Source organism: Salvia hispanica, chromosome 6 (genome assembly GCF_029641045.1).
Source record: "Salvia hispanica isolate PSC_SH4W2 chromosome 6, Shi_PSC_v1, whole genome shotgun sequence".
In the NCBI taxonomy this organism is placed as follows: Eukaryota; Viridiplantae; Streptophyta; class Magnoliopsida; order Lamiales; family Lamiaceae; genus Salvia; species Salvia hispanica.
The window spans coordinates 5,709,682-5,781,770 of NC_142697.1; the positions used below are offsets into that span (position 1 = coordinate 5,709,682).

The 72,089-nt window shown below is 37.6% G+C and overlaps 2 protein-coding genes and 2 long non-coding RNA genes across 4 annotated transcripts; 3 read left to right on the plus strand and 1 right to left on the minus strand.

Annotated features, from left to right (window-relative positions):
- Nucleotides 1-3,992: 3,992 nt before the first annotated feature.
- Nucleotides 3,993-8,476, plus strand: LOC148923121 (protein EARLY STARVATION 1, chloroplastic-like). Its single transcript, XM_089059907.1, has 11 exons — nucleotides 3,993-4,401; nucleotides 5,108-5,199; nucleotides 5,384-5,577; nucleotides 6,031-6,070; nucleotides 6,180-6,261; nucleotides 6,365-6,442; nucleotides 6,514-6,639; nucleotides 6,897-7,018; nucleotides 7,532-7,571; nucleotides 7,777-7,851; nucleotides 7,975-8,476. Exons 1-11 carry the CDS (start codon nucleotides 4,253-4,255, stop codon nucleotides 8,129-8,131), a joined length of 1,155 nt encoding a protein of 384 aa, XP_088916033.1. The 5' UTR covers nucleotides 3,993-4,252; the 3' UTR covers nucleotides 8,132-8,476.
- An 853-nt stretch (nucleotides 8,477-9,329) lies between these two features.
- Nucleotides 9,330-9,945, minus strand: LOC148923122 (uncharacterized). The gene is made up of 2 exons (XM_089061398.1): nucleotides 9,670-9,945; nucleotides 9,330-9,566 (listed from the first exon to the last, which is right to left on the minus strand). Exons 1-2 carry the CDS (start codon nucleotides 9,943-9,945, stop codon nucleotides 9,330-9,332), a joined length of 513 nt encoding a protein of 170 aa, XP_088917524.1.
- An 8,030-nt stretch (nucleotides 9,946-17,975) lies between these two features.
- Nucleotides 17,976-19,834, plus strand: LOC148923123 (uncharacterized). Its single transcript, XR_016132618.1, has 3 exons — nucleotides 17,976-19,227; nucleotides 19,339-19,406; nucleotides 19,483-19,834. It is a non-coding gene; the product is annotated as an uncharacterized LOC148923123 (long non-coding RNA).
- An 8,297-nt stretch (nucleotides 19,835-28,131) lies between these two features.
- On the plus strand, nucleotides 28,132-29,990 carry LOC148923124 (uncharacterized). Its single transcript, XR_016132620.1, has 3 exons — nucleotides 28,132-29,383; nucleotides 29,495-29,562; nucleotides 29,639-29,990. It is a non-coding gene; the product is annotated as an uncharacterized LOC148923124 (long non-coding RNA).
- Nucleotides 29,991-72,089: the final 42,099 nt, after the last annotated feature.

Genomic DNA, 72,089 nt, shown 5'->3' on the forward strand with positions numbered 1-72,089 from the left:
AATAAAGTTCTTAAGAATTACTATTTTAATTTTAAATATAGAATAACCCTTCACTTATTATTGGAGACAAGTTTTTAAAGTATAGAATATAGATCAGGTAAAGTTCAAGTCTTTTAAAGTGCCTAAACAATTTATATATTACTTTTAAATAGAAGTATAATAATAATAATAATAATAATAATAATAATAATAACAATAATAATAATAATAATAAAAGTAAATGAAAAGTTAAAAGTTAAAACTATAAATAATTTTAAATTCAATTATATTTTTAATTAATAATAACAGAAATTGTAATTTACTTTTAAACTTTGTCACAATATAAGAATCTGTAATTTACTTCCAAATTTTGTCAAAGTCTCATATTGCATATTTGCAATGTCAAAAAAATCTATTTTAATTTGTTACCTATTAGTTATTTATACTTATAAAGTTATAATATATCAAATTCAATAAAGTTTCTAAATGTATTTTTAAAAACAAGATCTCTCAAAGTTAGCAAGTGCTTAAGCAATACTACTATTTTAAAAATAAGATAACCTTTCACTTATTATTAGAGGAAAGTTTTCAAATTTTAGATCATTTAAAGTTTAAGTCTATTAAAGAGCCTAAAAAATATATCATATATGTATTGCTTGTAAATAGGAGTATAATAATAATAATAATGATAAAAATAATAATAATAATAATAATAATAATAATAATAATAATAATTTGTAATTTACTTCTAAATTTTGTCAAAGTCTCATATTGCAAATTTGCAATGTCAAAAAAGTCTATTTTAATTTGAATTAATTTATTATGGTGTAGGATAAAATTGAATGATTATGACTAAAATGCAAAAAAATATGATAAAAAAATTGACGTTTTCGGTTTTACAATCATGCAGAAATGCGTAGAATTGAGAATACACAAAATCAATTAACAATCTTTGTGAGAAAATTTCAGAATTTTATATATTATAGATTGAATCATTGAATTGAATGATTGATCATTGAAGGATGGTCCTGAAATAGTTAATTCAACTTTCGATGATAAACTAATTGTGTGATTAGGTGTAGGTTGAGTTATCTATCACAACCTTAATCATGCAAAATAAACATTTGAATAAGTTAAATCAATTCGGTTAGTTCGGTTATAACCGAGAACCGACCGGTTCTAACCGAGTCGGTTAATTAAGTAACCGAACCGAAGATCGGTTTGGTTCCGGTTAGTTTTTTTAAGGCATTTTGAGGTCGGTTAACCGACAAGTCGGTTCGGTTATTAACCGAACCGACCGAATAACCAGCCCTAGCCACAAGTAGTAAAGAGAGAGAAAGGGGATGTATTACACAAAATAGACAGGCCGGGGGTGAAGGGTGAGATGAATTGTACGGGATTAAAGCTGCAATCTCATTCTCGGTATGGGCTTTATCGGGCCTAGACTCTTTGAGTTACGGGAAAAATTTTGATGGATATTGACCAATTGAACGGCAGATTCTAAGCACTCCTGGATTAAGTTGGGCTAACCGAACGACACCATTGAATACTAAATCTAGAGAAAAAAACAAGTTCTGGTTCTATATTGCAAAACAAAACTCTCATTGATACTAATATTAGAATGTTGATAATGTATTATAGATCTATAAATCGATAGAAAATTTGGTTATCAAAGTAAATATTTATGGAAAACTAATTAAATGTCTACTTTTATGAATCTATTAAAGAAAAGTGATGCATAAATGACATTCAACCATACTAAGTAAGTTATATATGTCCATTTAATTTAACCATCCAAAATTGTTTAAATTCAAGACTTATCCATCCATTTCTAGAAGGGAATATGCACCCTTAATTCTAATGTAAAAACCACAAACATTCATAGTGCTAGACAATTTTTTATAAATCCAACTCGATTAATTTTTATGAAGCTAAGTTTGCAAAACATAACTGACTATGATGTTTACTAGTTTGGTTAGTTATGAAAGCGATGGAAATGTAAAAGGATATATAGAAATGCAACAAACTTGGGTGTGTGTGTCTTGTTGCCTTAATTTGGAATAAATTTTGTTGGTATGTGGCGCAATTTATTATTTCTATCATCACCATTATTTCTATCATCACCTTTTTAACCTTCTTTGTTCCACCAACATGTCATCGATTCATATGTAGAATCCGACATAGTGAAATCTTTATATTGTTAATGAGATAATCCATATATGTAGTTATATAGTGAAATCTTTATATTGTTAATGAGATAATCCATATATGTAGTTATATATTGAAATAGTATGATAATTAATGTACAATTAGTAAAGTAAGATATAAGAGACAAGAGGATAGTAATTAAAAGTAGTGTTAGTGGATCGTGAGACCGAAACTATTATTAATGTTTAATGAATTATAATGGTGGGCCATAGTGGTATAAATTGTAAATAAATTGACGTATATGGTTAATGAGTTGGGGACAACTTTCCATAAATGGAAATGTCTATATTTTTGTGAGACGAACGAAAATGAAAAATACATCATATTTTTATGGGATGGAGAGAGTATTTACAATACCAAATATTTTGATCTGCCATAGATTGTACACTATACTGTTTAGTGCTTCCTCCATCCCATAATAAATGATATATTTGGGTAATGGCACTAGATTTTAAGATATGATGTTTTGTGTGTTTGGTGAAGAGAGAAAATAGTTATATTTATGTTATTGTGATAGAGAGTTTTTTCTAAAAAGGGAAATGTGACATCTTTTGTGGGATAAAGTAAAAAAAACAAAGTGTGACATCTATTAAGGGACAAAGAGAATAACATATTTCCACATATAATGAATATTAAAAATACTATCTTGAAAACTAGATACTTTTATAACGACACGGGTTTTAATGAAATTAATAAAGTAGGATAGAAGAATTGGTTAAGAGAAATAAAAAGAAAATAGATAAAGTAAGAGAAAAGAAAAAAAAAATTATGGAAGTAGTGTTAGTGGGCTATGAGGTCCACTTCTTTAACTAGAAAATTTAGAAAATTTTTATTTTTAAGGGATAGACCAAATAAAAATAGATCTATTTGTAAGGGACAAGGAAAGTAAGAGCATTTACAACCGTGCTCTCCGTGGAGAGCATGCTCTTCATTATTCATGGACCCGGTTCACTTTTATTCATATTTTATTCCCTTCTCTTAGCTACGGCACAACATCAACAACCGTACTCTTCATAAAGAGCATCTTCTTCACTATTCAATTTAAAAACTACAATTACTTGCTAAAAACATTTCATTAATAAAATATTTTCATTAAATAACCCGATATGATATTTCAAATTCCTAAAAAATTAAATATTACATAATTTAGATACTAAAACTAAAAAATAGAAGTCAATAAATTCAAATTTAGTGGAACCGACTGCCGAATTTTGCTCAAATATGTTCGACTAGATCTTCTTATAGTTGGAGGTAGGTGTTGGTGTCTGCATTGAAGTGTATTTCTTAAAGAATTGAGTGGTGAATGTGGGTATTTAGATAATATGGATGAGTTTAAATTAACAAAAAAAAAAAAAAAAAATAATAAAAATATTTGAAAAAAATAGTCATAATTTGGGAAGTATGTTAAAAAATGGTCATATTCTGAAAAAAATTCTTTTTATTTACTTTATTCTCTTTTACTTTATTCAGTTTTAATTTCTCAATTTTTTTTCATTTTCTATTTTATTTTTATTTTATTTTACTCATTTAAAAATAAAAAATTAACCGCGTGTAAAAAAGAAACGTCTCCATTATAATTGAACGGAGGAAATATTTTTCTCAATCTAATTTATCTTCTATTTTATTAACCACAATTTAAAAGAGACGAAGAAAAAAAATAAAAAAAAATAGGAGAAGTCGATTGTAAAGATAGACGTGGCAGGATGAGAATGGGGTCATGGAATCTTGTCGGTTTGGACTTCTGAGAAATGGTCACGACTCACGTGTGGGTTTATATTCTTTAAAGCAGCACCACACCACCAATTATCATCCTAACCCGTAACCCCCAAATCCAAATCCAAATCCAAATCCTACTATATCGCCATCACTCTATTTCCCCTTTTTTCTCTCCTTCCACACTCAATTCACCTTCAATTCTGTTCATTTTTAGCACACTTAATAGCAACACCACCAACCCCTCAGCTTTTCTGCTGCTCGCTAGGACCTAGGGTTTATTTCACTTGATCGATTGCCGCCATTTCCTCTCCACTCTTAATGATGCCATTGATTTGACACCATTTGCGAAATGGCGGCAGCTAGAGGATTTATGCCGCCGCCGTTTGATGTTCAGGTTCTCAGCTGCCAGAAGAAGCGCCTCCTCTTCGCCTCCTGCTGCTCGCCTCGGAACTGTAAACAGCGGATCCTCCACCCTGCTATCTCCTTTGCATCTTCTAAGTAACTCCTCTCTTTTTTTTTTTTTTTTTTTTTTTTGGATTTTGAGTTCAAACGGTGTGGCGATTTTAAACAAATTGCTTTTTCTTTGAACTGTTTCGAGTTGGATATTTTACTTGATAGCCTTTTCTGTCTGAAATCAATTTAGTTTTTGTTAATGTGCACGTGGTTTTTGGTTATATCATTGTTTTTTTAATGAAGTTTGATTCTTTGCTCACAAGGCAATGGATTCCTTTGTTTTATCTTTTGTAGTTGAGAATAACAAGTGATAGTCTAATAGTAGTCAGAAAATCTTTGAATTTTGAGCTTGTTTTGTGAATGCAGAATGTAGTTCTTCCTTTGTTTGATTAATGAGCCCAAAGAACTCAGGTTGAGTCCTCAAAAGGTTTAACATCATTCTGTAAAAATGGAGAAAACGAATGTGTGACTGTAATTATGTTGATTTTAGTTTACATTACATACTTAACAATGGCAGCAATTAGTTTCTATAGGGATGCTTAGAGAAAGTGACAAAATGGAATCACATGAGGCCTTTAGTCTTGCTGCAGCTGAGTTTCTGCAGGATTGGGGTTTTTTGTTAACTACTTGTTGTGAAATGCACAACTCGTATCTCAGCAAGGAAGAGGAATCTCGTATTACTAGATTGTGTCGAAATATTTGGTTTGAATTAAGTTTGTGACTTGGAAACTATTCTTGCTTGCTATTGCAGATCCAGATTTGTTACCAAACAAGATAAGTTCTTCTCCCGCTGCACCCCAAGAAACACAGGTCCTCAGTTTCGAGATTCTCCCCCTAAAAGAGGTGATGCATAGTTAGATTCTGTTCTAGCTTAACTTGAGTGGCATTATTTAGATAATAGTATCTCATCCTTGGACTTTTTTGTTTGGTTGGTGTCTGCTTTTTCTTTCATCCAAATTCATCAATAGATTAATGTTAAAGTGCTAGTTCGTGGCTTTAATATAGAAGCATGAGTTTTTCTCTGTAGATACTGGTATTGCCAATGAGAAAGAATGGGGCATCAGTTTGCTAAATGATAGTGTCAATGAATCTGGGACTAATGAAGATGGAAGTACCTGGTACCGTGAAAGTGGGGAAGATCTTGGAGATAATGGTTACAGATGTAGATGGACTAGAATGGGTGGACAAAGTGCTGATACCACTTCTGAATGGAAAGAAACGGTATGCACATTTGTTCCTTTTCCTTCCTTCTTTGAGAGTGTATTGTATCATAAAACCTGATTTTATACTATTTGATATAAACCACAAAAGAACAAGTGTCCACCATTGCCTTATGCTAGGATTTTCTTCAACGTTACCTGGTGACATGCAGAAAAGATTGTCTAATTGATTCGTTAGAATGATGATTGTTTTATTTTGTTACAGGTTTTCTTTTTGTCCTTTTTGCAAACTAGAGATGCTAGTTATATATCAAATCCCAAATTCAGCATGAATGTTTGTTAAGAAGGGTGCATGTAGTATTTCAAATTAGATGTAGCATAACTTGTGCTTGGGTGGGGGTTAGAAGCTGTTGCCTCTTATATGAGTATATAGTGTATTTCTGTGTTTCATAACCTTATTTAAGCATCATCCCAGGTGGATGCATTTAATTGGATTTGTTCATCTCCTTGACAGTGGTGGGAGAAAAGTGATTGGACCGGATACAAAGAACTAGGTACTCCGACAAAGTTGAGCTTTTCCAACATATGCTATTATGTCTTTGTTCTAAATTCCTCTTAAAAGCTTCTTGATGGATAATTTTATATGTTTCCTCGTGAATTTAGGTGTGGAGAAGTCTGGAAGGAATGCAGAAGGGGATTCTTGGTGGGAAACATGGAGAGAAGTTCTTCACCAAGATGAATGGAGGTATCAGTTTTTGATTTGCATTACTCCTGTCTTGCAATCTTTATGTTTTTAAAAACTATTAAGAAGCTGTTCTCATCCTTAAACTTCCTGTTTTAAATTGCAGTAATCTAGCTAGGATAGAAAGAAGTGCACAAAAACAAGCGAAATCGGGAACAGAAAAGGCTGGGTGGTATGAAAATTGGTAAGACTCGTCGAGACATTTGACTACTACCAAAAGATTGAGGTATATAAAGAGAATTAACTGTTACGCAGGTGGGAAAAATATGATGCCAAAGGGTGGACTGAGAAAGGGGCACATAAATATGGCAGATTGAATGAGCAATCTTGGTGGGAGAAGTGGGGAGAGCATTATGATGGAAGAGGTTCAATTCTGAAATGGTATTTTCCCATCTTGTCTCGATTAAGTATTTTGCATTGCTTCATCATAATCTTGATACAACCAAATGGGTTATTATGTATTGTTTTTCTTGTTACATGCATGTGAAGTTTTTTTCGTTTTAGTTTCTCATTTGACACCAATATCACTTGGTATAGTTTAAAACTTTAAAAAAGGGCTGTAACTAAAATATCTACCTTGAAATAATTTTGCCTCGTAATATTGAATTTTTTACTATGTTATAAATTTGTTTGTCTAGGACTGATAAATGGGCTGAGACAGAACTGGGAACTAAATGGGGAGACAAGTGGGAAGAAAAGTTTTTTGCTGGTATTGGATCGCGGCAAGGCGAGACTTGGCATGTATCTCCCAGTAATGATAGTAAGTTGTTAATTTGTTCTTGTAGAATATGATGGATTCCTCATAACCATTGCCACATAATAGTCAAGTGTTCTCAAAGATTGTTGTCAGTTGTGAATGGCGGTTAATAAGTCTACTTATGTACAAAACAATTGTCCATTAAATCCTGTTGCATTAGATAACGTATATTACACTATGTATGTGTAGTTTAGTGAGTGTGTTATTTATGTTCTACCCCTAATCCTCACTATGTCATGTGAAAAATATGTATGGTGCTTCTACAATATACACACAACTGGATACTCCAAGCTATGTTCCTTACAAAAGACATTTTCTGATCAAATATATCAAATTGATAAAAAAAACTACTCATGGTTCTGAGTCTTAGTTATCTGCACTAGTGCATTATGATTTATATGAATGGTGGAAAATTAAATTCCATTTACATGTAAATGGTGTCCAAATTGTCTTTATTTGATATTTAGCTGCATAGCCGTTTTTTTACTTGTCATTTCTTTCCTCATCAAACAATAGGATGGTCGAGAACATGGGGAGAAGAGCACTTTGGAAACGGGTACGTGACACATTTTAATTTTCATAGCTAACTAACTACCTCTTGTCATTATTTGATATTCTTTTATCGTAATTGTGCACATGGTATATTTGCTAGAAATATTTTTCTTCTTTTTTTGCTTAAAAAAATATGTGCTCTTTTGATTATGAAGCATGAGTGGTTTTTGGCTTGAGGTCGAGGTTGATACTCTTATTTTGTGTGCCAGGAAGGTGCACAAGTACGGAAAGAGTACAACTGGAGAGAGCTGGGATATTGTTGTAGATGAAGAAACATACTATGAGTAAGTTATATTAACATTTTACATTGAGTTGATCTGAGTCTTCTTGTTAGCAGATGAAGAAACATACTATTGAGTGAACAATATCCGATATTTGCATTGAGCTTTCCTTGTCTGAAATTGAAGGGCTGATCCACATTACGGATGGGCGGATGTTGTTGGTGATTCCAATCAGCTACTATCGATTCAGCCTCGAGAACGGCCTCCTGGTGTCTTTCCAACCCTCGACTTTGGCTCATCTCCGCCTGCAGACAATGACGAGACCTCCAGCGATCAAGAATGATGGTTTGATTTATTTGTAGTTGTCAGAGAGGTCGAGTAGAAGAAGATGTTGCTCCATTTATTCTTCATTTCATTCATTCTTTTAGCATTTTCTGCCTTCACTGTAAAAGCTCAACAGGGGTTTGGACATTTTACAAATATTCTGTGAATAGTGGATTTTACGGCTGTTGCGTATGGATTAAACTTGGTCGTAAGATTGTTGAGGGAGGTGGTGCATCGGCGGCGGCAGGCTAGGGTGGTCAAACATAACCTATCACCGGAATAACCTTTGCTTATCATTGATAAGTTATATTTTGTACGTACTCGTCTTTTTTTTTTTATTTAAATTTTGGTTTGTTTCCCAAAATCAGTTTATTTTTGCTTTTGACAAGTTTTTCTCTCTTACGAGGTAGACTTAATTCTCCATTAAGAACATCCACAATGAGGCGCCCTAAAGCTCGCCCTATAGGGCGCTTTATTCTCTGCCACATCAGCATTTTATTCTCTTATCCTTCCATCTGCAGTGGGATGTCCTATACTCCTTCCTATAGTATTTTATTTATTTAATAAATAAGCACTACAAAATTTGAATAAAAAATTTCTATTTCATTGAAAGTTCAAAGAGTACAGAACGAAATAAAAAAACTATAAATTCAACGGCCGTGGCGGTTCCAAATTTCTTCAAAAATGTCGGACATGAGCCGAGCACGGTCTTGTTGGTTGCGCATTGAGGCCTGTCTAGCTAGAAGCTCATTGTAGCCCGCCGGTAATCCTCGAACGTTGGGCGGGGTCGCCATGTTGGAGCTAGATCCAGCTCATCAACGCCCCAAACAGTGATTCTTCCACCTTCATGTTCGACTATCATGTTATGCAAAATGACGAACGCATACATGACATCGACGATGACGACCTTGTACCAGAACTGCGTCAGACCCTTCATATAGCCCACCGCGCTTGGAGCACATCCTTCCGCGCAACCTCCTGCTTTTTCGCGAATAAAACTCTACTCTCACCGATTGGGCAGGTGATCGTCTTAAAAAAAACAGGCCACCTCGGGTATATGCCATCGTCCAAGTAGTACCCCATATAATGTCGGCGTCCGTTTGCAGTAAACTCGATGGCCGACCATTGCCATTGCATTGCTCGGTTAAGAGATATGAGGAGTTCAGGACATTGATGTCGTTGTTTGACCCCGCCACACCGAATTAAGCATGCCAGATTCAGAGCCGATGGTCAACAATTGCTTCGAGGATCATCGTCGGGTGGCTGCCCTTGTATCCACTAGAAAATTGGTCTCTCCACGTCGTCAGACAATTCTTCCACTCCCAGTGCATGCAATCTATGCTCCCTAGCATTCCAGGAAAGCTGTGCACCGTCTCGTGCATCTTCATCAGGGCCTGGCAATTTTCAGTAGTCGGCCTTCGCAAATATGTGTGTTGTAAGCCTCCAGAACTCCCCTACAAAATATCTTCAGGCACTCATGGCCAGTTGTCTCCCCGACGTGAAAGTACTCGTCGAACATGTCCGCCATGGTTCCGTGGCTAACTGCCGGAGCGCAACCGTGCACTTCTGCAACGGCGTAAGTCTAGGTTTGCCGATGCCATCTTTCCGATACTGGAAGTAAGGATCACATGCCTCCAACGTGTGGACAATGTTGAGAAAAAGATATCTCCTCAGCCTAAACCGACGGTGAAAAATTGTCCGGCTCCACCGCGGTTCCTCCGCAAAATAGTCTGCAAACAGACGTTGGTGAGCAAGGTCGTGCTCGCGGCAGACAAACGTTCGACGGCGAATCAGCCTCTGGATCTGCTCCGCCGCTTCATGCTCGCGCTCCATTTCGGCCAAGCAATCCGCCGCAGCCTCATGAACGCAATCGAACAAGGCCCGAGTTAAGGCTCGAGTTAAGGCCCGAGTAATTCCCTCCGAGGTACTCCAATCGTCGTCGGGTCTCTTTTTTCTAGTGAGAAAAAGATTGGTGTGTGTGGAAAAGATAATTGATGAGAGATGGAAGAAAAAAACGTGAAAAAATAGAATGAAAGGTGAGGTATAAATAGATAAAAGAAATTAAAAAAATATAAAAAAACAAAAACGCGTTGCATCGTCCGCAAGATCGTCCGCGTCGCCTGCAATGGGGCGGTCGCGGACGATGCATCGGGCATAGTCCGCATGGCTATAGTGGCGGACGATAGCACGCCCGATGCATCGGATCTTCCGCCCCATTGTGGATGCTCTAACAATGTTTCAATCATTTTTTCTCTCTCTCTTATTTTACCAATTTCACATTTGTGTAGTTTCTAAAATTTTTATTTTTATGGGTTGGATGAAGTATATTCTTCCTTCAACGAGCATATAATCTCGCTGTTGTAAATAATGGTGACGTAATTGTATTGTAATTCTTCTCAGAAAAAAAATAACAGTGAAGTTGACTAGTAGTAAGAGGTGTGCTACATGTCAACAAAATTATGTGTTGATACTTTAATGTCATCGTGTTGACATTTTTAATACACGGCGTGGATGAGTTAGCAACTTAAGAAAGTTAGCAATTGATCACACACATCTGACAAGTAATCCATATGAAATCATGTTACACAAGCTGAAAATGATAGATTATACGGTAATTTTAGATTACTTTATAAGGCTACTTATAATAGTTGATGATAATTCGAATGATTGCATTATTTGGGCTATCGTCCATTGTTGCAACTCCTCGCCCCGTCACCCAGACCCAGACACCCATCATTTGCTTGAGTCACGCGCAAAGGTCGACTGATCAATCGGGTGCGTGATTGTCCGCTATTGTGGGCGCCCAGATAATTTCCCGCCCAACAATTTTTGTGATTTTTTTCTTATTTTTTTCCACTATTTACTCTATAAATACACTTCATTTAACATTTTAATTTCTTATACGATTTTACTCCAATCTCTTTCCCCATCTCATTTCTATCTCATTCTAGTAACTTCAAGATGAATCCCGACGGTAACTCAAATCCGACTAGTCCTGACGGAATGCCTTGGTTCTGATGCCCCAAGACTCACAACTCATGTCCTTGGTCTGGGTCGTTGTTGGACACGCTTAATGCCCTCGTCGCGAGCCAGAGACCAACTGAGAAAGAATACCTCCAGGGATTCATCTAACACCTCAAAGGCTAGTTGGGATTAAAGTAGAACTGGTTTTTATCCGTAGGGGTAGTGATAAAATGCAAACTTATATATTGTACAAACTCAAAACTCCTCAACACAGATTCAACATTGTTTCAATACAATATCAACACAGTGTAAAATTTCAAGATTTTAATATCAACACAGTATCAACACAATATCAACACAGCATCAACCATTGACTACTGTTGAAATTCTGTTGACATTTTCCTGTTGATATTTTTTTGGTGATTTATTGACATTTTTCAATGGTCCAAATCATAGTTTTGAGTTTGTACAATATTTAGAGTTTTTTATTTTTATTTTTTTATTATTTTTTTTTTCAATTTTAAAGCACCCCAAGGGTGGAGGGTTTAGGCGGACCCACACCTGTTCATTACCAATTACCATTTGTCAAACTCCGAGACGCCCAAAAGTGACGGCTCGCAAACTAAATCTTCAAGAGTACAATGATGGCCTCCCTATCAACTAGGAAAAGGTCACCTATCTACTCTAAGCAACACAACTACAAATAAGTTGAAACAATTGCCACCTCACGGGCCGAGGATACCAATTCCTCAGCTTATGGAGCTCTCTCCTGGATCAATTACCCCCATATCGGTATCCCCAAAGGAAACCGTCGCCACATTGCCACCCATGAGTAGCTTGGGGCCTTGTGTGGACCTTCTTGAGGGTGGTGTAGGGGAAAGTTCATCTTGCCCGTCTTCTGCCTTGTAACCAACTTGAAACCATCCTCATCCTCTTGCACTTGAGTCACCTTTGTCGCCTTCAACGTTGGTGACGCATCCGCTTCCTTGCTCTCCTCGGGTAGCACCCGTTTGAGCTCTTCCTTGCTAGCCGTGGTGTGATCCGGCTGGTGGGCTGGGACGTCAGCCTTGGGCCCCTTCGGCCTCCACTCACGGCAGACTCGAGTTCGCCTTGAATTGTTTCATCGGGGTTTTGTGCCATGGTTGTTGTGGTCCTTCATGGGTGGGTTCTTCCTCCCTAATATAAGGCACTCTTCTTGAACATGCCCAACATGTTTGCATTCAACACAATAAGTAGGGATCCGATCCCAAAACACCTTGTACCTAGTGTCCTTGTCTAGAATGTTAAGAATGATCTCTTCCGGTGGAGGCGAAGAGATATCAATCTCAATACAAATCCGGGCAAAGGTGAGTCGATTTTGATTTAATGTTGCATGATCAACTTGAGTTGGCTTCCCCAAAAGCTTTCCAATGGCAATAAGGGCTGATTGGTCGTAGAGATGGATCGGGAGTCCGATCACCTTACACCAAACAACGGCAATCGGGGACTCAAAGGATGTGTCAAAATCCGGTGTCCATTTGAACACCCTCATTGGGTGATGCTCTATATACCACACCGGCGCTCCATTAGGGCCATTGAGCATCCGACCATAGTATCCGACCATAGTCTCGCACATCCCGAAATTGGATTAGGATGTGCTTGGCGTTTACAAATTTCCATTTGAAGCCATCAATGAATTGGATGTTGGAGAGGGATTTTTGGATTTGGTGTGACGTCGGGATAGTGTGGGAGAACTTCCCGATGATGGCGTGCCCTATCTTGTCCGCCAACAACTTTGTTTCGTCGTTTGAGAATGTGAGTGATGGAACTCCCTCACAACTCCTGGCTGTTCCCATCTCCTTTTCGTGGTCAGCATCAAGTGTCACCGGATCTGTTTTCGATGCTCCTCCACTTTCCAAGACGGCACTCGGATTCCCAAACTCACCAAATGCCGGTTCGTCGGGGTGGGTCGTTTCTTTACCGGGCTGGTCCGCGATGAGCTCCGGCGAGGATTTCAGCTCTGACGGCGTCCCACAGGGTGCAACCACGCTGCCTTCCTCAAATGCCGGTTTGTCGGGTTGAATCTTCACATTTTCAAGCTGGACCACATCCTGCACCGGCGAGTTTTCCGGTGAGGTTTCCGGCGCCGGCGGCTTCCCGTCGGGATCGGCCACACCACCCACAATGGCTTCCTCAACCAAGAAGGGTGTACCTGCAGCAAATTCAAATTCAAGGTTGCTTTTGCAATGAGACAAATCAAATGTCTCACTAGCTAGTACATAACTAGGCATTTCTGGAAATGGTGCAGCAAGATTGGTTGACTCGGAAAGCATGTTGGCACCATCCCCATTCTGGAGTGTGTCCTTATCCATTGCAGCTAGGCTAGCAGCCATCTCCACATGCATTGACCAAGACTCAACAAGTGCAACGACACTCTTCTCCTCCGGTTGTTCGTCCTCCGGCCGAGCTTCGGCCACTCCCGTCTGCCCTGTTCCGGCAACTAAACCTCCCATCAGTGGAAGACCATTGTGCCGTTCAGCCTTTCCGTCGCCGGAAAATTCAAATTCGGCCTCCCTTTGCTCTGGGGCTGACCGAACATTTCCTTGTGATGTCGACTCCTTCAAGTCTTCAACCTCCCGGAAACTGGAGTTGGCTGGTCGGACTGCTAGATCGGCGTCCGAAATTCCAGCAGCAAAGCACCGCTCTTGGTCGAGAAGGAGTAAGTGACCCGTCGCTGCTTCGAAGGGGCCCGGCCTCGCCATTTGAGCCAATGTTCTCATCATAATCCCGTCCGTAGGCTGCTCTCCTTCCGGCAACGCCGCCCCCTTACCATTTTTTCCGGCGAGTAGCTCCTCGGCCATTTCAAAGACCATTTTCTTCTTGATTCTACTAACCCCCGAAATAGTCTCAAGGCCCGCGCGTTTCAGCACACGTCGGCCTCTCTCGGGGAAAGGAGTCCCGGCCGTTTTCATCTTTGGCCGTGAGATGAAAGGAAGACTCTGTTCCGGCGAGCAGGGTGGTTGCGTTGTGTGAGATGGAACCGCGGCAGCCTCATCCGCCGGTTCACCGCCGGCCTTCACCATATTCCCGGCTAATAAATTACATTTCACCTCCCTCAAAGGGGAGGGAGGAGGAGAGAAACGTTTTAGAGAGAGAAATTTTCTTGAGTTCTTGTATTGTTGATTGGTGACTTTGTACAATATTTAGAGTTTTCATTTGATCACATTCCTTATCCGTAGTGTATTAGTTTTTATTTTCTTATATTCCTTTTTTGGCTTGTCCCACTGTAGCTGAGTCATTTCTTTTTTTTTTTGGCAAAAGTACTTTACTCTCTCTTCATCTCTCTACCTTTTTCCTTTCTACTTTATTCTCCTTTTACTTAACTCATTCAAAACAATTTTTTTTTAAAATTCCATGTCGAAAATAAGTACCTCTACTACAGAAGGACGGAGGGAGTATGTTTTTAGTTAAGTATTTTAGGTGTTTCCTTTTAATTTGTGGAAAATGAAGAGCGGATGTATAGGGCGGGCTATTGTAGGTGTATAGGCTGGAATATAAAATGCTAACGTGGCCGAGGAAAAATGGATATAGCGCAAATGTATAGCCTTTGCTATTACGAATGCTTAGTGCATGCAACTGATAATGACTAAATGGTGATAGGAAAATATATGCAAGTTTTTTGTGATTTACTAGCATTATTATTCTTAACGTAAAATTAAATACTCTTCGTCTCAACTAAGATGACACACTTCCTTTTTTAGTTTGTCTCAATCAAGATGACACATTTCTGTTTTTTAAGCTTCTCCAAAACCAATATATTTATCGGGTTGTTGTGGAACCCTCTCACTGCTACGCGACACTACAATATTTGGAATAAAAGTTGAAGTTTATGGAGTAGTTTGTACTTGTTGTACTTGTGACTAGATTTAGCTCATCAAGATCAATTTCACTAATGGGTTTATGATTCTTCACACAGTCGTCCTCTAAAAAAGTGGCACGAGTACTCACGATAACTTTTTTATCTCGGAGACTATAGAATTCATATGCTTTCGATCCTCTAGGGTAACCTATAAACAAACATACATCGGTCCTTGATTCCAGCTTAATTGGATCATTTTTTAGTACATAAGCCGAACAACCCCATATATTGAGATGTTCTAGATTGGGCTTGCACCTAGTCCACAACTTATATGGTGTAGTTGGTATTGATTTAGGTGGTAAGTTGTCAAAAATAGGACTTGCATAAAGCAAGGCTGTCCCCAAAACAAAATTTTTAAATGTGCATAACTCATCATTGACCGGACCAACTCTAATAATGTCCAATTCTTTCTTTCAGATATGCCATTTTGCTGAGGGATGTCAGGCGCAGTCAATTGAGAATTCGTTCCCGCTGCGGATAAGTAGTCCAAAAATTCAGCACTTAGGTACTCGCCTTCGGCGCACCATGTAGGATAAATTTGTGTCGGAAATCTATCAGGTCGGTTGGATGAGAAAATTGATAATTAAAATAGTGGGAGCCTCTCTTAAATAATACTCCATCCGTCCACGAATAGGAGTCTCGTTTTTCTATTTTGGTCCATCTGAGAATAGGAGTCCCGGTTCATAATTACCATGATTGGTAAAGAGGCCCCATATTCCACTAACTCATTCCAATCACATATTATTTAAAACTATTATATAGAAGTGGGACCCTATTCCACTAACTTTCTTCCACCCACTTTTCTTAACCTTTCTTAAAATCCGTGTCGGAAAGAAATGAGACTTCTATTGGATTTTGATAGAGGAATATGTATACTAAAAGATGCTTCGAGCGTATATAGCTTTGTACAGTCAGCTCATGCACGTATACGAGATAACGCCACATCCACTTTATTTATGCATACTCCATATATTAGAGTTTTGTACACTTTAAATTATTATTCGAGTGATTGGATATTGTAAAAACTCTTATTTTATTTTTCAAGGAATAAATCAGATTTTATCATAATGGTGTTATGTTTTTACATTTAATGATTATTTTGCATATTTTAATGTATAAGAAACAAAACAAGTCGAAGTCTTTGTTTTAGTAAACCGGTTGTGGGTGACGTTCAATTCAAGGTAACACGGTCAGTTCTGAACAAAGGTGATGCACTTTTTATTAGCACTAAAAATACCTGCAAGTATACAAGGTAGATCTAGTATAGCTAAAGGTTAGTACCGGGTTTTTGAATACGGGGAATAATATCATTGACTGGCTGTAACGACCCGCCCTTCTAGGGTATAATAAATGCGGCGATCGTTAACTAGGCGAACTTACATGCAACAAAGATCATAGGCTAGGGTTTCAATTAAAGGAATTTTCCCAAGGTATTTAATAAACACATTAAATAATAAGAGTAACCGCTTAGCAATGAGTTCAAGAAGAAAGGGATATCACAATTAATATTCAAAACAACAAGGTCCTTATGATAATCCAAAACAATATCATGTCTCAATAATCCAACAAACGAAGTAGTTCAATCTCAAACGAACGATAGTAAGTTTCATGTTTTCAGCGGAAGCAACCAAGAGAAGGGTGAAGCTATGTATGAAGACACAACTACACTCGAGTTTCAAAAGATCATTGTCACGACCACAACTCCCTAGTGCTAGTGAGCGTAGCTATTTCGCGACTAAAAATTCTCAATAATCAAGGGACAACAATAAAAGGATGAAATCACTTAAATCAATAGTATCAAAGGCATATGGGTTCATAGTCAAAACGTGTTCAGAGTATCAAGACTAAGTTCATAGCTTTCTAGCACTTAATTCTAGATTTGCAGCGGAAGAGTCCAAGACAAAATAGCACGTATGAAGACATGCTACTTTGGGTTACCTAACTACTTATTTAAAAGTCTTGTCCCAACACCTTCGCCTCCTCGTACACGTTCAACCTGCACATTTGAAAATAACATGCAGGGCTGAGTATTTGATATACTCAGTGGGCACATTGCCAAAAATGGTTTTATCTTTAATTGTCAATGCCAGAGTTGAGTGATCACGGGGTTTTACTTAAAAAGACCCGAGTCACTAAAATACTTTTCCTTTAGTAAAGATTTGATTGCGCAATCACATAACATAGATATACCATATCTGAAACTGATGTGAACCGGGAATGTGGCCACATTCCACGACGGTCACTGGACCGGCCAACCCCTTTTGTTAGCTCACGGTCCCCTTATGTGTACACTAGTCCGAGTAGGGTTTGCGGCCCTACTGGGACCCGAATTCGATTTAACTTGATTTGGCATAGCCAAGCAGATAGGTAATCATAAAACAAAACATGGCATGACAACATACTTGAGCAAAGATTCACATTTTCATACTGAAATCACATTTTGAAAGAAATGCCCACCTCAAAAGCTAAAGCTCTTTCCGTAATTTCCTTAACTTGGCCTTAGATGACGTTCGTAGACGCCCCTTTAGGAAATAGCATAATATTTAATTAGACTTTGATAAATCAATTAAGCTTAAACGTGGATGCATCCTAAGTGCGTGATCATTTTATTCCTTTTCCTTAATTCATAAAAAAGAGTCCCTGAGTACTAAAATAGACTCGAGGTCTTTTCATCATTTCGCACCATAAATTACTCGAGCGCTAATACTAAAGTCTGGGAATTAAATTTATCATCGTGAAAAAAAATTTAGCGGACCATTACTTAACCTCAATTATTTGATTTAGCAACATAGGTGGGCTCATGATTTAATTAGGCTAGAGCAAACTCCCATTTTATTTTAATTATTAGCCCAACTCCTTAGATTATTTAAAGAATTGGTCCATTAATTAACAAAACCTTAGCCCATGCATTTAATTTATAGAGGCCCAAAAGAAGAAAAGGAGAGGCCCAAATGAAAGAGGCCCAATTTCTTCCTCCCTCAAAACTATCGGCCTCTCTCTCTCAAAACACAAAATCCCCAAAATCAAAATCAAAAACCCCAATTCCTAATCCTTGCTTTGGAGAGGAACGACGGCGCATCTCCCCCCCCTTCGTCGCCGGCTCCAGCTCTGGATCGACGGCGCGCCTGTGTCGCCGTTATCGCGCGGCGAGCTCCGCCGTCGCCGCTGCTCCAACTCTCTCTCTCCTTCTTCCCTTCTAATCTCTCCCTCCTTCGGCTGCTACGCCGCGCCTCTGAAATTCCCCTCTCCGCTCATCCTTTGCTCGTTCTCGGCGATTCAGCGCCGTCGCCGACGTCTCCGGCTGAGGTAGACGCGGCTTGGCCCGCCTTGAAGACCAGCCCGCCGTCGCCTCATCTTTATTAGCGGAGTCGCCGACAGGAAGGAGGCATCGCCTCTCTTTCTCCCTGCCTCCGGCGTTCTCCTGGCTCCCTCCGGCGAATTCTCTACCGCCGTCATCGCAGCTCGCCGTCCGGCAGCTCTCCCATCACTCCTTGCTCCAAAGCTAAGTTTTTTTCCTCTCATTTATTTCCTTGTAACAATACTATGTTTCAAAGATGAAGTCTTAGTGTATCTTACTGTGTGATGTTGAAACCATCTTGGGTAGTAATTTAATTGGGGAAAACTTTGATATCAAAACTTGTACATGAGGCCTACTGTGTTGGTTTGTATTCTTACTCAAAGTATGGGTTCTATCAGTCGATATTGCTAAGTTCACATTGGATTTTTGAGCACCTATAGTTCTAAGTTCTTGATTATCTATGATTGGCTATCATGATGCATTGGTGAGGGTGGGCTATGGAATACCTCTCCTTTGCGATTCTCGTTTTACGGCTGCTTCTCCGTGTTGCCGCTGCCCCTCCTCGCCTTCTTGCTCCTCCCGATTCCTTGCTGCACTCCTTGATTGTGAGTGAATTTGTGGTTTCTGGGGAGGGAGTCAGGGGCGGTTTATGGTGGTTTATATAGGCGAAGTGTGGTGTACTCGTGAGGCCTTAAATGGCTGTCAAAGCTCTTTGTTTTCATGCTGCAGATGGCACCTTTAGTTTACTTCCTTTGTCTCTTTCTTGAAACATAAGTACTACCTTCATTAGGTTACTTTGTTTGATGTGCAGGGGAAGCAGGTGGCTGTTCGGTTTGGGCTGATTTGGCGCAGCTGGAGGGACACGTTTTGGGCTAGCTGATCAGCAAGGTATCGGTCAAAGGATAGGTTGCCACTCCAAAAGAGGCAAGTCTCAAATTCTTGGCAGCAATGAGAGGTAAATTCTAAATGTTTTATCTCAGTTGTCCCTTCTTTCATTTATTACTTAGTACACAGGTTTGCAGCCTTGTACTCCTAAGTTTTAAGAATTTTTGTTTTTCACATACAGCTCTCGGTTTGGTGCATTGGCTGTGTAGGAGTGTACCTCCCATTTTGGGATCATTTAGACCTCCTTTGGTAAAGAAAGGATGCCTCCTTCCTTGTTTGGTTTGATGTTGGGAAAAGTAATCTAAAATATTTATTAGTTTTGTAGGTTCTTGCAGGTTTAATGGCAGATAAAGGAAAAGGGTTTTTTTAAAAAAATTGGGGATGTGGCCTGGGATCGAGACGAGGCAGTCGGGCTGGCTGCACGGGCCTTCGGGCTGCCCTCTAAGTCTTTGGGCCGAAAGAAATCTCGAGTTCGAGAGTCGAGGCCCAACTCTTTGTATATTTGTATTCTTAAATTCTTTCTTTTTTTTTTTTTTGTCAACACATGTGTAAATTATTTTATAGTTATAGAGTAGCTTGATATGTATTCGGACTTTCTAGTTTGACAAAGTAACCTCATTTTTATTTCTTGACGTTTATTGTATTTCACACGTATATACGAAAATCTGTTTTAGTTTGATCGACACTCTTCAAATTAGCAACCAAGCAAGACCATCGACTAATATTTCTGATTTGAAAACAACAAACATTTCTCTAGGTTGACATTAGTCTTAAAGAAAAGGTAACAAAGAGCGGGTATTACATTCTACCCACCTTAGCAAAAATTTCGTCCCGAAATTTTGCTTATGTTACTCAAACAGCTCTGGGTACCTTTCCTTCATCTTGTCTTCAAATTCCCACGTAGCTTCCTCGTGACCATGGTGTTTCCATAAAACTTTCACCGTTACAATAGATTTGTTCCTCAGTTCCTTGACCTTCCTATCCAATATTTCCTCTGGCTTCTCTTCATAGCTTAAGTCTGGTTCCAAAACCATTTCCTCTTGGTGGACTATGTGTTTCGGGTCGAACACGTATTTCCTCAATTGTGATACGTGAAAGACATTGTGTACATTCCCGAAGCTCGGTGGGAGTGCCAATCCGTACGCCACAGGACCCACTTCTTCTAGAATCTCGTAGGGTCCGATGAAACGTGGCCTTAGCTTGCCCTTGACGCCGAATCTCGTAATCCCTTTAGACGGAGATACTTTCAGAAAAACTTTGTCTCCCGCCTTGAACTGCAGATTGGTTCGGCGAGCATCCGCGTAAGACTTCTGCCTATCTTGAGCTTCCTTGATTCTCTCACGGATCTGACGGACAATCTCTATCATTTCCTTTACAGAATCCGGTCCGAGTATCTTTCTCTCTCCGACTTCATTCCTGTAAAGCGGTGGTCTACATTTCTTTCCATACAATGCTTCATTTGGGGCCATGTTTATAGATGCTGACAACTGTTGTTGTAAGCAAACTCTATAAATGGTAGTACTAGCTCCAAGTTTCCTCCACGGTTGAGCACTACGGCTCTCAGCATATCTTCCAAGGTCTGGATTGTCCTCTCAGACTGCCCATCAGTCTGTGGATGGAATGCCGTACTGAATTCAATCTGGTGCCTAGCTCTTGCTGCAGGCTTATCCAAATCTAGAAGTAAATTTCGTATCACGGTCTGATGTGATCGTCACCGGTATTCCATGTAATCGTATGATCTCTTGCACGTAGATTTGAGCTAACTTGTTCGATTCGTAAGTAATACGAACTGGTACGAAGTGCGCGCTTTTGGTGAGGCGATCTATAATCACCCAAATAACAATCCTGTCACGAAGTGCGCGCTTTTGGTGAGGCGATCTATAATCACCCAAATAACAATCCTGTCACGAAGTGCGCGCTTTTGTGACCTTGGCAACCCTGTCATGAAGTCCATAGCAATGTGTTCCCATTCCCACTCGGGGATTTCTAGGGGTTGCAATTTCCCATAGGGTCGTTGATGTAGAGCCTTCACTTGTTGACATGCTAGGCACCTTTCTACACACGACGCTATGCTCCTCTTCATGCCATCCCACCGAAACTGCTTCTTCATATCTTGATACATTTTCGTACTTCCTGGGTGGGCAGTATAGGGTGTTTCATGCGCTTCGCTCATGATCTCATTTCTGAGAACCTCGTCATCGGGTACACATAATCTCCCTTCAAAAGTGAGGGCGTCATCCGCTTCTTCATGATAACTCACCTCTTTTCCCGACCTCACTTTAAGACGAACTTTCTCTAATGCTTCATCACTCCTTTGAGCCTCAACAATTATGGCCCTTAAGTCTGGTTCAATCACTAAAGGGGCGATCCTACCTTCCACCGTCTCTGGTGCTCTTACTACCTCCAGCCGCATCTTAGCAAATTCCCGTATGAGCTCCTCATTCTGTGTGAGGAAGGTGGCCACTTGGGGCATAGTCTTCCTGCTCAAGGCATCTGCCACTACATTGGCCTTGCCTGGGTGGTAATTTATACCACAGTCATAATCCTTGACTAATTCGAGCCATCTGCGTTGTCGCATGTTTAAATCCTTCTGCTCGAAGAAGTACTTAAGGCCCTTGTGGTCCGTGAAGATCTCACATCGAACTCCGTAGAGGTGATGTCTCCAAATCTTTAAGGCATGTACCACTGCTGCTAGTTCAAGGTCATGAGTGGGGTAATTTAGCTCATGTGGCCTGAGTTGGCGTGACGCGTACGCAATCACCTTGCCATTCTGCATCAGTACGCATCCAAGTCCAATCTTTGATGCATCGGTGTACGCTACATAGCCTGCTCCTGGTGCTGGCACGGCTAGGACTGGTGCGGTGGTCAACTTTTCTTTTAATAGTTGGAAGCTTGCTTCGCACTCCGGCGTCCAATTGACCTTAGCTCCTTTCTTGAGCTGTTGAGTCAGTGGTCTGGCTATTTTAGAAAATCCTTCAATAAACCTTCGATAATATCCAGCCAAACCTAAGAACTTCGAATCTCATTAGGCGTTGTTGGTGACTGCCAACGTTGTACTGTTTCCACCTTTGCAGGGTCCACTCGGGTCCTTTCTGCCGTTACTATGTGTCCAAGGAAGTTCACCTTGTTAAGCCAGAACTCACATTTTCCAAACTTAGCATAGAGTTTCTCGGCTCTCAACGTCTCTAAGGTGGTTCTCAGACGTTTCTCGTGTTCCTTCTCGTTCTTCGAATAGACTAGTACATCATCTATAAGGACTAGGACGAACTTGTCCAAGTATGGATGGAACACGCGGTTCATTAAGTCCATGAACACTGCCAGGGCATTTGTAAGTCCAAAAGGCATTACAGTGAATTCGTAATGGCCGCATCTAGTGCGGAACGCCGTCTTGGGTACATCATCATGTCGGACTTTCAGTTGGTAATAGTCTGATCTCAAGTCCATCTTCGAGAATACACCCGCCCCTCGAAGTTGGTCAAAAGGTCATCAATCCTTGGTAGAGGATACTTGTTCTTGAGCGTCAGCTTGTTCAACTCTCGGTAGTCGATACACATTCTCAGTGTTCCGTCCTTCTTCTTCACGAAGAGCACTGGTGCGCCCCATGGTGACACACTGGGTCGGATGAAACCGAGGTCTAGTAATTCCTGTAGCTGTATCTTGAGTTCTTCTAACTCTTTAGGCGCCATTCTGTATGGTGCCTTCGATACCGAGGCCGATCCTGGTTCGAGATCGATTGTGAATTCTAATTGCCTGTCTGGCGGCAATCCTGGTAGTGCGTCCGAAAAGACATCTGGGAATTCTCGTACCACTTCTACATCCTCAATCTTACGGTCCTCTTTCTCTTCTCCATTCAGATAAACGAGGTATGCAGAGCATCCTTTCCTTATCATAGTGGCCGCTTGTAGCGCAGAATCTATGGACTTTCGTCGCCTCACGGATATTCCGTGAAAGATTGTGGGTTCTTTCCCTGGGTATTGCACAGAGATCTGCCTTTCCTTACAAAGAATGGTAGCGTAGTTCTCGGCTAACCAATCCATTCCCAATATGATGTCGACGTTCCACATCAACATTACATGTAAATTGTGAGCCACTAACTTAAGGTTTCCCATAGTGAATTCTACGTTCGAGCAAGTTCGTGAGGTATCTTTAAGGCCTCCTATGGGTGAGAACACCCTCATCTTATGTTCGATTTCATCAGTAGGCAATTCTAAAGTATCCACGCAAGGTGCTGACATGAAAGAATGACAATAGGTATGTTGAGGAGAGTTCCCATACTTGCTAAATTGTCTTGCTCTTGGTTCCCTGCTCAATCTTAGGCTGTTTCTGCCTCGGTGCAGTAACTATAGTCTGAGTGGGAAACCTCTGGCGTAGCTGCCGCTGGTGATATGGTGATTAGGACTGTCTTTCTTCTTGGCTCAGCTTGAAGTGCCCGCAACTACGGACGCTGCCCTTAATAGTCCTGCCTCCCTCCTGTCCTAGTATTCTTGTACAGCATTCCCTGGAGAAATGTCCGCTTCTGCCACAATTAAGGCACCTATGTGTCCTAACTATGCACTTTCCACGGTGGTTTCTTGACCACTTAGCGCGGGGATGGGCCTTAGGTCGGTACTCAACCTTCTTATTGAGATCGGCTTCTCTACCGCCATTCTGCGATGGTTTTGGGGCAAGTTGTTGCTTCTTATTCTCATTTGAAGTACGTTTTCGTTTTCCCGATCGTTCCTTCATTCGTTGGTTTTATTGCGCCATATCTCAGATGATTTTCCTCTTGTCGAAGACATCCGTTCATTAAAACGTAATCTATGAGAGTGTTCATATTTTCACTAGATTTCGTTACCTAACGATGATCTTGATCTCCATTTCCTCGTGGCTCTCCTAGTTCACTTTGTTATTTGTGCCCCAAACGATTAATCACTTAGATAAATAAGTCTTGCACAACGAAAAGTCATTAGGTCTGTACGTATATAAGATTCCTTTACATTTCTCTTTTTGTGGCCTACATTCTATGTATATAGCGTAACGATCCATCCCATAGCAGCTCGTGACCGGCGGCACACAAGTGCGAAAAGTCCAAACAACTATGCCCTTCGTGATTGCCTTGTACTAAGAACTCGATGATTAATCAAACAGTCTTAACTTGGATAGGTACTGATGTCACCTAGAAGAAGCATGACTGCAAATTTCTTTTATTGAAAGGACTATAGAATATCCAAAGGGATAAGAATAACATCTCTTGCTCGACTGTTGTGAATTTTCGACCTCAAATCGTGACAATTGATTTTGAAGGCAAGTACTAAGTTCAATTGAACTTATCGTATCCATTCAAAGAACTTCAAGGTTCAAATGGTTTCAAATACTTAAACCCATCGAATTTGTGAATTCAATTCTTATGGGAACTTGAAAGAACATGAGGTAGGTCATGAGAATAAGATGATACTGTATGAACTCTCAATTTCCATAGTAGGCTTGTCAAATAAGATGGTTAAATTGTCCGTTCAAATTGACTAGATCCGGACATCAAGGATGATGATTTCAACATGTCAAGATCTCAGATGATTAGTCGCAAGAGGGTTTAGAAATGTAAACAATTGCCATTGATTAACGTTGATCATGGTTCACCAACATTATAATGTGGAAATCATGGAAATACATCAATGGATTCACAGGTAGCGACCAAAGTGAAAGAAATATTTTTGGAAAAGTCAACTACCATCAAGGAAAATGCAATACATTAGCCTTAACTTAGTGTTTCAGAAAGAAATCTTGAGCTAGAAATAATGCATGTAGTGGAACTGGACAAGAAAAATTCACTCATATAAGAACGAAATAGTCACAATATGGTTGCCAAATAAGGAGGTGAACAAAAGTTCCACTTATTGTGCCATTCTCTGAGAAGAAATGTCTGAAAAAATCAGCAACTTAAGGGTGAAGTTATACCGTGAGAGTTAAAGAATCTGGGATATTGATTTTATCAATGGTGGGTCATACGGGGGACAACAAACAACAAAGATGCTTGAGAACATATAAGTCTTTCGAATTTAAGATTTGAAAGTAAGTCACCATTTTCGTAAAAAAAAATAAATAAATAAAATGATAGTGACTTATTACTTGCAAAAACGTGAGTCAATCAAAAGTCTTAAAAAGACGGCAGGACACCCTTGTTCAGGATGTTCAAAATGAGATTATTCTGGAGGGCATGGCCGTAAGCAACTTTAGAGTCGAAGGTTTATGACCGGAGCTTATGAAGTCAACACCTTACATTTTCTGAACAATGAGCTCAACTACTATAGCCAACAAATTGAAAGAGAGTCACAACTTTCGTAGGAGAAAAAAAAAATGAGGCATTAGTTGCATAAATCCAAGTCAATCTAAGGTCTAAAGTAGACGAGGGCATTTTCATTAAGGAGGTTCATAGAAAGAAATCGATGGGAATCCAAGTAAGTACTGTTGATCATAATCATCTGTTCCACTTATGTGACACTTTCTTGTTTGTTCTTTCGGAGCTTGTACATGATCAGAGCGTTCCAGGAAACCATAGATTCCAAGCTAGGATTCCTGGTGTTACAACTAATAGCTGTCGTTGAAGGTCATATTTTCATAATGATCTCGATAAGTCAGGACGTTCATTCTCGTAAAACATTGCACTCTCCATCGTGCTTCACAGCGTGCTATAAGCATTGTTTCTAGATCACGTAGCCTCCTTGACTTGCTACGCAAGACTGGATCACTTAATTTGATCGTAAGTACGATATCTTTTCGTGTAAGGATACACCTCCTTTACTAGATCAAGGGTACGCTCATTTTGATTATGATTGAGTTCATGAAGACAAAGGGAACTTCATGTTGTTCCCATCATTTAAAACGTTCAACAGACGCCCATGTGCCGTAGGTAGTTTCTCGTATCTCGTCTGATCGTTACCATCTAAGAATAGATGGGTTATTTATAAATTGTTAGGTTCATTCTTGTACATTTGGAATTGTTCCAATTACAACATCATGGATCGTGGTCTCGTCAAGAGATAGGGTAGAGGAAAAGGTGTGGGGTCCACTTTTAGACACATTCATCTATATTTCCTCATTCTTAAAACAAAATTAGGGGTTTGCCCTAACTTGCATATACTCGTTCATTTTATCGCTTAGAAAAGCAGTAAGGAAGTCATCAACTTACAACTCTGTTCAAGAGCGTTTAGTCTAACGTACTTCTTAGGCATTCTATGTTCGCATGCGTTAGTCATTCCGTAACTTCCTAAAAAGTTCCTTAATCTATCATCATACTTCACATAATCGAGCATGTGTAACTGATAATACTTTAGCATTTGTCTCAAAGACATCCTTATGCTTAACAATTTAAACTTGAAATTCCATGGTTCGTAGGAAAAATGGAATTTACATGCTTTTCCTTGAAAACCCTGAATATTTTCACAATATCTTCAAAAAGAAATCATTTTTTTTTTTCAAGTTCTTTCATGAATAACTGAAAATTTTTCTGGTAAAAACTTCTTTCTTACCTCATTGCTGCAGTTGAACGTGACGAGTCGAGGTGTTGGGTCCTTTTAAGCTTTCCATTTTAGTACTATCCTAGTCTAGTACTATCATTCTCGACTAAGGCTTGAAAAGAAGGTTCTTGGGTCCAGAGCGAAAGAACGGTGCTCTGATACCACTCTGTCACGACCACAACTCCCTAGTGCTAGTGAGCGTAGCTATTTCGCGACTAAAAATTCTCAATAATCAAGGGACAACAATAAAAGGATGAAATCACTTAAATCAATAGTATCAAAGGCATATGGGTTCATAGTCAAAACGTGTTCAGAGTATCAAGACTAAGTTCATAGCTTTCTAGCACTTAATTCTAGATTTGCAGCGGAAGAGTCCAAGACAAAATAGCACGTATGAAGACATGCTACTTTGGGTTACCTAACTACTTATTTAAAAGTCTTGTCCCAACACCTTCGCCTCCTCGTACACGTTCAACCTGCACATTTGAAAATAACATGCAGGGCTGAGTATTTGATATACTCAGTGGGCACATTGCCAAAAATGGTTTTATCTTTAATTGTCAATGCCAGAGTTGAGTGATCACGGGGTTTTACTTAAAAAGACCCGAGTCACTAAAATACTTTTCCTTTAGTAAAGATTTGATTGCGCAATCACATAACATAGATATACCATATCTGAAACTGATGTGAACCGGGAATGTGGCCACATTCCACGACGGTCACTGGACCGGCCAACCCCTTTTGTTAGCTCACGGTCCCCTTATGTGTACACTAGTCCGAGTAGGGTTTGCGGCCCTACTGGGACCCGAATTCGATTTAACTTGATTTGGCATAGCCAAGCAGATAGGTAATCATAAAACAAAACATGGCATGACAACATACTTGAGCAAAGATTCACATTTTCATACTGAAATCACATTTTGAAAGAAATGCCCACCTCAAAAGCTAAAGCTCTTTCCGTAATTTCCTTAACTTGGCCTTAGATGACGTTCGTAGACGCCCCTTTAGGAAATAGCATAATATTTAATTAGACTTTGATAAATCAATTAAGCTTAAACGTGGATGCATCCTAAGTGCGTGATCATTTTATTCCTTTTCCTTAATTCATAAAAAAGAGTCCCTGAGTACTAAAATAGACTCGAGGTCTTTTCATCATTTCGCACCATAAATTACTCGAGCGCTAATACTAAAGTCTGGGAATTAAATTTATCATCGTGAAAAAAAATTTAGCGGACCATTACTTAACCTCAATTATTTGATTTAGCAACATAGGTGGGCTCATGATTTAATTAGGCTAGAGCAAACTCCCATTTTATTTTAATTATTAGCCCAACTCCTTAGATTATTTAAAGAATTGGTCCATTAATTAACAAAACCTTAGCCCATGCATTTAATTTATAGAGGCCCAAAAGAAGAAAAGGAGAGGCCCAAATGAAAGAGGCCCAATTTCTTCCTCCCTCAAAACTATCGGCCTCTCTCTCTCAAAACACAAAATCCCCAAAATCAAAATCAAAAACCCCAATTCCTAATCCTTGCTTTGGAGAGGAACGACGGCGCATCTCCCCCCCCTTCGTCGCCGGCTCCAGCTCTGGATCGACGGCGCGCCTGTGTCGCCGTTATCGCGCGGCGAGCTCCGCCGTCGCCGCTGCTCCAACTCTCTCTCTCCTTCTTCCCTTCTAATCTCTCCCTCCTTCGGCTGCTACGCCGCGCCTCTGAAATTCCCCTCTCCGCTCATCCTTTGCTCGTTCTCGGCGATTCAGCGCCGTCGCCGACGTCTCCGGCTGAGGTAGACGCGGCTTGGCCCGCCTTGAAGACCAGCCCGCCGTCGCCTCATCTTTATTAGCGGAGTCGCCGACAGGAAGGAGGCATCGCCTCTCTTTCTCCCTGCCTCCGGCGTTCTCCTGGCTCCCTCCGGCGAATTCTCTACCGCCGTCATCGCAGCTCGCCGTCCGGCAGCTCTCCCATCACTCCTTGCTCCAAAGCTAAGTTTTTTTCCTCTCATTTATTTCCTTGTAACAATACTATGTTTCAAAGATGAAGTCTTAGTGTATCTTACTGTGTGATGTTGAAACCATCTTGGGTAGTAATTTAATTGGGGAAAACTTTGATATCAAAACTTGTACATGAGGCCTACTGTGTTGGTTTGTATTCTTACTCAAAGTATGGGTTCTATCAGTCGATATTGCTAAGTTCACATTGGATTTTTGAGCACCTATAGTTCTAAGTTCTTGATTATCTATGATTGGCTATCATGATGCATTGGTGAGGGTGGGCTATGGAATACCTCTCCTTTGCGATTCTCGTTTTACGGCTGCTTCTCCGTGTTGCCGCTGCCCCTCCTCGCCTTCTTGCTCCTCCCGATTCCTTGCTGCACTCCTTGATTGTGAGTGAATTTGTGGTTTCTGGGGAGGGAGTCAGGGGCGGTTTATGGTGGTTTATATAGGCGAAGTGTGGTGTACTCGTGAGGCCTTAAATGGCTGTCAAAGCTCTTTGTTTTCATGCTGCAGATGGCACCTTTAGTTTACTTCCTTTGTCTCTTTCTTGAAACATAAGTACTACCTTCATTAGGTTACTTTGTTTGATGTGCAGGGGAAGCAGGTGGCTGTTCGGTTTGGGCTGATTTGGCGCAGCTGGAGGGACACGTTTTGGGCTAGCTGATCAGCAAGGTATCGGTCAAAGGATAGGTTGCCACTCCAAAAGAGGCAAGTCTCAAATTCTTGGCAGCAATGAGAGGTAAATTCTAAATGTTTTATCTCAGTTGTCCCTTCTTTCATTTATTACTTAGTACACAGGTTTGCAGCCTTGTACTCCTAAGTTTTAAGAATTTTTGTTTTTCACATACAGCTCTCGGTTTGGTGCATTGGCTGTGTAGGAGTGTACCTCCCATTTTGGGATCATTTAGACCTCCTTTGGTAAAGAAAGGATGCCTCCTTCCTTGTTTGGTTTGATGTTGGGAAAAGTAATCTAAAATATTTATTAGTTTTGTAGGTTCTTGCAGGTTTAATGGCAGATAAAGGAAAAGGGTTTTTTTAAAAAAATTGGGGATGTGGCCTGGGATCGAGACGAGGCAGTCGGGCTGGCTGCACGGGCCTTCGGGCTGCCCTCTAAGTCTTTGGGCCGAAAGAAATCTCGAGTTCGAGAGTCGAGGCCCAACTCTTTGTATATTTGTATTCTTAAATTCTTTCTTTTTTTTTTTTTTGTCAACACATGTGTAAATTATTTTATAGTTATAGAGTAGCTTGATATGTATTCGGACTTTCTAGTTTGACAAAGTAACCTCATTTTTATTTCTTGACGTTTATTGTATTTCACACGTATATACGAAAATCTGTTTTAGTTTGATCGACACTCTTCAAATTAGCAACCAAGCAAGACCATCGACTAATATTTCTGATTTGAAAACAACAAACATTTCTCTAGGTTGACATTAGTCTTAAAGAAAAGGTAACAAAGAGCGGGTATTACAATCATATTATTCAATTATTCTGCTCAACACCACCAACCGCTCGTCACTGCTCAACCTCCACATAGGGAAAACACATGCAGGGCATAAACATACTCAGTGGACTTAAGCCGAAAACAGTTTTATCACAAATATAGTTATCATGCCATTTTCAAGTGTCCACCGGGGTTTTATCTTTAGAAAGACCCGATGCACCACAATATGTATCATTTATCCAAAATCACGGTCGCGCAACCATTTTTCACATCGACGTTTACCATATCATCATTCTACATGACAAGGAATGCGGCCGCAATCCAGGTCACTAGACCGGCTGACCCGTACGCCAGCACTCGGTCTAACATTGGTGTACACTAATCCAAGTAGAGTTTGCGGCTCTACGAGGATCCGAATTCGATTAAAACAATAGTGGCATAGCCACAAGGGATAGGCACGACTAAACAAATCAAGCATGATAACACAGATCTCATTCTCATCAATAATGATTTAGGACGATGTCCTTATTTTAAAAGAAAAGCCCACCTCGTCAGCTTAGCTCGCAAGTATTCTCTTCTCCTTGTTATCACGCTGAGAGCGCGAATTTGTTGGAACTGGCAGCGGAAGCGGTGCGTTTAAAACAATAACTCACATAAAAGTTAGATCTATTTAGCAGATTATTTAGACAAAAGCTATTCGCGTAATTATCACACGTATCATGCTCATAACTTGAATTAATCATGCTTTAAGAATATTTGAAACCTAAAACATGCTTTTCTACGGAGCAGAAAAATACCTAATTAATCCTCCAAAGAATTGAAGATGGCTAGCTTCTTCTCCACGTGATGCTTTGAGTACTAGACCACAAATCTTCTCTCTGGTTCCCGAACTGTATCCCAATATCAGTGTGGGCTGATCTTACTAGAATACTAGGACTTAAATAAAGAAGACAGAAGAAATCCTTTTTGGAATAGGAAAGGAATTCGAAAATTCCTACAGCAGCTTGTGAGAGCTGAAATTTTCGAAAATTTTAGCAAATAAAATTGTGTTATTTCTGTCTCCTTTATTCTCCTATTTATATTAAGTTCCTTTTGGGCCCAGACAGGGATCTATGGAAGGTTTTGGATATGGGCTCATCCAATTTACTTTTTACTAATTAAATTGAACCCACAATTTAATATAAGTTATAATTGGAATATTACGAGCAGCCACTACAGAAGTAATATTGAACTCTCCCCATCCAAATCCGAAATTACAAGTAATCCGGGTTTCCGTTTATCTTTCATTTCCCGTGCTTAAGATTAAAATGACCATTAATTAATTAATGTCTGCTATTGACTTAATTAATTAACTTCTTATTAATTCCAAGAGTGGACTTAGCATGAAACGCTTATTTATTATTCATAGAGTAATCACACTCCAACTAGCTAGGTTCCGAATAATAAAACCTTGTGTTTGCTTGTGCATTTATATTGTGTTTGCTTGTGCATTTATAAGATGTTTTTTATAAACATTTAAATGTATAAAAAGCAAATAGAGTCTAAGTCTTTTGCTTAGTAGACCGATTGTGGTCGTCGTCCACTTTAAGGTAACACGCTCAGATCTATGCAATGCTGTGCAAAAGAAAAAGAAGAATTTCACAACCTAGATAGGCTTAGACTACCTATCGTGAAAGGTTGCAATGTCAGTCCGCATATTTCTAAGCCTTACTGAAATAAGATGACATTGGTGTGGTGTATCACTGAACGGATCTAACAGCAAGACGTGTCTTTATGATATCTACTGAAAGACTAGGTCTTGATAAAATACTATTTCTTGATCTACATATGCTAGCATCGAGTATACGGTATTGATTATGCACTACTTTGACTTATCAAATGGTGCGGGTTTTCGCAACCCAATAATCCTGATATATTGGGTCGTGGTGATTAATATCTAGCGGTGCTAGGATTGCTATTATGTTGAAACGTACGCGAGGTGAGTCTCGTTTGATAATGTCCTCAAGAGGAGCTCGAACAAGGTTTTATTATTCGGAAAACTAGCCAGTTGGAGTTTTATTACTCTATGAATAATAAATAAATGATTCTAGCTAAATCCACTCTTGGAATTAATAAGAGATTAATTAATTAAGTCCATAGCAGAATTTAATTAATTAATGGACATTTATATCTTAAGCGCGGGAAATAAATAATATAAATAACGGAAACCCGGATTACTTGTAATTTCGGATTTGGATGGGGAGAGTTCAATATTACTTCTGTAGTGGCTGCTCGTACTATTTCAATATAAGCTTGTATTAAATTGTGGGTTCAATTTAATTAGTAAAAAGCAAATTGGGGGAGCCCATATCCAAAACCTTCCATAGATCCCTGTCTGGGCCCAAAAAGGAACTTAATATATATAGGAGAATAAAGGAGACAGAAGAATCACAATTTTCATACTTCAAAATTTTCGAAAATTTCGAACTCTACAGCTGTGGAGGATTTCGAATTCTACTCCTTTTCTCAAAAGGATTTCTTCTATCTTCTTTATTCGAGTCCTAGTATTTTGATAAGGTCAGCCCACACTGATATTGGAGTACAGTTCGGGAACCAGAGAGAAGATCCGTGGTCTAGTATTGAAGATCACCACGTGGAGAAAGCGCGAGCAATCGACGATTCTTTGGAGAATCAAATCGGTAACTCTAAACCGTAGAAACCATGTTTAGGATTTACTTTCTATGAGCATGAATTATTTGCGTTCTAGCATGCAATTATCTGTTTAACATGTGAATATATTAATCGCATAATCGGTCAAATAGATCCGTATCTGATTTATTTGTTTTGTACAAGTCTTCCGCTGTGCAAGGGGCACCAAACCCCATCAATTAGGTTTGGTATACTGAAAAGCATGTTTCGAGCAAGTTTCGCACGAATAGAATCTTGCTTGTATAGGTAAAACTCTACAATCCACTTTTAACCCGATTCAGTATTATTCGAGCGGTCTCGCACGAATAGAATCACTATTATTATTACATTGTGTTTGCTTGTGCATTTATAAGATGTTTTATAAACATTTAAATGTATAAGAAGCAAATAAAGTCTATGTCTTTTGCGTAGCAGACCGGTTGTGGTTGTCGTCCACTTTAAGGTAACACGGTCAGATCTATGCAATGCTTTGCAAAAGAAAAAGAAGAATTTCACAACCTAGATAGGCTTAGACTACCTATCGTGAAAGGTTGCAATGTCAGTCCGCATATTTCTAAGCCTTACTGAAATAAGATGACATTGGTGTGGTGTAGCACTGAACGGATCTAACAGCAAGACGTGTCTTTATGCTATCTACTGAAAGACTAGGTCTTGATAAAATACTATTTCTTAATCTACATATGTTAGCATTGAGCATACGGTATTGATTATGCACTACTTTGACTTATCAAATGGTGCGGGTTTTCGCAACCCAATAATCCTGATATATTGGGTCGTGGTGATTAATATCTAGCGGTGCTAGGATTGCTATTATGTTGAAACGTGCGCGAGGTGAGTCTCGTTTGATAATGTCCTCAAGAGGAGCTCGAACAAGGTTTTATTATTCGGAAAACTGGCCAGTTGGAGTTTTATTACTCTATGAATAATAAATAAATGATTCTTGCTAAATCCACTCTTGGAATTAATAAGATATTAATTAATTAAGTCCATAGCAGAAATTAATTAATTAATGGACATTTATATCTTAAGCGCGGGAAATAAATAATATAAATAACGGAAACTCGGATTACTTGTAATTTCGGATTTGGATGGGGAGAGTTCAATATTACTTCTGTAGTGGCTGCTCGTACTATTTCAATATAAGCTTTTATTAAATTGTGGGTTCAATTTAATTAGTAAAAAGCAAATTGGGGGAGCCCATATCCAAAACCTTCCATAGATCCCTGTCTGGGCCCAAAAAGGAACTTAATATATATAGGAGAATAAAGGAGACAGAAGAATCACAATTTTCATACTTCAAAATTTTCGAAAATTTCGAACTCTCCAGCTGTGGAGGATTTCAAATTCTACTCCTTTTCTCAAAAGGATTTCTTCTATCTTCTTTATTCGAGTGCTAGTATTTTGATAAGGTCAGCCCACACTGATATTGGAGTACAGATCGGGAACCAGAAAGAAGTTCCTTGGTCTAGTATTGAAGATCATCACATGGAGAAAGCGCGAGCAATCGACGATTCTTTGGAGAATCAAATCGGTAACTCTAAACCGTAGAAATCATGTTTAGGATTTACTTTCTATGAGCATGAATTATTTACGTTCTAGCATGCAATTAACTGTTTAACATGTGAATTGATTAATCGCATAATCGGTCAAATAGATTCGTATCTGATTTATTTGTTTTGTACAAGTCTTCCGCTGTGCAAGGGGGCACCAAACCCCATCAATTAGGTTTGGTATACTGAAAAGCATGTTTCGAGCAAGTTTTGCGCGAATAGAATCTTGCTTGTATACGTAAAACTCTACCCACTTTTAACCCGATTCAGTATTATTCGAGCAGTCTCGCACGAATAGAATCACTATTATTATTACATTGTGTTTGCTTGTGCATTTATAAGATGTTTTATAAATATTTAAATGTATAAGAAACAAATAAAGTCTAAGTCTTTTGCGTAGTAGACCGGTTGTGGTTGTCGTCCACTTTAAGGTAACACGGTCAGATCTATGCAATGCTTTGCAAAAGAAAAAGAAGAATTTCACAACCTAGATAGGCTTAGACTACCTATCGTGAAAGGTTGCAATGTCAGTCCGCATATTTCTAAGCCTTACTAAAATAAGATGACATTGGTGTGGTGTAGCACTGAACGGATCTAACAGCAAGACGTGTCTTTATGCTATCTACTGAAAGACTAGGTCTTGATAAAATACTATTTCTTAATCTACATATGTTAGCATTGAGCATACGGTATTGATTACGCACTACTTTGACTTATCAAATGGTGCGGGTTTTCGCAACCCAATAATCCTGATATATTGGGTCGTGGTGATTAATATCTAGCGGTGCTAGGATTGCTATTATGTTGAAACGTGCGCGAGGTGAGTCTCGTTTGATAATGTCCTCAAGAGGAGCTCGAACAAGGTTTTATTATTCGGAAAACTAGCCAGTTGGAGTTTTATTACTCTATGAATAATAAATAAATGATTCTTGCTAAATCCACTCTTGGAATTAATAAGAGATTAATTAATTAAGTTCATAGCAGAATTTAATTAATTAATGGACATTTATATCTTAAGCGCGGGAAATAAATAATATAAATAACGGAAACCCGGATTACTTGTAATTTCGGATTTGGATGGGGAGAGTTCAATATTACTTCTGTAGTGGCTGCTCGTACTATTTCAATATAAGCTTATATTAAATTGTGGGTTCAATTTAATTAGTAAAAAGCAAATTGGGGGAGCCCATATCCAAAACCTTCCATAGATCCCTGTCTGGGCCCAAAAAGGAACTTAATATATATAGGAGAATAAAGGAGACAGAAGAATCACAATTTTCATACTTCAAAATTTTCGACAATTTCGAACTCTCCAGCTGTGGAGGATTTCGAATTCTACTCCTTTTCTCAAAAGGATTTCTTCTATCTTCTTTATTCGAGTGCTAGTATTTTGATAAGGTCAGCCCACACTGATATTGGAGTACAGTTCGGGAACCAGAGAGAAGTTCCTTGGTCTAGTATTGAAGATCATCACATGGAGAAAGCGCGAGCAATCGACGATTCTTTGGAGAATCAAATCGGTAACTCTAAACCGTAGAAATCATGTTTAGGATTTACTTTCTATGAGCATGAATTATTTACGTTCTAGCATGCAATTATCTGTTTAACATGTGAATTGATTAATCGCATAATCGGTCAAATAGATTCGTATCTGATTTATTTGTTTTGTACAAGTCTTCCGCTGTGCAAGGGGGCACCAAACCCCATCAATTAGGTTTGGTATACTGAAAAGCATGTTTCGAGCAAGTTTTGCGCGAATAGAATCTTGCTTGTATACGTAAAACTCTACAATCCACTTTTAACCCGATTCAGTATTATTCGAGCAGTCTCGCACGAATAGAATCACTATTATTATTACATTGTGTTTGCTTGTGCATTTATAAGATGTTTTATAAACATTTAAATGTATAAGAAACAAATAGAGTCTAAGTCTTTTGCTTAGTAGACCGATTGTGGTCGTCGTCCACTTTAAGGTAACACGCTCAGATCTATGCAATGCTGTGCAAAAGAAAAAGAAGAATTTCACAACCTAGATAGGCTTAGACTACCTATCGTGAAAGGTTGCAATGTCAGTCCGCATATTTCTAAGCCTTACTGAAATAAGATGACATTGGTGTGGTGTATCACTGAACGGATCTAACAGCAAGACGTGTCTTTATGATATCTACTGAAAGACTAGGTCTTGATAAAATACTATTTCTTGATCTACATATGCTAGCATCGAGTATACGGTATTGATTATGCACTACTTTGACTTATCAAATGGTGCGGGTTTTCGCAACCCAATAATCCTGATATATTGGGTCGTGGTGATTAATATCTAGCGGTGCTAGGATTGCTATTATGTTGAAACGTACGCGAGGTGAGTCTCGTTTGATAATGTCCTCAAGAGGAGCTCGAACAAGGTTTTATTATTCGGAAAACTAGCCAGTTGGAGTTTTATTACTCTATGAATAATAAATAAATGATTCTAGCTAAATCCACTCTTGGAATTAATAAGAGATTAATTAATTAAGTCCATAGCAGAATTTAATTAATTAATGGACATTTATATCTTAAGCGCGGGAAATAAATAATATAAATAACGGAAACCCGAATTACTTGTAATTTCGGATTTGGATGGGGAGAGTTCAATATTACTTCTGTAGTGGCTGCTCGTACTATTTCAATATAAGCTTGTATTAAATTGTGGGTTCAATTTAATTAGTAAAAAGCAAATTGGGGGAGCCCATATCCAAAACCTTCCATAGATCCCTGTCTGGGCCCAAAAAGGAACTTAATATATATAGGAGAATAAAGGAGACAGAAGAATCACAATTTTCATACTTCAAAATTTTCGAAAATTTCGAACTCTCCAGCTGTGGAGGATTTCGAATTCTACTCCTTTTCTCAAAAGGATTTCTTCTATCTTCTTTATTAAAGTCCTAGTATTTTGATAAGGTCATCCCACACTGATATTGGAGTACAGTTCGGGAATAAGAGAGAAGATCCGTGGTCTAGTATTGAAGATCATCACGTGGAGAAAGCGCGAGCTATCGACGATTCTTTGGAGAATCAAATCGGTAACTCTAAACCGTAGAAATCATGTTTAGGATTTACTTTCTATGAGCATGAATTATTTGCGTTCTAGCATGCAATTATCTGTTTAACATGTGAATTGATTAATCGCATAATCGTCCAAATAGATCCGTATCTGATTTATTTGTTTTGTACAAGTCTTCCGCTGTGCAAGGGGGCACCAAACCCCATCAATTAGGTTTGGTATACTGAAAAGCATGTTTCGAGCAAGTTTTGCGCGAATAGAATCTTGCTTGTATACGTAAAACTCTACAATCCACTTTTAACCCGATTCAGTATTATTCGAGCAGTCTCGCACGAATAGAATCACTATTATTATTACATTGTGTTTGCTTGTGCATTTATAAGATGTTTTATAAACATTTAAATGTATAAGAAACAAATAGAGTCTAAGTCTTTTGCTTAGTAGACCGATTGTGGTCGTCGTCCACTTTAAGGTAACACGCTCAGATCTATGCAATGCTGTGCAAAAGAAAAAGAAGAATTTCACAACCTAGATAGGCTTAGACTACCTATCGTGAAAGGTTGCAATGTCAGTCCGCATATTTCTAAGCCTTACTGAAATAAGATGACATTGGTGTGGTGTATCACTGAACGGATCTAACAGCAAGACGTGTCTTTATGATATCTACTGAAAGACTAGGTCTTGATAAAATACTATTTCTTGATCTACATATGCTAGCATCGAGTATACGGTATTGATTATGCACTACTTTGACTTATCAAATGGTGCGGGTTTTCGCAACCCAATAATCCTGATATATTGGGTCGTGGTGATTAATATCTAGCGGTGCTAGGATTGCTATTATGTTGAAACGTACGCGAGGTGAGTCTCGTTTGATAATGTCCTCAAGAGGAGCTCGAACAAGGTTTTATTATTCGGAAAACTAGCCAGTTGGAGTTTTATTACTCTATGAATAATAAATAAATGATTCTAGCTAAATCCACTCTTGGAATTAATAAGAGATTAATTAATTAAGTCCATAGCAGAATTTAATTAATTAATGGACATTTATATCTTAAGCGCGGGAAATAAATAATATAAATAACGGAAACCCGGATTACTTGTAATTTCGGATTTGGATGGGGAGAGTTCAATATTACTTCTGTAGTGGCTGCTCGTACTATTTCAATATAAGCTTGTATTAAATTGTGGGTTCAATTTAATTAGTAAAAAGCAAATTGGGGGAGCCCATATCCAAAACTTTCCATAGATCCCTGTCTGGGCCCAAAAAGGAACTTAATATATATAGGAGAATAAAGGAGACAGAAGAATCACAATTTTCATACTTCAAAATTTTCGAAAATTTCGAACTCTCCAGCTGTGGAGGATTTCGAATTCTACTCCTTTTCTCAAAAGGATTTCTTCTATCTTCTTTATTCAAGTCCTAGTATTTTGATAAGGTCATCCCACACTGATATTGGAGTACAGTTCGGGAATAAGAGAGAAGATCCGTGGTCTAGTATTGAAGATCATCACGTGGAGAAAGCGCGAGCTATCGACGATTCTTTGGAGAATCAAATCGGTAACTCTAAACCGTAGAAATCATGTTTAGGATTTACTTTCTATGAGCATGAATTATTTACGTTCTAGCATGCAATTATCTGTTTAACATGTGAATTGATTAATCGCATAATCGGTCAAATAGATTCGTATCTGATTTATTTGTTTTGTACAAGTCTTCCGCTGTGCAAGGGGCACCAAACCCCATCAATTAGGTTTGGTATACTGAAAAGCATGTTTCGAGCAAGTTTTGCGCGAATAGAATCTTGCTTGTATACGTAAAACTCTACAATCCACTTTTAACCCGATTCAGTATTATTCGAGCAGTCTCGCACGAATAGAATCACTATTATTATTACATTGTGTTTGCTTGTGCATTTATAAGATGTTTTATAAACATTTAAATGTATAAGAAACAAATAGAGTCTAAGTCTTTTGCTTAGTAGACCGATTGTGGTCGTCGTCCACTTTAAGGTAACACGCTCAGATCTATGCAATGCTGTGCAAAAGAAAAAGAAGAATTTCACAACCTAGATAGGCTTAGACTACCTATCGTGAAAGGTTGCAATGTCAGTCCGCATATTTCTAAGCCTTACTGAAATAAGATGACATTGGTGTGGTGTATCACTGAACGGATCTAACAGCAAGACGTGTCTTTATGATATCTACTGAAAGACTAGGTCTTGATAAAATACTATTTCTTGATCTACATATGCTAGCATCGAGTATACGGTATTGATTATGCACTACTTTGACTTATCAAATGGTGCGGGTTTTCGCAACCCAATAATCCTGATATATTGGGTCGTGGTGATTAATATCTAGCGGTGCTAGGATTGCTATTATGTTGAAACGTACGCGAGGTGAGTCTCGTTTGATAATGTCCTCAAGAGGAGCTCGAACAAGGTTTTATTATTCGGAAAACTAGCCAGTTGGAGTTTTATTACTCTATGAATAATAAATAAATGATTCTAGCTAAATCCACTCTTGGAATTAATAAGAGATTAATTAATTAAGTCCATAGCAGAATTTAATTAATTAATGGACATTTATATCTTAAGCGCGGGAAATAAATAATATAAATAACGGAAACCCGAATTACTTGTAATTTCGGATTTGGATGGGGAGAGTTCAATATTACTTCTGTAGTGGCTGCTCGTACTATTTCAATATAAGCTTGTATTAAATTGTGGGTTCAATTTAATTAGTAAAAAGCAAATTGGGGGAGCCCATATCCAAAACCTTCCATAGATCCCTGTCTGGGCCCAAAAAGGAACTTAATATATATAGGAGAATAAAGGAGACAGAAGAATCACAATTTTCATACTTCAAAATTTTCGAAAATTTCGAACTCTCCAGCTGTGGAGGATTTCGAATTCTACTCCTTTTCTCAAAAGGATTTCTTCTATCTTCTTTATTAAAGTCCTAGTATTTTGATAAGGTCATCCCACACTGATATTGGAGTACAGTTCGGGAATAAGAGAGAAGATCCGTGGTCTAGTATTGAAGATCATCACGTGGAGAAAGCGCGAGCTATCGACGATTCTTTGGAGAATCAAATCGGTAACTCTAAACCGTAGAAATCATGTTTAGGATTTACTTTCTATGAGCATGAATTATTTGCGTTCTAGCATGCAATTATCTGTTTAACATGTGAATTGATTAATCGCATAATCGTCCAAATAGATCCGTATCTGATTTATTTGTTTTGTACAAGTCTTCCGCTGTGCAAGGGGGCACCAAACCCCATCAATTAGGTTTGGTATACTGAAAAGCATGTTTCGAGCAAGTTTTGCGCGAATAGAATCTTGCTTGTATACGTAAAACTCTACAATCCACTTTTAACCCGATTCAGTATTATTCGAGCAGTCTCGCACGAATAGAATCACTATTATTATTACATTGTGTTTGCTTGTGCATTTATAAGATGTTTTATAAACATTTAAATGTATAAGAAACAAATAGAGTCTAAGTCTTTTGCTTAGTAGACCGATTGTGGTCGTCGTCCACTTTAAGGTAACACGCTCAGATCTATGCAATGCTGTGCAAAAGAAAAAGAAGAATTTCACAACCTAGATAGGCTTAGACTACCTATCGTGAAAGGTTGCAATGTCAGTCCGCATATTTCTAAGCCTTACTGAAATAAGATGACATTGGTGTGGTGTATCACTGAACGGATCTAACAGCAAGACGTGTCTTTATGATATCTACTGAAAGACTAGGTCTTGATAAAATACTATTTCTTGATCTACATATGCTAGCATCGAGTATACGGTATTGATTATGCACTACTTTGACTTATCAAATGGTGCGGGTTTTCGCAACCCAATAATCCTGATATATTGGGTCGTGGTGATTAATATCTAGCGGTGCTAGGATTGCTATTATGTTGAAACGTACGCGAGGTGAGTCTCGTTTGATAATGTCCTCAAGAGGAGCTCGAACAAGGTTTTATTATTCGGAAAACTAGCCAGTTGGAGTTTTATTACTCTATGAATAATAAATAAATGATTCTAGCTAAATCCACTCTTGGAATTAATAAGAGATTAATTAATTAAGTCCATAGCAGAATTTAATTAATTAATGGACATTTATATCTTAAGCGCGGGAAATAAATAATATAAATAACGGAAACCCGGATTACTTGTAATTTCGGATTTGGATGGGGAGAGTTCAATATTACTTCTGTAGTGGCTGCTCGTACTATTTCAATATAAGCTTGTATTAAATTGTGGGTTCAATTTAATTAGTAAAAAGCAAATTGGGGGAGCCCATATCCAAAACTTTCCATAGATCCCTGTCTGGGCCCAAAAAGGAACTTAATATATATAGGAGAATAAAGGAGACAGAAGAATCACAATTTTCATACTTCAAAATTTTCGAAAATTTCGAACTCTCCAGCTGTGGAGGATTTCGAATTCTACTCCTTTTCTCAAAAGGATTTCTTCTATCTTCTTTATTCAAGTCCTAGTATTTTGATAAGGTCATCCCACACTGATATTGGAGTACAGTTCGGGAATAAGAGAGAAGATCCGTGGTCTAGTATTGAAGATCATCACGTGGAGAAAGCGCGAGCTATCGACGATTCTTTGGAGAATCAAATCGGTAACTCTAAACCGTAGAAATCATGTTTAGGATTTACTTTCTATGAGCATGAATTATTTGCGTTCTAGCATGCAATTATCTGTTTAACATGTGAATTGATTAATCGCATAATCGTCCAAATAGATCCGTATCTGATTTATTTGTTTTGTACAAGTCTTCCGCTGTGCAAGGGGCACCAAACCCCATCAATTAGGTTTGGTATACTGAAAAGCATGTTTCGAGCAAGTTTTGCGCGAATAGAATCTTGCTTGTATACGTAAAACTCTACAATCCACTTTTAACCCGATTCAGTATTATTCGAGCAGTCTCGCACGAATAGAATCACTATTATTATTACATTGTGTTTGCTTGTGCATTTATAAGATGTTTTATAAACATTTAAATGTATAAGAAGCAAATAAAGTCTAAGTCTTTTGCGTAGTAGACCGGTTGTGGTTGTCGTCCACTTTAAGGTAACACGGTCAGATCTATGCAATGCTTTGCAAAAGAAAAAGAAGATTTCACAACCTAGATAGGCTTAGACTACCTATCGTGAAAGGTTGCAATGTCAGTCCGCATATTTCTAAGCCTTACTGAAATAAGATGACATTGGTGTGGTGTAGCACTGAACGGATCTAACAGGAAGACGTGTCTTTATGATATCTACTGAAAGACTAGGTCTTGATAAAATTCTATTTCTTAATCTACATATGTTAGCATTGAGCATACGGTATTGATTATGCACTACTATGACTTATCAAATGGTGCGGGTTTTCGCAACCCAATAATCCTGATATATTGGGTAGTGGTGATTAATATCTAGCGGTGCTAGGATTGCTATTATGTTGAAACGTGCGCGAGGTGAGTCTCGTTTGATAATGTCCTCAAGAGGAGCTCGGATAAAGTTTTATTATTCGGAAAACTTGCCAGTTGGAGTTTTATTACTCTATGAATAATAAATAAATGATTCTTGCTAAGTCCACTCTTGGAATTAATAAGATATTAATTAATTAAGTCCATAGCAGAAATTAATTAATTAATGGAAATTTATATCTTAAGCGCAGGAAATAAATAATATAAATAACGGAAACCCGGATTACTTGTAATTTTGGATTTGGATGGGGAGAGTTCAATATTACTTCTGTAGTGGCTGCTCGTACTATTTCAATATAAGCTTGTATTAAATTGTGGGTTCAATTTAATTAGTAAAAAGCTAATTGGGGGAGCCCATATCCAAAACCTTCCATAGATCCCTGTCTGGGCCCAAAAAGGAACATAATATAAATAGTAGAATAAAAGAGACAGAAGAATCACAATTTTCATACTTCAAAATTTTCGAAAATTTTGAACTCTCCAGCTGTGGAGGATTTCGAATTCTACTCCTTTTCTCAAAAGGATTTCTTCTATCTTCTTTATTCGAGTCCTAGTATTTTGATAAGGTCAGCCCACACTGATATTGGAGTACAGTTCGGGAATAAGAGAGATGATTCGTGGTCTAGTATTGAAGATCATCACGTGGAGAAAGCGCGAGCTATCGACGATTCTTTGGAGAATCAAATCGGTAACTCTAAACCGTAGAAATCATGTGTAGGATTTACTTTCTATGAGCATGAATTATTTGCGTTCTAGCATGCAATTATCTGTTTAACATGTGAATTGATTAATCGCATAATCGTTCAAATAGATCCGTATCTGATTTATTTGTTTTGTACAAGTCTTCCGCTGTGCAAGGGGCACCAAACCACATCAATTAGGTTGGTATACTGAAAAGCATGTTTCGAGCAAGTTTTGCGCGAATACAATCTTGCTTGTATACGTAAAACTCTACAATCCACTTTTAACCCGATTCAGTATTATTCGAGCAGTCTCGCACGAATAGAATCACTATTATTATTACATTGTGTTTGCTTGTGCATTTATAAGATGTTTTATAAACATTTAAATGTATAAGAAGCAAATAAAGTCTAAGTCTTTTGCGTAGTAGACCGATTGTGGTTGTCGTCCACTTTAAGGTAACACGGTCAGATCTATGCAATGCTTTGCAAAAGAAAAAGAAGAATTTCACAACCTAGATAGGCTTAGACTACCTATCGTGAAAGGTTGCAATGTCAGTCCGCATATTTCTAAGCCTTACTGAAATAAGATGACATTGGTGTGGTGTAGCACTGAACGGATCTAACAGCAAGACGTGTCTTTATGATATCTACTGAAAGACTAGGTCTTGATAAAATTCTATTTCTTAATCTACATATGTTAGCATTGAGCATACGGTATTGATTATGCACTACTATGACTTATCAAATGGTGCGGGTTTTCGCAACCCAATAATCCTGATATATTGGGTAGTGGTGATTAATATCTAGCGGTGCTAGGATTGCTATTATGTTGAAACGTGCGCGAGGTGAGTCTCGTTTGATAATGTCCTCAAGAGGAGCTCGAATAAAGTTTTATTATTCGGAAAACTTGCCAGTTGGAGTTTTATTACTCTATGAATAATAAATAAATGATTCTTACTAAGTCCACTCTTGGAATTAATAAGATATTAATTAATTAAGTCCATAGCAGAAATTAATTAATTAATGGAAATTTATATCTTAAGCGCGGGAAATAAATAATATAAATAACGGAAACCCGGATTACTTGTAATTTTGGATTTGGATGGGGAGAGTTCAATATTACTTCTGTAGTGGCTGCTCGTACTATTTCAATATAAGCTTGTATTAAATTGTGGGTTCAATTTAATTAGTAAAAAGCTAATTGGGGGAGCCCATATCCAAAACCTTCCATAGATCCCTGTCTGGGCCCAAAAAGGAACATAATATAAATAGGAGAATAAAGGAGACAGAAGAATCACAATTTTCATACTTCAAAATTTTCGAAAATTTCGAACTCTCCAGCTGTGGACGATTTCGAATTCTACTCCTTTTCTCAAAAGGATTTCTTCTATCTTCTTTATTCGAGTCCTAGTATTTTGATAAGGTCAGCCCACACTGATATTGGAGTACAGTTCGGGAATAAGAGAGAAGATCCGTGGTCTAGTATTGAAGATCATCACGTGGAGAAAGCGCGAGCTATCGACGATTCTTTGGAGAATCAAATCGGTAACTCTAAACCGTAGAAATCATGTTTAGGATTTACTTTCTATGAGCATGAATTATTTGCGTTCTAGCATGCAATTATCTGTTTAACATGTGAATTGATTAATCGCATAATCGTTCAAATAGATCCGTATCTGATTTATTTGTTTTGTACAAGTCTTCCGCTGTGCAAGGGGCACCAAACCCCATCAATTAGGTTTGGTATACTGAAAAGCATGTTTCGAGCAAGTTTTGCGTGAATAGAATCTTGCTTGTATACGTAAAACTCTACAATCCACTTTTAACCCGATTCAGTATTATTCGAGCAGTCTCGCACGAATAGAATCACTATTATTATTACATTGTGTTTGCTTGTGCATTTATAAGATGTTTTATAAACATTTAAATGTATAAAAAGCAAATAAAGTCTAAGTCTTTTGCGTAGTAGACCGGTTGTGGTTGTCGTCCACTTTAAGGTAACACGGTCAGATCTATGCAATGCTTTGCAAAAGAAAAAGAAGAATTTCACAACCTAGATAGGCTTAGACTACCTATCGTGAAAGGTTGCAATGTCAGTCCGCATATTTCTAAGCCTTACTGAAATAAGATGACATTGGTGTGGTGTAGCACTGGACGGATCTAACAGCAAGACGTGTCTTTATGATATCTACTGAAAGACTAGGTCTTGATAAAATACTATTTCTTAATCTACACATGTTAGCATTGAGCATACGGTATTGATTATGCACTACTATGACTTATCAAATGGTGCGGGTTTTCGCAACCCAATAATCCTGATATATTGGGTAGTGGTGATTAATATCTAGCGGTGCTAGGATTGCTATTATGTTGAAACGTGCGCGAGGTGAGTCTCGTTTGATAATGTCCTCAAGAGGAGCTCGAATAAAGTTTTATTATTCGGAAAACTTGCCAGTTGGAGTTTTATTACTCTATGAATAATAAATAAATGATTCTTACTAAGTCCACTCTTGGAATTAATAAGATATTAATTAATTAAGTCCATAGCAGAAATTAATTAATTAATGGAAATTTATATCTTAAGCGCGGGAAATAAATAATATAAATAACGGAAACCCGGATTACTTGTAATTTTGGATTTGGATGGGGAGAGTTCAATATTACTTCTGTAGTGGCTGCTCGTACTATTTCAATATAAGCTTGTATTAAATTGTGGGTTCAATTTAATTAGTAAAAAGCTAATTGGGGGAGCCCATATCCAAAACCTTCCATAGATCCCTGTCTGGGCCCAAAAAGGAACATAATATAAATAGGAGAATAAAGGAGACAGAAGAATCACAATTTTCATACTTCAAAATTTTCGAAAATTTCGAACTCTCCAGCTGTGGACGATTTCGAATTCTACTCCTTTTCTCAAAAGGATTTCTTCTATCTTCTTTATTCGAGTCCTAGTATTTTGATAAGGTCAGCCCACACTGATATTGGAGTACAGTTCGGGAATAAGAGAGAAGATCCGTGGTCTAGTATTGAAGATCATCACGTGGAGAAAGCGCGAGCTATCGACGATTCTTTGGAGAATCAAATCGGTAACTCTAAACCGTAGAAATCATGTTTAGGATTTACTTTCTATGAGCATGAATTATTTGCGTTCTAGCATGCAATTATCTGTTTAACATGTGAATTGATTAATCGCATAATCGTTCAAATAGATCCGTATCTGATTTATTTGTTTTGTACAAGTCTTCCGCTGTGCAAGGGGCACCAAACCCCATCAATTAGGTTTGGTATACTGAAAAGCATGTTTCGAGCAAGTTTTGCGCGAATAGAATCTTGCTTGTATACGTAAAACTCTACAATCCACTTTTAACCCGATTCAGTATTATTCGAGCAGTCTCGCACGAATAGAATCACTATTATTACTACATTGTGTTTGCTTGTGCATTTATAAGATGTTTTATAAACATTTATTTCACAACCTAGATAGGCTTAGACTACCTATCGTGAAAGGTTGCAATGTCAGTCCTCATATTTCTAAGCCTTACTGAAATAAGATGACATTGGTGTGGTGTAGCACTGAACGGATCTAACAGCAAGACGTGTCTTTATGATATCTACTGAAAGACTAGGTCTTGATAAAATACTATTTCTTAATCTACATATGTTAGCATTGAGCATACGGTATTGATTATGCACTACTTTGACATATCAAATGGTGCGGGTTTTCGCAACCCAATAATCCTGATATATTGGGTAGTGGTGATTAATATCTAGCGGTGCTAGGATTGCTATTATGTTGAAACGTGCGCGAGGTGAGTCTCGTTTGATAATGTCCTCAAGAGGAGCTCGAATAAGGTTTTATTATCGGAAAACTTGCCAGTTGGAGTTTTATTACTCTATGAATAATAAATAAATGATTCTTGCTAAGTCCACTCTTGGAATTAATAAGATATTAATTAATTAAGTCCATAGCAGAAATTAATTAATTAATGGAAATTTATATCTTAAGCGCGGGAAATAAATAATATAAATAACGGAAACCCGGATTACTTGTAATTTTGGATTTGGATGGGGAGAGTTCAATATTACTTCTGTAGTGGCTGCTCGTACTATTTCAATATAAGCTTGTATTAAATTGTGGGTTCAATTTAATTAGTAAAAAGCTAATTGGGGGAGCCCATATCCAAAACCTTCCATAGATCCCTGTCTAGGCCCAAAAAGGAACTTAATATAAATAGGAGAATAAAGGAGACAGAAGAATCACAATTTTCATACTTCAAAATTTCGAAAATTTCGAACTCTCCAGCTGTGGAGGATTTCGAATTCTACTCCTTTTCTCAAAAGGATTTCTTCTATCTTCTTTATTCGAGTCCTAGTATTTTGATAAGGTAAGCCCACACTGATATTGGAGTACAGTTCGGGAATCAGAGAGAAGATCCGTGGTCTAGTATTGAAGATCATCACGTGGAGAAAGCGCGAGCAATCGACGATTCTTTGGAGAATCAAATCGGTAACTCTAAACCGTAGAAATCATGTTTAGTATTTACTTTCTATGAGCATGAATTATTTGCGTTCTAGCATGCAATTATCTGTTTAACATGTGAATTGATTAATCGCATAATCGTTCAAATAAGATCCGTATCTGATTTAATTGTTTTGTACAAGTCTTCCGCTGTGCAAGGCGCACCAAACCCCATCAATTAGGTTTGGTATACTGAAAAGCATGTTTCGAGCAAGTTTTGCGCGAATAGAATCTTGCTTGTATACGTAAAACTCTACAATCCACTTTTAACCCGATTCAGTATTATTCGAGCAGTCTCGCACGAATAGAATCACTATTATTATTACATTGTGTTTGCTTGTGCATTTATAAGATGTTTTATAAACATTTAAATGTATAAGAAACAAATAAAGTCTAAGTCTTTTGCGTAGTAGACCGGTTGTGGTTGTCGTCCACTTTAAGGTAACACGGTCAGATCTATGCAATGCTTTGCAAAAGAAAAAGAAGAATTTCACAACCTAGATAGGCTTAGACTACCTATCGTGAAAGGTTGCAATGTCAGTCCGCATATTTCTAAGCCTTACTGAAATAAGATGACATTGGTGTGGTGTAGCACTGAACGGATCTAACAGCAAGACGTGTCTTTATGATATCTACTGAAAGACTAGGTCTTGATAAAATACTATTTCTTAATCTACACATGTTAGCATTGAGCATACGGTATTGATTATGCACTACTTTGACTTATCAAATGGTGCGGGTTTTCGCAACCCAATAATCCTGATATATTGGGTAGTGGTGATTAATATCTAGCGGTGCTAGGATTGCTATTATGTTGAAACGTGCGCGAGGTGAGTCTCGTTTGATAATGTCCTCAAGAGGAGCTCGAATAAGGTTTTATTATTCGGAAAACTTGCCAGTTGGAGTTTTATTACTCTATGAATAAAAAATAAATGATTCTTGCTAAGTCCACTCTTGGAATTAATAAGATATTAATTAATTAAGTCCATAGCAGAAATTAATTAATTAATGGAAATTTATATCTTAAGCACGGGAAATAAATAATATAAATAACAGAAACCCGGATTACTTGTAATTTTGGATTTGGATGGGGAGAGTTCAATATTACTTCTGTAGTGGCTGCTCGTACTATTTCAATATAAGCTTGTATTAAATTGTGGGTTTAATTTAATTAGTAAAAAGCTAATTGGGGGAGCCCATATCCAAAACCTTCCATAGATCCCTGTCTGGGCCCAAAAAGGAACTTAATATAAATAGGAGAATAAAGGAGACAGAAGAATCACAATTTTCATACTTCAAAATTTTCGAAAATTTCGAACTCTCCAGCTGTGGAGGATTTCGAATTCTACTCCTTTTCTCAAAAGGATTTCTTCTATCTTCTTTATTCGAGTCCTAGTATTTTGATAAGGTAAGCCCACACTGATATTGGAGTACAGTTCGAGAATCAGAGAGAAGATCCGTGGTCTAGTATTGAAGATCATCACGTGGAGAAAGCGCGAGCAATCGACGATTCTTTGGAGAATCAAATCGGTAACTCTAAACCGTAGAAATCATGTTTAGGATTTACTTTCTATGAGCATGAATTATTTGCGTTCTAGCATGCAATTATCTGTTTAACATGTGAATTGATTAATCGCATAATCGTTCAAATAGATCCGTATCTGATTTATTTGTTTTGTACAAGTCTTCCGCTGTGCAAGGGGCACCAAACCCCATCAATTAGGTTGGTATACTGAAAAGCATGTTTCGAGCAAGTTTTGCGCGAATAGAATCTTGCTTGTATACGTAAAACTCTACAATCCACTTTTAACCCGATTCAGTATTATTCGAGCAGTCTCTCACGAATAGAATCACTATTATTATTACATTGTGTTTGCTTGTGCATTTGTAAGATGTTTTATAAACATTTAATTCACAACCTAGATAGGCTTAGACTACCTATCGTGAAAGGTTCCAATGTCAGTCCGCATATTTCTAAGCCTTACTGAAATAAGATGACATTGGTGTGGTGTAGCACTGAACGGATCTAACAGCAAGACGTGTCTTTATGATATCTACTGAAAGACTAGGTCTTGATAAAATACTATTTCTTAATCTACATATGTTAGCATTGAGCATACGGTATTGATTATGCACTACTTTGACTTATCAAATGGTGCGGGTTTTCGCAACCCAATAATCCTGATATATTGGGTAGTGGTGATTAATATCTAGCGGTGCTAGGATTGCTATTATGTTGAAACGTGCGCGAGGTGAGTCTCGTTTGATAATGTCCTCAAGAGGAGCTCGAATAAGGTTTTATTATTCGGAAAACTTGTCAGTTGGAGTTTTATTACTCTATGAATAATAAATAAATGATTCTTGCTAAGTCCACTCTTGGAATTAATAAGATATTAATTAATTAAGTCCATAGCAGAAATTAATTAATTAATGGAAATTTATATCTTAAGCGCGGGAAATAAATAATATAAATAACGGAAACACGGATTACTTGTAATTTTGGATTTGGATGGGGAGAGTTCAATATTACTTCTGTAGTGGCTGCTCGTACTATTCCAATATAAGCTTGTATTAAATTGTGGGTTCAATTTAATTAGTAAAAAGCTAATTGGGGGAGCCCATATCCAAAACCTTCCATAGATCCCTGTCTGGGCCCAAAAAGGAACTTAATATATATAGGAGAATAAAGGAGACAGAAGAATCACAATTTTCATACTTCAAAATTTTCGAAAATTTCGAACTCTCCAGCTGTGGAGGATTTCGAATTCTACTCCTTTTCTCAAAAGCATTTCTTCTATCTTCTTTATTCGAGTCCTAGTATTTTGATAAGGTAAGCCCACACTGATATTGGAGTACAGTTCGGGAATCAGAGAGAAGATCCGTGGTCTAGTATTGAAGATCATCACGTGGAGAAAGCGCGAGCAATCGACGATTCTTTGGAGAATCAAATCGGTAACTCTAAACCGTAGAAATCATGTTTAGGATTTACTTTCTATGAGCATGAATTATTTGCGTTCTAGCATGCAATTATCTGTTTAACATGTGAATTGATTAATCGCATAATCGTTCAAATAGATCCGTATCTGATTTATTTGTTTTGTACAAGTCTTCCGCTGTGCAAGGGGCACCAAACCCCATCAATTAGGTTTGGTATACTGAAAAGCATGTTTCGACCAAGTTTTGCGCGAATAGAATCTTGCTTGTATACGTAAAACTCTACAATCCACTTTTAACCCGATTCAGTATTATTCGAGCAGTCTCGCACGAATAGAATCACTATTATTATTACATTGTGTTTGCTTGTGCATTTATAAGATGTTTTATAAACATTTAAATGTATAAGAAACAAATAAAGTCTAAGTCTTTTGCGTAGTAGACCGGTCGTGGTTGTTGTCCACTTTAAGGTAACACGGTCAGATCTATGCAATGCTTTGCAAAAGAAAAAGAAGAATTTCACAACCTAGATAGGCTTAGACTACCTATCGTGAAAGGTTGCAATGTCAGTCCGCATATTTCTAAGCCTTACTGAAATAAGATGACATTGGTGTGGTGTAGCACTGAACGGATCTAACAGCAAGACGTGTCTTTATGATATCTACTGAAAGACTAGGTCTTGATAAAATACTATTTCTTAATCTACATATGTTAGCATTGAGCATACGGTATTGATTACGCACTACTTTGACTTATCAAATGGTGCGGGTTTTCGCAACCCAATAATCCTGATATATTGGGTAATGGTGATTAATATCTAGCGGTGCTAGGATTGCTATTATGTTGAAACGTGCGCGAGGTGAGTCTCGTTTGATAATGTCCTCAAGAGGAGCTCGAATAAGGTTTTATTATTCGGAAAACTTGCCAGTTGTAGTTTTATTACTCTATGAATAATAAATAAATGATTCTTGCTAAGTCCACTCTTGGAATTAATAAGATATTAATTAATTAAGTCCATAGCAGAAATTAATTAATTAATGGAAATTTATATCTTAAGCGAGGGAAATAAATAATATAAATAACGGAAACCCGGATTACTTGTAATTTCGGATTTGGATGGGGAGAGTTCAATATTACTTCTTTAGTGGCTGCTCGTACTATTTCAATATAAGCTTGTATTAAATTGTGGGTTCAATTTAATTAGTAAAAAGCTAATTGGGGGAGCCCATATCCAAAACCTTCCATAGATCCCTGTCTGGGCCCAAAAAGGAACTTAATATAAATAGGAGAATAAAGGAGACAGAAGAATCACAATTTTCATACTTCAAAATTTTCAAAAATTTCGAACTCTACAGCTGTGGAGGATTTCGAATTCTACACCTTTTCTCAAAAGGATTTCTTCTATCTTCTTTATTCGAGTCCTAGTATTTTGATAAGGTAAGCCCACACTGATATTGGAGTACAGTTCGGGAATCAGAGAGATGATCCGTGGTCTAGTATTGAAGATCATCACGTGGAGAAAGCGCGAGCAATCGACGATTCTTTGGAGAATCAAATCGGTAACTCTAAACCGTAGAAATCATGTTTAGGATTTACTTTCTATGAGCATGAATTATTTGCGTTCTAGCATGCAATTATCTGTTTAACATGTGAATATATTAATCGCATAATCGGTCAAATAGATTCGTATCTGATTTATTTGTTTTGTACAAGTCTTCCGCTGTGCAAGGGGCACCAAACCCCATCAATTAGGTTTGGTATACTGAAAAGCATGTTTCGAGCAAGTTTTGCGCGAATAGAATCTTGCTTGTATACGTAAAACTCTACAATCCACTTTTAACCCGATTCAGTATTATTCGAGCAGTCTCGCACGAATAGAATCACTATTATTATTACATTGTGTTTGCTTGTGCATTTATAAGATGTTTTATAAACATTTAAATGTATAAGAAACAAATAAAGTCTAAGTCTTTTGTGTAGTAGACCGGTTGTGGTTGTCGTCCACTTTAAGGTAACACGGTCAGATCTATGCAATGCTTTGCAAAAGAAAAAGAAGAATTTCACAACCTAGATAGGCTTAGACTACCTATCGTGAAAGGTTGCAATGTCAGTCCGCATATTTCTAAGCCTTACTGAAATAAGATGACATTGGTGTGGTGTAGCACTGAACGGATCTAACAGCAAGACGTGTCTTTATGATATCTACTGAAAGACTAGGTCTTGATAAAATACTATTTCTTAATCTACATATGTTAGCATTGAGCATACGGTATTGATTATGCACTACTTTGACTTATCAAATGTTGCGGGTTTTCGCAACCCAATAATCCTGATATATTGGGTAGTGGTGATTAATATCTAGCGGTGCTAGGATTGCTATTATGTTGAAACGTGCGCGAGGTGAGTCTCGTTTGATAATGTCCTCAAGAGGAGCTCGAATAAGGTTTTATTATTCGGAAAACTTGCCAGTTGGAGTTTTATTACTCTATGAATAATAAATAAATGATTCTTGCTAAGTCCACTCTTGGAATTAATAAGATATTAATTAATTAAGTCCATAGCAGAAATTAATTAATTAATGGAAATTTATATCTTAAGCGCGGGAAATAAATAATATAAATAACGGAAACCCGGATTACTTGTAATTTCGGATTTGGATGGGGAGAGTTCAATATTACTTCTGTAGTGGCTGCTCGTACTATTTCAATATAAGCTTGTATTAAATTGTGGGTTCAATTTAATTAGTAAAAAGCTAATTGGGGGAGCCCATATCCAAAACCTTCCATAGATCCCTGTCTGGGCCCAAAAAGGAACTTAATATAAATAGGAGAATAAAGGAGACAGATGAATCACAATTTTCATACTTCAAAATTTTCGAAAATTTCGAACTCTCCAGCTGTGGAGGATTTCGAATTCTACTCCTTTTCTCAAAAGGATTTCTTCTATCTTCTTTATTCGAGTCCTAGTATTTTGATAAGGTCAGCCCACACTGATATTGGAGTACAGTTCGGGAATCAGAGAGAAGATCCGTGGTCTAGTATTGAAGATCATCACGTGGAGAAAGCGCGAGCAATCGACGATTCTTTGGAGAATCAAATCGGTAACTCTAAACCGTAGAAATCATGTTTAGGATTTACTTTCTATGAGCATGAATTATTTGCGTTCTAGCATGCAATTATCTGTTTAACATGTGAATTGATTAATCGCATAATCGTTCAAATAGATCCGTATCTGATTTATTTGTTTTGTACAAGTCTTCCGCTGTGCAAGGGGCACCAAACCCCATCAATTAGGTTTGGTATACTGAAAAGCATGTTTCGAGCAAGTTTTGCGCGAATAGAATCTTGCTTGTATACGTAAAACTCTACAATCCACTTTTAACCCGATTCAGTATTATTCGAGCAGTCTTGCACGAATAGAATCACTATTATTATTACATTGTATTTGTTTGTGCATTTATAAGATGTTTTATAAACATTTAAATGTATAAGAAGCAAATAAAGTCTAAGTCTTTTGCGTAGTAGACCGGTTGTGGTTGTCGTCCACTTTAAGGTAACACGGTCAGATCTATGCAATGCTTTGCAAATGAAAAAGAAGAATTTCACAACCTAGATAGGCTTAGACTACCTATCGTGAAAGGTTGCAATGTCAGTCCGCATATTTCTAAGCCTTACTGAAATAAGATGACATTGGTGTGGTGTAGCACTGAACGGATCTAACAGCAAGACTGGTCTTTATGCTATCTACTGAAAGACTAGGTCTTGATAAAATACTATTTCTTAATCTACATATGTTAGCATTGAGCATACGGTATTGATTATGCACTACTTTGACTTATCAAATGGTGCGGGTTTTCGCAACCCAATAATCCTGATATATTGGGTAGTGGTGATTAATATCTAGCGGTGCTAGGATTGCTATTATGTTGAAACGTGCGCGAGGTGAGTCTCGTTTGATAATGTCCTCAAGAGGAGCTCGAACAAGGTTTTATTATTCGGAAAACTGGCCCGTTGGAGTTTTATTACTCTATGAATAATAAATAAATGATTCTTGCTAAATCCACTCTTGGAATTAATAAGATATTAATTAATTAAGTCCATAGCAGAAATTAATTAAGTAATGGACATTTATATCTTAAGCGCGGGAAATAAATAATATAAATAACGGAAACCCGGATTACTTGTAATTTCGGATTTGGATGGGGAGAGTTCAATATTACTTCTGTAGTGGCTGCTCGTACTATTCCAATATAAGCTTGTATTAAATTGTGGGTTCAATTTAATTAGTAAAAAGCTAATTGGGGGAGCCCATATCCAAAACCTTCCATAGATCCCTGTCTGGGCCCAAAAAGGAACTTAATATAAATAGGAGAATAAAGGAGACAGAAGAATCACAATTTTCATACTTCAAAATTTTCGAAAATTTCGAACTCTCCAGCTGTGGAGGATTTCGAATTCTACTCCTTTTCTCAAAAGGATTTCTTCTGTCTTCTTTATTCGAGTCCTAGTATTTTGATAAGGTCAGCCCACACTGATATTGGAGTACAGCTCGGGAACCAGAGAGAAGATCCGTGGTCTAGTATTGAAGATCATCACGTGGAGAAGGCGCGAGCAATCGACGATTCTTTGGAGAATCAAATCGGTAACTCTAAACCGTAGAAATCATGTTTAGGATTTACTTTCTAGGATCATGAATTATTTGCGTTCTAGCATGCAATTATCTGTTTAACATGTGAATTGATTAATCGCATAATCGGTCAAATAGATCCGTATCTGATTTATTTGTTTTTTACAAGTCTTCCGCTGTGCAAGGGGCACCAAACCCCAGCAATTAGGTTTGGTATACTGAAAAGCATGTTTCGAGCAAGTTTTGCGCGAATAGAATCTTGCTTGTATACGTAAAACTCTACAATCCACTTTTAACCCGATTCAGTATTATTCGAGCAGTCTCGCACGAATAGAATCACTATTATTATTACATTGTGTTTGCTTGTGCATTTATAAGATGTTTTATAAACATTTAAATGTATAAGAAGCAAATAAAGTCTAAGTCTTTTAGGTAGTAGACCGGTTGTGGTTGTCGTCCACTTTAAGGTAACACGGTCAGATCTATGCAATGCTTTGCAAAAGAAAAAGAAGAATTTCACAACCTAGATAGGCTTAGACTACCTATCGTGAAAGGTTGCAATGTCAGTCCGTATATTTCTAAGCCTTACTGAAATAAGATGACATTGGTGTGGTGTAGCACTGTACGGATCTAACAGCAAGACGTGTCTTTATGCTATCTACTGAAAGACTAGGTCTTGATAAAATACTATTTCTTAATCTACATATGTTAGCATTGAGCATACGGTATTGATTATGCACTACTTTGACTTATCAAATGGTGCGGGTTTTCGCAACCCAATAATCCTGATATATTGGGTAGTGGTGATTAATATCTAGCGGTGCTAGGATTGCTATTATGTTGAAACGTGCGCGAGGTGAGTCTCGTTTGATAATGTTCTCAAGAGGAGCTCGAACAAGGTTTTATTATTCGAAAAACTGGCCAGTTGGAGTTTTATTACTCTATGAATAATAAATAAATGATTCTTGCTAAGTCCACTCTTGGAATTAATAAGATATTAATTAATTAAGTCCATAGCAGAAATTAATTCATTAATGGACATTTATATCTTAAGCGCGGGAAATAAATAATATAAATAACGGAAACCCGGATTACTTGTAATTTCGGATTTGGATTGGGAGAGTTCAATATTACTTCTGTAGTGGCTGCTCGTACTATTCCAATATAAGCTTGTATTAAATTGTGGGTTCAATTTAATTAGTAAAAAGCTAATTGGGGGAGCCCATATCCAAAACCTTCCATAGATCCCTGTCTGGGCCCAAAAAGGAACTTAATATAAATAGGAGAATAAAGGAGACAGAAGAATCACAATTTTCATACTTCAAAATTTTCGAAAATTTCGAACTCTCCAGCTGTGGAGGATTTCGAATTCTACTCCTTTTCTCAAAAGGATTTCTTCTGTCTTCTTTATTCGAGTCCTAGTATTTTGATAAGGTCAGCCCACACTGATATTGGAGTACAGCTCGGGAACCAGAGAGAAGATCCGTGGTCTAGTATTGAAGATCATCACGTGGAGAAGGCGCGAGCAATCGACGATTCTTTGGAGAATCAAATCGGTAACTCTAAACCGTAGAAATCATGTTTAGGATTTACTTTCTAGGATCATGAATTATTTGCGTTCTAGCATGCAATTATCTGTTTAACATGTGAATTGATTAATCGCATAATCGGTCAAATAGATCCGTATCTGATTTATTTGTTTTTTACAAGTCTTCCGCTGTGCAAGGGGCACCAAACCCCAGCAATTAGGTTTGGTATACTGAAAAGCATGTTTCGAGCAAGTTTTGCGCGAATAGAATCTTGCTTGTATACGTAAAACTCTACAATCCACTTTTAACCCGATTCAGTATTATTCGAGCAGTCTCGCACGAATAGAATCACTATTATTATTACATTGTGTTTGCTTGTGCATTTATAAGATGTTTTATAAACATTTAAATGTATAAGAAGCAAATAAAGTCTAAGTCTTTTAGGTAGTAGACCGGTTGTGGTTGTCGTCCACTTTAAGGTAACACGGTCAGATCTATGCAATGCTTTGCAAAAGAAAAAGAAGAATTTCACAACCTAGATAGGCTTAGACTACCTATCGTGAAAGGTTGCAATGTCAGTCCGCATATTTCTAAGCCTTACTGAAATAAGATGACATTGGTGTGGTGTAGCACTGAACGGATCTAACAGCAAGACGTGTCTTTATGCTATATACTGAAAGACTAGGTCTTGATAAAATACTATTTCTTAATCTACATATGTTAGCATTGAGCATACGGTATTGATTATGCACTACTTTGACTTATCAAATGGTGCGGGTTTTCGCAACCCAATAATCCTGATATATTGGGTAGTGGTGATTAATATCTAGCGGTGCTAGGATTGTTATTATGTTGAAACGTGCGCGAGGTGAGTCTCGTTTGATTATGTCCTCAAGAGGAGCTCGAACAAGGTTTTATTATTCGGAAAACTGGCCAGTTGGAGTTTTATTACTCTATGAATAATAAATAAATGATTCTTGCTAAGTCCACTCTTGGAATTAATAAGATATTAATTAATTAAGTCCATAGCAGAAATTAATTCATTAATGGACATTTATATCTTAAGCGCGGGAAATAAATAATATAAATAACGGAAACCCGGATTACTTGTAATTTCGGATTTGGATGGGGAGAGTTCAATATTACTTCTGTAGTGGCTGCTCGTACTATTCCAATATAAGCTTGTATTAAATTGTGGGTTCAATTTAATTAGTAAAAAGCTAATTGGGGGAGCCCATATCCAAAACCTTCCATAGATCCCTGTCTGGGCCCAAAAAGGAACTTAATATAAATAGGAGAATAAAGGAGACAGAAGAATCACAATTTTCATACTTCAAAATTTTCGAAAATTTCGAACTCTCCAGCTGTGGAGGATTTCGAATTCTACTCCTTTTCTCAAAAGGATTTCTTCTGTCTTCTTTATTCGAGTCCTAGTATTTTGATAAGGTCAGCCCACACTGATATTGGAGTACAGTTCGGGAACCAGAGAGAAGATCCGTGGTCTAGTATTGAAGATCATCACGTGCAGAAGGCGCGAGCAATCGACGATTCTTTGGAGAATCAAATCGGTAACTCTAAACCGTAGAAATCATGTTTAGGATTTACTTTCTAGGATCATGAATTATTTGCGTTCTAGCATGCAATTATCTGTTTAACATGTGAATTGATTAATCGCATAATCGGTCAAATAGATCCGTATCTGATTTATTTGTTTTGTACAAGTCTTCCGCTGTGCAAGGGGCACCAAACCCCAGCAATTAGGTTTGGTATACTGAAAAGCATGTTTCGAGCAAGTTTTGCGCGAATAGAATCTTGCTTGTATACGTAAAACTCTACAATCCACTTTTAACCCGATTCAGTATTATTCGAGCAGTCTCGCACGAATAGAATCACTATTATTATTACATTGTGTTTGCTTGTGCATTTATAAGATGTTTTATAAACATTTAAATGTATAAGAAGCAAATAAAGTCTATGTCTTTTAGGTAGTAGACCGGTTGTGGTTGTCGTCCACTTTAAGGTAACACGGTCAGATCTATGCAATGCTTTGCAAAAGAAAAAAGAAGAATTTCACAACCTAGATAGGCTTAGACTACCTATCGTGAAAGGTTGCAATGTCAGTCCGCATATTTCTAAGCCTTACTGAAATAAGATGACATTGGTGTGGTGTAGCACTGAACGGATCTAACAGCAAGACGTGTCTTTATGCTATCTACTGAAAGACTAGGTCTTGATAAAATACTATTTCTTAATCTACATATGTTAGCATTGAGCATACGGTATTGATTATGCACTACTTTGACTTATCAAATGGTGCGGGTTTTCGCAACCCAATAATCCTGATATATTGGGTAGTGGTGATTAATATCTAGCGGTGCTAGGATTGTTATTATGTTGAAACGTGCGCGAGGTGAGTCTCGTTTGATTATGTCCTCAAGAGGAGCTCGAACAAGGTTTTATTATTCGGAAAACTGGCCAGTTGGAGTTTTATTACTCTATGAATAATAAATAAATGATTCTTGCTAAGTCCACTCTTGGAATTAATAAGATATTAATTAATTAAGTCCATAGCAGAAATTAATTCATTAATGGACATTTATATCTTAAGCGCGGGAAATAAATAATATAAATAACGGAAACCCGGATTACTTGTAATTTCGGATTTGGATGGGGAGAGTTCAATATTACTTCTGTAGTGGCTGCTCGTACTATTCCAATATAAGCTTGTATTAAATTGTGGGTTCAATTTAATTAGTAAAAAGCTAATTGGGGGAGCCCATATCCAAAACCTTCCATAGATCCCTGTCTGGGCCCAAAAAGGAACTTAATATAAATAGGAGAATAAAGGAGACAGAAGAATCACAATTTTCATACTTCAAAATTTTCGAAAATTTCGAACTCTCCAGCTGTGGAGGATTTCGAATTCTACTCCTTTTCTCAAAAGGATTTCTTCTGTCTTCTTTATTCGAGTCCTAGTATTTTGATAAGGTCAGCCCACACTGATATTGGAGTACAGTTCGGGAACCAGAGAGAAGATCCGTGGTCTAGTATTGAAGATCATCACGTGCAGAAGGCGCGAGCAATCGACGATTCTTTGGAGAATCAAATCGGTAACTCTAAACCGTAGAAATCATGTTTAGGATTTACTTTCTAGGATCATGAATTATTTGCGTTCTAGCATGCAATTATCTGTTTAACATGTGAATTGATTAATCGCATAATCGGTCAAATAGATCCGTATCTGATTTATTTGTTTTGTACAAGTCTTCCGCTGTGCAAGGGGCACCAAACCCCAGCAATTAGGTTTGGTATACTGAAAAGCATGTTTCGAGCAAGTTTTGCGCGAATAGAATCTTGCTTGTATACGTAAAACTCTACAATCCACTTTTAACCCGATTCAGTATTATTCGAGCAGTCTCGCACGAATAGAATCACTATTATTATTACATTGTGTTTGCTTGTGCATTTATAAGATGTTTTATAAACATTTAAATGTATAAGAAGCAAATAAAGTCTATGTCTTTTAGGTAGTAGACCGGTTGTGGTTGTCGTCCACTTTAAGGTAACACGGTCAGATCTATGCAATGCTTTGCAAAAGAAAAAAGAAGAATTTCACAACCTAGATAGGCTTAGACTACCTATCGTGAAAGGTTGCAATGTCAGTCCGCATATTTCTAAGCCTTACTGAAATAAGATGACATTGGTGTGGTGTAGCACTGAACGGATCTAACAGCAAGACGTGTCTTTATGCTATCTACTGAAAGACTAGGTCTTGATAAAATACTATTTCTTAATCTACATATGTTAGCATTGAGCATACGGTATTGATTATGCACTACTTTGACTTATCAAATGGTGCGGGTTTTCGCAACCCAATAATCCTGATATATTGGGTAGTGGTGATTAATATCTAGCGGTGCTAGGATTGTTATTATGTTGAAACGTGCGCGAGGTGAGTCTCGTTTGATTATGTCCTCAAGAGGAGCTCGAACAAGGTTTTATTATTCGGAAAACTGGCCAGTTGGAGTTTTATTACTCTATGAATAATAAATAAATGATTCTTGCTAAGTCCACTCTTGGAATTAATAAGATATTAATTAATTAAGTCCATAGCAGAAATTAATTCATTAATGGACATTTATATCTTAAGCGCGGGAAATAAATAATATAAATAACGGAAACCCGGATTACTTGTAATTTCGGATTTGGATGGGGAGAGTTCAATATTACTTCTGTAGTGGCTGCTCGTACTATTCCAATATAAGCTTGTATTAAATTGTGGGTTCAATTTAATTAGTAAAAAGCTAATTGGGGGAGCCCATATCCAAAACCTTCCATAGATCCCTGTCTGGGCCCAAAAAGGAACTTAATATAAATAGGAGAATAAAGGAGACAGAAGAATCACAATTTTCATACTTCAAAATTTTCGAAAATTTCGAACTCTCCAGCTGTGGAGGATTTCGAATTCTACTCCTTTTCTCAAAAGGATTTCTTCTGTCTTCTTTATTCGAGTCCTAGTATTTTGATAAGGTCAGCCCACACTGATATTGGAGTACAGTTCGGGAACCAGAGAGAAGATCCGTGGTCTAGTATTGAAGATCATCACGTGCAGAAGGCGGGAGCAATCGACGATTCTTTGGAGAATCAAATCGGTAACTCTAAACCGTAGAAATCATGTTTAGGATTTACTTTCTAGGATCATGAATTATTTGCGTTCTAGCATGCAATTATCTGTTTAACATGTGAATTGATTAATCGCATAATCGGTCAAATAGATCCGTATCTGATTTATTTGTTTTGTACAAGTCTTCCGCTGTGCAAGGGGCACCAAACCCCAGCAATTAGGTTTGGTATACTGAAAAGCATGTTTCGAGCAAGTTTTGCGCGAATAGAATCTTGCTTGTATACGTAAAACTCTACAATCCACTTTTAACCCGATTCAGTATTATTCGAGCAGTCTCGCACGAATAGAATCACTATTATTATTACATTGTGTTTGCTTGTGCATTTATAAGATGTTTTATAAACATTTAAATGTATAAGAAGCAAATAAAGTCTAAGTCTTTTAGGTAGTAGACCGGTTGTGGTTGTCGTCCACTTTAAGGTAACACGGTCAGATCTATGCAATGCTTTGCAAAAGAAAAAGAAGAATTTCACAACCTAGATAGGCTTAGACTACCTATCGTGAAAGGTTGCAATGTCAGTCCGTATATTTCTAAGCCTTACTGAAATAAGATGACATTGGTGTGGTGTAGCACTGTACGGATCTAACAGCAAGACGTGTCTTTATGCTATCTACTGAAAGACTAGGTCTTGATAAAATACTATTTCTTAATCTACATATGTTAGCATTGAGCATACGGTATTGATTATGCACTACTTTGACTTATCAAATGGTGCGGGTTTTCGCAACCCAATAATCCTGATATATTGGGTAGTGGTGATTAATATCTAGCGGTGCTAGGATTGCTATTATGTTGAAACGTGCGCGAGGTGAGTCTCGTTTGATAATGTTCTCAAGAGGAGCTCGAACAAGGTTTTATTATTCGAAAAACTGGCCAGTTGGAGTTTTATTACTCTATGAATAATAAATAAATGATTCTTGCTAAGTCCACTCTTGGAATTAATAAGATATTAATTAATTAAGTCCATAGCAGAAATTAATTAATTAATGGACATTTATATCTTAAGCGCGGGAATTAAATAATATAAATAACGGAAACCCGGATTACTTGTAGTTTCGGATTTGGATGGGGAGAGTTCAATATTACTTCTGTAGTGGCTGCTCGTACTATTCCAATATAAGCTTGTATTAAATTGTGGGTTCAATTTAATTAGTAAAAAGCTAATTGGGGTAGCCTATATCCAAAACCTTCCATAGATCCCTGTCTGGGCCCAAAAATGAACTTAATATAAATAGGAGAATAAAGGAGGCAGAAGAATCACAATTTTCATACTTCAAAATTATCAAAAATTTCAAACTCTCCAGCTGTGGAGGATTTCGAATTCTACTCCTTTTCTCAAAAGGATTTCTTCTGTCTTCTTTATTCGAGTCCTAGTAATTTGATAAGGTCAGCCCACACTGATATTGGAGTACAGTTCGGGAACTAGAGAGAAGATCCGTGGTCTAGTATTGAAGATCATCACGTGGAGAAAGCGCGAGCAATCGACGATTCTTTGGAGAATCAAATCGGTAACTCTAAACCGTAGAAATCATGTTTAGGATTTACTTTCTATGAGCATGAATTATTTGCGTTCTAGCATGCAATTATCTGTTTAACATGTGAATTGATTAATCGCATAATCGGTCAAATAGATCCGTATCTGATTTATTTGTTTTGTACAAGTCTTCCGCTGTGCAAGGGGCACCAAACCCCAACAATTAGGTTTGGTATACTGAAAAGCATGTTTCGAGCAAGTTTTGCGCGAATAGAATCTTGCTCGTATACGTAAAACTCTACAATCCACTTTTAACCCGATTAAGTATTATTCGAGCAGTCTCGCACGAATAGAATCACTATTATTATTACATTGTGTTTGCTTGTGCATTTATAAGATGTTTTATAAACATTTAAATGTATAAGAAGCAAATAAAGTCTAAGTCTTTTGCGTAGTAGACCGGTTGTGGTTGTCGTCCACTTTAAGGTAACACGGTCAGATCTATGCAATGCTTTGCAAAAGAAAAATAAGAATTTCACAACGTAGATAGGCTTAGACTACCTATCGTGAAAGGTTGCAATGTCAGTCCGCATATTTCTAAGCCTTACTGAAATAAGATGACATTGGTGTGGTGTAGCACTGAACGGATCTAACAGCAAGACGGGTCTTTACGCTATCTACTGAAAGACTAGGTTTTGATAAAACACTATTTCTTAATCTACATATGTTAGCATTGAGCATACGGTATTGATTATGCACTACTTTGACTTATCAAATGGTGCGGGTTTTCGCAACCCAATAATCCTGATATATTGGGTCGTGGTGATTAATATCTAGCGGTGCTAGGATTGCTATTATGTTGAAACGTGCGCGAGGTGAGTCTCGTTTGATAATGTCCTCAAGAGGAGCTCGAACAAGGTTTTATTATTCGGAAAACTGGCCAGTTGGAGTTTTATTACTATGAATAATAAATAAATGATTCTTGCTAAGTCCACTCTTGGAATTAATAAGATATTAATTAATTAAGTCCATAGCAGAAATTAATTAATTAATGGACATTTATATCTTAAGCGCGGGAAATAAATAATATAAATAACGGAAACCCGGATTACTTGTAGTTTCGGATTTGGATGGGGAGAGTTCAATATTACTTCTGTAGTGGCTGCTCGTACTATTCCAATATAAGCTTGTATTAAATTGTGGGTTCAATTTAATTAGTAAAAAGCTAATTGGGGTAGCCTATATCCAAAACCTTCCATAGATCCCTGTCTGGGCCCAAAAATGAACTTAATATAAATAGGAGAATAAAGGGGGCAGAAGAATCACAATTTTCATACTTCAAAATTATCAAAAATTTCAAACTCTCCAGCTGTGGAGGATTTCGAATTCTACTCCTTTTCTCAAAAGGATTTCTTCTGTTTTCTTTATTCGAGTCCTAGTAATTTGATAAGGTCAGCCCACACTGATATTGGAGTACAGTTCGGGAACCAGAGAGAAGATCCGTGGTCTAGTATTGAAGATCATCACGTGGAGAAAGCGCGAGCAATCGACGATTCTTTGGAGAATCAAATCGGTAACTCTAAACCGTAGAAATCATGTTTAGGATTTACTTTCTATGAGCATGAATTATTTGCGTTCTAGCATGCAATTATCTGTTTAACATGTGAATTGATTAATCGCATAATCGGTCAAATAGATCCGTATCTGATTTATTTGTTTTGTACAAGTCTTCCGTTGTGCAAGGGGCACCAAACCCCACCAATTAGGTTTGGTATACTGAAAAGCATGTTTCGAGCAAGTTTTGCGCGAATAGAATCTTGCTTGTATACGTAAAACTCTACAATCCACTTTTAACCCGATTAAGTATTATTCGAGCAGTCTCGCACGAATAGAATCACTATTATTATTACTTTGTGTTTGATTTTGCATTTATAAGATGTTTTATAAACATTTAAATGTATAAGAAGCAAATAAAGTCTAAGTCTTTTGCGTAGTAGACCGGTTGTGGTTGTCGTCCACTTTAAGGTAACACGGTCAGATCTATGCAATGCTTTGCAAAAGAAAAATAAGAATTTCACAACCTAGATAGGCTTAGACTACCTATCGTGAAAGGTTGCAATGTCAGTCCGCATATTTCTAAGCCTTACTGAAATAAGATGACATTGGTGTGGTGTAGCACTGAACGGATCTAACAGCAAGACGGGTCTTTACGCTATCTACTGAAAGACTAGGTTTTGATAAAACACTATTTCTTAATCTACATATGTTAGCATTGAGCATACGGTATTGATTATGCACTACTTTGACTTATCAAATGGTGCGGGTTTTCGCAACCCAATAATCCTGATATATTGGGTCGTGGTGATTAATATCTAGCGGTGCTAGGATTGCTATTATGTTGAAACGTGCGCGAGGTGAGTCTCGTTTGATAATGTCCTCAAGAGGAGCTCGAACAAGGTTTTATTATTCGGAAAACTGGCCAGTTGGAGTTTTATTACTATGAATAATAAATAAATGATTCTTGCTAAGTCCACTCTTGGAATTAATAAGATATTAATTAATTAAGTCCATAGCAGAAATTAATTAATTAATGGACATTTATATCTTAAGCGCGGGAAATAAATAATATAAATAACGGAAACCCGGATTACTTGTAATTTCGGATTTGGATGGGGAGAGTTCAATATTACTTCTGTAGTGGCTGCTCGTACTATTCCAATATAAGCTTGTATTAAATTGTGGGTTCAATTTAATTAGTAAAAAGCTAATTGGGGTAGCCTATATCCAAAACCTTCCATAGATCCCTGTCTGGGCCCAAAAATGAACTTAATATAAATAGGAGAATAAAGGAGGCAGAAGAATCACAATTTTCATACTTCAAAATTTTCAAAAATTTCGAACTCTCCAGCTGTGGAGGATTTCGAATTCTACTCCTTTTCTCAAAAGGATTTCTTCTGTCTTCTTTATTCGAGTCCTAGTATTTTGATAAGGTCAGTCCACACTGATATTGGAGTACAGTTCGGGAACCAGAGAGAAGATCCGTGGTCTAGTATTGAAGATCATCACGTGGAGAAAGCGCGAGCAATCGACGATTCTTTGGAGAATCAAATCGGTAACTCTAAACCGTAGAAATCATGTTTAGGATTTACTTTCTATGAGCATGAATTATTTGCGTTCTAGCATGCAATTATCTGTTTAACATGTGAATTGATTAATCGCATAATCGGTCAAATAGATCCGTATCTGATTTATTTGTTTTGTACAAGTCTTCCGTTGTGCAAGGGGCACCAAACCCCAGCAATTAGGTTTGATATACTGAAAAGCATGTTTCGAGCAAGTTTTGCGCGAATAGAATCTTGCTTGTATACGTAAAACTCTACAATCCACTTTTAACCCGATTAAGTATTATTCGAGCAGTCTCGCACAAATAGAATCACTATTATTATTACATTGTGTTTGCTTGTGCATTTATAAGATGTTTTATAAACATTTAAATGTATAAGAAGCAAATAAAGTCTAAGTCTTTTGCGTAGTAGACCGGTTGTGGTTGTCGTCCACTTTAAGGTAACACGGTCAGATCTATGCAATGCTTTGCAAAAGAAAAATAAGAATTTCAAAACCTAGATAGGCTTAGACTACCTATCGTGAAAGGTTGCAATGTCAGTCCGCATATTTCTAAGCCTTACTGAAATAAGATGACATTGGTGTGGTGTAGCACTGAACGGATCTAACAGCAAGACGGGTCTTTACGCTATCTACTGAAAGACTAGGTTTTGATAAAACACTATTTCTTAATCTACATATGTTAGCATTGAGCATACGGTATTGATTATGCACTACTTTGACTTATCAAATGGTGCGGGTTTTCGCAACCCAATAATCCTGATATATTGGGTCGTGGTGATTAATATCTAGCGGTGCTAGGATTGCTATTATGTTGAAACGTGCGCGAGGTGAGTCTCGTTTGATAATGTCCTCAAGAGGAGCTCGAACAAGGTTTTATTATTCGGAAAACTGGCCAGTTGGAGTTTTATTACTATGAATAATAAATAAATGATTCTTGCTAAGTCCACTCTTGGAATTAATAAGATATTAATTAATTAAGTCCATAGCAGAAATTAATTAATTAATGGACATTTATATCTTAAGCGCGGGAAATAAATAATATAAATAACGGAAACCCGGATTACTTGTAATTTCGGATTTGGATGGGGAGAGTTCAATATTACTTCTGTAGTGGCTGCTCGTACTATTCCAATATAAGCTTGTATTAAATTGTGGGTTCAATTTAATTAGTAAAAAGCTAATTGGGGTAGCCTATATCCAAAACCTTCCATAGATCCCTGTCTGGGCCCAAAAATGAACTTAATATAAATAGGAGAATAAAGGAGGCAGAAGAATCACAATTTTCATACTTCAAAATTTTCAAAAATTTCGAACTCTCCAGCTGTGGAGGATTTCGAATTCTACTCCTTTTCTAAAAAGGATTTCTTCTGTCTTCTTTATTCGAGTCCTAGTATTTTGATAAGGTCAGTCCACACTGATATTGGAGTACAGTTCGGGAACCAGAGAGAAGATCCGTGGTCTAGTATTGAAGATCATCACGTGGAGAAAGCGCGAGCAATCGACGATTCTTTGGAGAATCAAATCGGTAACTCTAAACCGTAGAAATCATGTTTAGGATTTACTTTCTATGAGCATGAATTATTTGCGTTCTAGCATGCAATTATCTGTTTAACATGTGAATTGATTAATCGCATAATCGGTCAAATAGATCCGTATCTGATTTATTTGTTTTGTACAAGTCTTCCGTTGTGCAAGGGGCACCAAACCCCAGCAATTAGGTTTGATATACTGAAAAGCATGTTTCGAGCAAGTTTTGCGCGAATAGAATCTTGCTTGTATACGTAAAACTCTACAATCCACTTTTAACCCGATTAAGTATTATTCGAGCAGTCTCGCACGAATAGAATCACTATTATTATTACATTGTGTTTGCTTGTGCATTTATAAGATGTTTTATAAACATTTAAATGTATAAGAAGCAAATAAAGTCTAAGTCTTTTGCGTAGTAGACCGGTTGTGGTTGTCGTCCACTTTAAGGTAACACGGTCAGATCTATGCAATGCTTTGCAAAAGAAAAATAAGAATTTCAAAACCTAGATAGGCTTAGACTACCTATCGTGAAAGGTTGCAATGTCAGTCCGCATATTTCTAAGCCTTACTGAAATAAGATGACATTGGTGTGGTGTAGCACTAAACGGATCTAACAGCAAGACGGGTCTTTACGCTATCTACTGAAAGACTAGGTTTTGATAAAACACTATTTCTTAATCTACATATGTTAGCATTGAGCATACGGTATTGATTATGCACTACTTTGACTTATCAAATGGTGCGGGTTTTCGCAACCCAATAATCCTGATATATTGGGTCGTGGTGATTAATATCTAGCGGTGCTAGGATTGCTATTATGTTGAAACGTGCGCGAGGTGAGTCTCGTTTGATAATGTCCTCAAGAGGAGCTCGAACAAGGTTTTATTATTCGGAAAACTGGCCAGTTGGAGTTTTATTACTATGAATAATAAATAAATGATTCTTGCTAAGTCCACTCTTGGAATTAATAAGATATTAATTAATTAAGTCCATAACAGAAATTAATTAATTAATGGACATTTATATCTTAAGCGCGGGAAATAAATAATATAAATAACGGAAACCCGGATTACTTGTAATTTCGGATTTGGATGGGGAGAGTTCAATATTACTTCTGTAGTGGCTGCTCGTACTATTCCACTATAAGCTTGTATTAAATTGTGGGTTCAATTTAATGAGTAAAAAGCTAATTGGGGGAGCCCATATCCAAAACCTTCCATAGATCCCTGTCTGGGCCCAAAAAGGAACTTAATATAAATAGGAGAATAAAGGAGGCAGAAGAATCACAATTTTCATACTTCAAAATTTTCGAAAATTTCGAACTCTCCAGCTGTGGAGGATTTCGAATTCTACTCCTTTTCTCAAAAGGATTTCTTCTGTCTTCTTTATTCGAGTCCTAGTATTTTGATATGGTCAGTCCACACTGATATTGGAGTACAGTTCGGGAACCAGAGAGAAGATCCGTGGTCTAGTATTGAAGATCATCACGTGGAGAAAGCGCGAGCAATCGACGATTCTTTGGAGAATCAAATCGGTAACTCTAAACCGTAGAAATCATGTTTAGGATTTACTTTCTATGAGCATGAATTATTTGCGTTCTAGCATGCAATTATCTGTTTAACATGTGAATTGATTAATCGCATAATCGGTCAAATAGATCCGTATCTGATTTATTTGTTTTGTACAAGTCTTCCGTTGTGCAAGGGGCACCAAACCCCAGCAATTAGGTTTGGTATACTGAAAAGCATGTTTCGAGCAAGTTTTGCGCGAATAGAATCTTGCTTGTATACGTAAAACTCTACAATCCACTTTTAACCCGATTAAGTATTATTCGAGCAGTCTCGCACGAATAGAATCACTATTATTATTACATTGTGTTTGCTTGTGCATTTATAAGATGTTTTATAAACATTTAAATGTATAAGAAGCAAATAAAGTCTAAGTCTTTTGCGTAGTAGACCGGTTGTGGTTGTCGTCCACTTTAAGGTAACACGGTCAGATCTATGCAATGCTTTGCAAAAGAAAAATAAGAATTTCACAACCTAGATAGGCTTAGACTACCTATCGTGAAAGGTTGCAATGTCAGTCCGCATATTTCTAAGCCTTACTGAAATAAGATGACATTGGTGTGGTGTAGCACTAAACGGATCTAACAGCAAGACGGGTCTTTACGCTATCTACTGAAAGACTAGGTTTTGATAAAACACTATTTCTTAATCTACATATGTTAGCATTGAGCATACGGTATTGATTATGCACTACTTTGACTTATCAAATGGTGCGGGTTTTCGCAACCCAATAATCCTGATATATTGGGTCGTGGTGATTAATATTTAGCGGTGCTAGGATTGCTATTATGTTGAAACGTGCGCGAGGTGAGTCTCGTTTGATAATGTCCTCAAGAGGAGCTCGAAAAGGGTTTTATTATTCGGAAAACTGGCCAGTTGGAGTTTTATTACTATGAATAATAAATAAATGATTCTTGCTAAGTCCACTCTTGGAATTAATAAGATATTAATTAATTAAGTCCATAGCAGAAATTAATTAATTAATGGACATTTATATCTTAAGCGCGGGAAATAAATAATATAAATAACGGAAACCCGGATTACTTGTAATTTCGGATTTGGATGGGGAGAGTTCAATATTACTTCTGTAGTGGCTGCTCGTACTATTCCACTATAAGCTTGTATTAAATTGTGGGTTCAATTTAATGAGTAAAAAGCTAATTGGGGGAGCCCATATCCAAAACCTTCCATAGATCCCTGTATGGGCCCAAAAAGGAACTTAATATAAATAGGAGAATAAAGGAGGCAGAAGAATCACAATTTTCATACTTCAAAATTTTCGAAAATTTCGAACTCTCCAGCTGTGGAGGATTTCGAATTCTACTCCTTTTCTCAAAAGGATTTCTTCTGTCTTCTTTATTCGAGTCCTAGTATTTTGATATGGTCAGTCCACACTGATATTGGAGTACAGTTCGGGAACCAGAGAGAAGATCCGTGGTCTAGTATTGAAGATCATCACGTGGAGAAAGCGCGAGCAATCGACGATTCTTTGGAGAATCAAATCGGTAACTCTAAACCGTAGAAATCATGTTTAGGATTTACTTTCTAGGAGCATGAATTATTTGCGTTCTAGCATGCAATTATCTGTTTAACATGTGAATTGATTAATCGCATAATCGGTCAAATAGATCCGTATCTGATTTATTTGTTTTGTACAAGTCTTCCGTTGTGCAAGGGGCACCAAACCCCAGCAATTAGGTTTGGTATACTGAAAAGCATGTTTCGAGCAAGTTTTGCGCGAATAGAATCTTGCTTGTATACGTAAAACTCTACAATCCACTTTTAACCCGATTCAGTATTATTCGAGCAGTCTCGCACGAATAGAATCACTATTATTATTACATTGTGTTTGCTTGTGCATTTATAAGATGTTTTATAAACATTTAAATGTATAAGAAGCAAATAAAGTCTAAGTCTTTTGCGTAGTAGACCGGTTGTGGTTGTCGTCCACTTTAAGGTAACACGGTCAGATCTATGCAATGCTTTGCAAAAGAAAAATAAGAATTTCACAACCTAGATAGGCTTAGACTACCTATCGTGAAAGGTTGCAATGTCAGTCCGCATATTTCTAAGCCTTACTGAAATAAGATGACGTTGGTGTGGTGTAGCACTGAATGGATCTAACAGCAAGACGGGTCTTTACGCTATCTACTGAAAGACTAGGTTTTGATAAAACACTATTTCTTAATCTACATATGTTAGCATTGAGCATACGGTATTGATTATGCACTACTTTGACTTATCAAATGGTGCGGGTTTTCGCAACCCAATAATCCTGATATATTGGGTCGTGGTGATTAATATCTAGCGGTGCTAGGATTGCTATTATGTTGAAACGTGCGCGAGGTGAGTCTCGTTTGATAATGTCCTCAAGAGGAGCTCGAACAAGGTTTTATTATTCGGAAAACTGGCCAGTTGGAGTTTTATTACTCTATGAATAATAAATAAATGATTCTTGCTAAGTCCACTCTTGGAATTAATAAGATATTAATTAATTAAGTCCATAGCAGAAATTAATTAATTAATGGACATTTATATCTTAAGCGCGGG

Excerpts from the sequence above, each read along its gene's own strand:
- LOC148923121 (XM_089059907.1), top strand. The coding sequence starts at position 4,253 with ATGGCGGCAGCTAGAGGATTTATGCCGCCGCCGTTTGATGTTCAGGTT. Across the intron at positions 6,443-6,513 it reads GCTGGGTGGTATGAAAATTG|GTGGGAAAAATATGATGCCA; the intron begins GTAAGACTCGTC and ends ACTGTTACGCAG. Across the intron at positions 6,640-6,896 it reads AGAGGTTCAATTCTGAAATG|GACTGATAAATGGGCTGAGA; the intron begins GTATTTTCCCAT and ends TTGTTTGTCTAG.
- LOC148923122 (XM_089061398.1), bottom strand. The coding sequence starts at position 9,945 with ATGGAGCGCGAGCATGAAGCGGCGGAGCAGATCCAGAGGCTGATTCGC. Across the intron at positions 9,567-9,669 it reads CGCCGTTGCAGAAGTGCACG|GGGAGTTCTGGAGGCTTACA; the intron begins GTTGCGCTCCGG and ends GATATTTTGTAG.